Raw genomic sequence first — 72089 nt, forward strand, 5'->3', positions numbered from 1 at the left:
AGGTCGGGTGATTGTGGAGGCCAGGTCATCTGATGCAGCACTTCATCACTCTCCTTCTTGGTAAAATAGCCCTTACACATCCTGGAGGTGTGTTGGGTCATGGTCCCGTTGAAAAACAAATGATATTCCCACTAAGCCCAAACCAGATGGGATAGTGTATCCCTGCAGATTGCTGTGGTAGCCATGCTGGTTAAGTGTGCCTTGAATTCGAAATAAATCACAGACACCAGCAAAGCACCCCCACACCTCCTCCTCCATGCTTCACGGTGGGAACGACAGATGCAGAGATCATCCGTTCACCTACTCTGCATCTCACAAAGACACGGAGGTTGGAACCCAAAATCTCAAATTTGGACAGATTTCCACCGGTCTGATGTCCATTGCTTGTGTTTCTTGTCTCAAGCAAGTCTCTTCTTCTTATTGATGTCCTTTAGTAGTGGTTTCTTTGCAGAAATTTGACCATGAAGGCCTGACTCACACAGTCTCCTCTGAACAGTTGATGTTGAGATGTGTCTGTTACTTGAATTCTGTGAAGCATTTATTTGGGCTGGAATTTCTGAGGCTGGTAACTCTAATGAACTTATCCTCTGCAGCAGGGTTAACTCTGGATCTTTCAATCCTGTGGTGGTCCTCAAGAGAGCCATTTTCATCATAGCACTTGATGGTTTTTGCACTGCACTTGAAGAAACATTCACATTTCTTGAAATGTTCCGTATCGACTGACCTTCATGTCTTAAAGTAATGATGGATTGTCGTTTCTCTTTAATTGTTTGACCTTTTCTTGCCATAATATGGACTTGGTATTTTACTAAATAGGGCTATCTTCTGAATACCACCCCTACCTTAATTGAAATGCGTTCCAGGTAACTACCTCATGAAGCTGTTTGAGAGAATGTCAAGAGTCAAGAGTGTGAAAAGCAGTCATCAAGGCAAAGGGTGTCTATTTGAAGAATCTCAAATATAAAATATATTTTGAATGGTTTAACACTTTTTTGGTTACTACATGATTCCATATGTGTTATTTAATAGTTTTGATGTCTTCACTATTATTCTACAATGTCGAAAACAGTAAAAATGAAGGGAAACCCTTGAATTTGTAGGTGTTCTAAAACTTTTGAACGGTAGTGTATACTGGCAGATTTTGTGTGGTTCCGAATGGGGGTTACACTAACCCTGCTTTGCCTAAACTTAACCCTTAAGCTAACCTTAAACCCAAACCTAACCCCTAACTTTAGCCCTAAAGTTAACCCCTTTTCGCTACACCCATCTCCCTAAGCCTAACATTAACCCCTAGCCATAGCCCTACACTTAACTAATTTAATTCCCTATGCCTAATCCTATCCTTTGGATCTGTCTGGTCTAATGTACACTTCCTTAACTATATCTGTTTTTTGTTGTGTATTTTACGTTCACGTCACATGGTTAGGAAGTCTCCTGTCCCTAGATGCAGTCACTTACAAGACCTCCTCAATCAATCAAAGACCTTGTATGGACATTAGGTCCCATCATACACAATCATTTGCATAGGTGTAATGACCTGCTGCACCTGTTTGTGACGCACAGGTGTACGAGCTGGGCCCAATAGACCTGGCTCGAGTTCAGGACACACCCAATGGTAAATGTTTTGAATAGGGAAAAAACTAAGATGAGCATTCTCATTGGATAAGGTTAGGAAGTACCTCCTCCATTCCATATGTTTTGCCAGTATTATGTTGCACCTGTTGTGTTTGACCCAGCATTCAGACTTTCCAGGAGAGGAGAGAAGAGCTCCATCATTCAAGGTTTGAAATGGTTATTTTTCCTCTTCAAATCTGAGTTGCTGAAGAAGAAGGATTCAGTTCACTTCTGAGGTTTTCCACTTTGTTTCCAGTACATGTTCTGCAATTCTGAGATATTTCATAGCAGAGAAAATGTCTGCATGGTATAATTTATGCATGTTTGATATGAATATCTTACAGGAATTTTAGTTTCAATGTTTATTGATGAAAGGGCTATTTAAATGTCAATGTATATTGTATGATCTGGTGTTGACAGGTAATACATCTCTCTCTCTCTCTCTCTCTCTCTCTCTCTCTCTCTCTCTCTCTCTCTCTCTCTCTCTCTCTCTCTCTCTCTCTCTCTCTCTCTCTCTCTCTCTCTCTGTTTCTCTCTGTTTCTCTCTGTCTCTTCCTCCCTGTCTCTTTCTCTCAGCTTACATCACACATCCGAACTGCACCAAGTGAAGAGATGAATACTTCAACTTCAGCTTCAAACTCTTCCCTGCCTGGGTATCCAGTTGCTGCCTACTTGTCTGAAGACCAATCATTCAGCATTGCTTGCTATGCATTCAACTTTATCCTGGGTTTCCCCACCAATATCTATGTCCTGTGGCTGATACTGACCGGATCGGGAGGGACGATGGCTTCAGAGTTCTTCGCTCTCAACCTGACCGTGTCAGAGATCCTCTTCTGCCTGTTTTCTATCTTCTATTTCATCTGGCTAAAGCACCCCACAATCGTTGTCTTGTATATCATGTTATTTTCTTACGGTTTTCTACTGACAGGCCGTCCCATGTTCCAGTGCTGTATCTGTGTAGAGCGCTACCTGGCGGTGGTCCACCCTGTGGTCTACCTGAAGTACAAACCGCTGAGATACAGGGTGGGGTGTTGTGGTGTTGCCTGGCTGATGGTGTTTGGGTCCTGTCTGTTTGTTATATTTGGGAGTGAAACATCTTTTTTATTTCCTGTTTACTGGGGTGAGTTTTTGATGTTGTTTTTGTTGATGCTATTTTGCTGCCTCTCAGTTCTCAGGGATCTGAAACGTCCCGGGCCGGGGGAAGGGGAGAGGGAGGGGAAAAATAACATGAAGATGAAGGCATTCAGGATCATTTTGATGATCATGTTGTCTATGATGGTTAATTATCTTCCTTATGAGGTAACTCTACCTTTAAAAGGTTATTTGACTGTTGGAGAGTTTTTGTTTGCCTTGAGCATTTGTTTGATTATCAATGTGATTACTGGTTTGGTGCAACCCCTCCTCTACCTCCACAGGGCTGGGAAACTTCCCTGTATCAGAGCTCTCTAAGAGATAATACAGGCTAGATAATAGGCTTTATGTAGTCCAGAAGGTCTACCACCTGATTCTAGGGGTGAATTGTTTAGTTGATGTTTATATACTGTAGATGTGCATAATGTAATTATTGTTTATTGATTTGTTCATGCAGGGCTCACCTGCGAAATAGACCTTGGTCTCAGCATGACTCCCTGCTTATAAAAATTAATTACAATATGTATGTAGCTGACAGAATATGTTTTGATTAGATATTAGTTATAATTGGTTATGATGTGTGTTTAAAAATATATATTTTTCAATCCCTTCCCACTAAAAATAAATGTGTTTATTTTATTTCTAGAGCTAGATCTATACAGTACTTTCAAATCTGTATTTAATAGTGAAATGGGGCAATAATACCCACATTGTACAAGGTTTTTTAAAGTGTGTATATTGCATCTTTACTTTATTTATTTTTTTTTGGTGGGGGGAACTTGTGCTGAACTACACATGTATCCTTCTGTTACTTGTTTTAAAGAAAACATCCAGACCTCATTACTACACTACTATAACATATGAGGAGGCTACAGCTAACAAAGAGTGACTAAATGTCAGAAGACACTGTCATTCTCCTCTGCATACAAATGTTAGCCTTGTATACAACATGGTAAATTACTGGCTATGAGGAGCATGCTTCTTCTATCGGCAGTGCAGTCAACCTCATCCTCAGTCTCCCCACCAATGTCTACGTCCTGTGCAGTGGCGGCTCCTGAAAAAATTCTCAGGGGGGGCAATTTTTCTGATGATTTAGGTGACCTACACACATTAAAAAAAAGATATGTCCAGCAACAACATGAAGACAGGGGCAGCATATAAGTCAATACCAGAAGCATTTATTGACTGATCTCAAAAGTGTTGGCTTACCAGGGTTGGTGGAGCCCTCAGTTTCATCTTTGCCTCGCAAAGCTAACTCAAACACTCCGCAAAACTTCACACACTGGATTAGCCGGCTGAGGATGTGGCGGTTCTTGCTAATGTCGTAGTAAATATATTTGTTATAGTGAATATGGAATATGATATGTTGAGTAAAATGTTGTGCTAAGATCTATTTAGGTCAGGAGCTGGTTATAAGTTCTGTTCCTATCCAATAACAATGGACAAAAGGGTCCTATCTTGTCAGCCTTGTCAGTTTCAGTTCTCCAGTAAACTTGTGATTATCAACACTAACCTCATCGTTGTGGCGGCGGACAGCTAGCCTGTATCCCTCATCCAGTTGAGTGGGAATGTTCACTCTCCCCAAAGCAGACAATCTCAAACAGCTATCCATGTGGGTCTTTGACAGCTCATGTTTCTTAATCTTTCCTGAAAGATGGTGCATGTCCGTTACACACCAGTCGCTGTCCAAGCGGTGCTGTCTGCCGTGCCGCCTTCAGGGTGAAAGAGTAAGCAGGGGGGTAGCAGAAGACTGCATTAGCTACATCGCAGCCTGCTAGCCAGGTTTTTCGTTCGTACCAATTTTTGGAAAATCCTCGGGTGTAGGACTTCCCCCCTTTAGTAGAAACCTGTTGAATTATTACATTTGGTCTGGGAGGTCCTAATTGTTTCGTTGCCAATTTATCTTGATTTGTTCGCCGACAAAAAGTAACTTATTTCAAAGAGACAATTGAGTTGCACTGAACGCTATAGCCATCTTGATAGTAGTACGTGAATTGATTGATGAGGCTACCCGCTCTTTTCTTAGTTACGTTCATGGTTACGTTACGTATGACGAAAGCGCGTAAGTGCAAGCCCTCAGAAACCCATAGAGATTGTATTGAAAGCTCTGATATTTGAAAAAAATAGATTTTACATGGGAGTCTATGACAGACTTCTGGGCGATTTTCAACCTGACTGAAATCGCCCCAAAAAGGGGGGCATTTGAAGCACGACTTTAGCCTGATTGGACATTTAGTGGCACTGTGGCAGATCAGACGTCTAGATTACAACACTGATAACTACTGTTGCCGTGATATAATTGATTAGAAAAAAATCCCTTCCTTTTCCCGTTTGGCAGTGCGTCGCCCATATCGCCCTATTGAACACACCGCCCCTGGTCCTGTGGCTGATAGTGACCTTAGCAAGAGAAACGATGGCCTCAGAGTTCTTCTCTCTCAACCTGGCCATATTTGAGATCCTCTCCTGCCTGTGTTCTGTCTTCTTCTTTGTCTACATACACCTCCCTATTCCCTCTCTCCTAGCTCCAGAAACATTTTGTGGTGGTTTTCTCATCTTTGGTCGAACCCTGTTCCAGTGCTGTATATGTTTTGAACGCTACCTGGCGGTGGTCCACCCTGTGGTTTTCCTGAAGCACAAACACCTCAGATACAAGGTGGCATGTTCTGGGCTAGTCTGGTTGGTTGTGATCGGGTTCTGTCTTATTTGTATGCTGGCAAATAGCCAAAATGTTGTATGTTATGCGTTTTTGGGTGAAATTCTGGTCTTATTATTTAATTCTGCTGCCTCTGTATCCAGGGCTCTGAAACGTCCCGGGCTGGGGGAAGGGAGAGGGAGAGGGAGAGGGAGAGGGAGAGGGAGAGGGAGAGGGAGAGGGAGAGGGGGAGAGAGGGAGAGGGAGATGGGGAAGGAGAGGGAGAGGGAGAGGGAGAGGAAGAGGGAGTGGGAGTGGCAGAGGGAGAGGGAGAGGGAGAGGGAGAGGGAGAGGGAGAGGGAGAGGGAGAGGGAGAGGGAGAGGGAGAAGACAAATAACATCAAGATACTGGTAATATTCCCAAATTCCCAGGTTTTCCAGAAATCCCGGTCAAAGACTCCTGGAATGAGGAGCAGGAAATCCAGAATTTTATACTCCTGGGTTTGATTCATTCCCTTATCTGGGAAGATTACCTATCAATCTTCTTGCTACACATTTCACTTTTGTGTCTGTATTTAGTAGTGAGATCGAACGATAAGACTTACTTCATCTGACAGTACACATGTAAATCGCTTTAGATAAAAGCGTCAGATTAATGGCATATTTATACATGGTAAAAAACTAAGTGTATTTCATGTTTGCTAATTTTTATTTATTTAAAACAAATCTTTCATATTTAATAAATAAACTATTTACAGAACTACTCATGTAGCTGTCTTTATATTTTTGTAGAACAGAGAAAATCAGCCAATGATACAGTCAGAAAACGTAAACAAAATGTGCATACACATTTGGGTCTCTTAGATGGATTTGGGTCCAGTCAGAGTAAGCAGGCTATTTGCATGCAGTAGCGGTGCGTGGATAAAATCACTGGGGAAGCCAAGACAGAAAAAAAAGCCATTTTACAACCTATGTGTTGTGATAATTGCTTTGTTTGCTCTATAACCTGTTAGTTCATATGCCTTGCGACCCTGATATATAGGCCTAAAGGCCGAGACAATAAGAAGACACAGTGGCAGAATAAATTCAACGACACCTTTGTTTCATCACAAAACCAGAGAGCAACATCTGTCCGGTGAAGTCCACAAAGCATATTGCATGTAACAAACAGTTACATGACCTAGAGCCTGGTCAAGCAAGTTAATGTTTCCGACATTTTCGGACTACTAAACAACTATTGATTAAGAACCACGGAGAGTTACCGCAAGTCGCAAAGAAAACATGAGCTGCATCCACTATTCCAGCACCATTTCAACTACAACATCAACAAATAATCTATGCTTAGTCTAAAACAGTGACAACTTAACAATTCTAAAAACAATTTAGTCCAATCAACGTGAACTAAATATGATGTGGGTGTCCATGGTTTTGACTTGTGTTTGTGATCGTGCAAGACAACGATGAGACAGCCTATAGGGAGGAGGTCAGAGACCTGGCCGTGTGGTGCCAGGACAACAACCTCTCCCTCAACGTGACCAAGACAAAGGAGATGATTGATGACTACAGGAAAAAAAAGAGGACTGAGCACGCCCCCATTCTCATCGACGGGGCTGTAGTGGAACAGGTTGAGAGCTTCAAGTTCCTTGGTGTCCACATCACCAACGAACTATCATGGTCCAAACACACCAAGACAGTCGTGAAGAGGGCAGGACAAAGCCTATTCCCCCTCAGGAGACTGAAAAGATTTGGCATGGGTCCTCAGATCCTCAAAAAATTATACAGCTGCACCATCGAGAGCATCCTGACTGGTTGCATCACCGCCTGGTATGGCAACTGCTTGGCCTCCGACCGCAAGGCACTACAGAGGGTAGTGCGTACGGCCCAGTACATCACTGGGGCCAAGCTTCCTGCCATCCAGGACATCTATACCAGGCGGTGTCAGAGGAATGCCCTCAACATTTTCAAAGACTCCAGCCACCCTAGTCATAGACTGTTCTCTCTGCTACCGCACGGCAAGCGGTACCGGAGTGCCAAGTCTAGGTCCAAAAGACGTCTCAACAGCTTTTACCCCCAAGCCATAAGACTCCTGAACAGCTAATCATGGCTACCCGGACTATTTGCACTGCCCCCCCACCCCATCCTTTTTACGCTGATGCTACTCTGTTAATTATTTATGCATAGTCACTTTAACTCTACCCACATGTACATATTACCTCAACTACCTCAACTAGCCGGTGCCCCCGCACATTGACTCTGCATTGGTACCCCCCTGTATATATAGCCTCCCTACTGTCACTTTATTTTACTTCTGCTCTTTTTTCTCTCAACACTTTTTTTGTTGTTGTTTTTTTTTTACTTTTTTGTAAAAAATAAATGCACTGTTGGTTAAGGGCTGTAAGTAAGCATTTCACTGTAATGTCTGCACCTGTTGTATTCAGCGCATGTGACCAATAAAATTTGATTTGATTTGATTTGATTTGAAGTAGAGAAACATGTTGACTCACCCTACTTGTAGAGAAACTGCCATCCTTCTCACTTTCATGTTGACGAAACGGTCTATGACTCCGTCTTACAGTGCACTTTTAGTTTTTGTTGTCATAGGCTACCTGGCTAAAATGTTTGCTCAGAAGCCTAACTTGGAGGACAACAACACAACACAACGCAACAATTCAAGTTGTTTCTGTCATTTGACATTTTGCTCGAGATGTGATGTGATTGGTTTGAAGCCAAATCCAAACTGGCTTCCCTTGACACTTGTTTTGGTGCGCCAGGACCATTCACAGTTCAGCTCACTTAATTTAACTCAATGCTGATTGGCTATTATTTAATCATTTGTTTTTTTCAAGGGAGGCCAACTGCTCGCTGGCTTCCCTTACATTCAATGCTACGGGATGCAACAATGTCATATTCTTTTGACCAGACAGCATCAAATAGGCTGAGATGGTCTACACATACAGAGACAGAGGAGCGCTGTTTCGCTCTCTCAGATGCTTTAGCCAGTGTGATACATTCAGCCTCTAGCGAAATGAAGGAAAATAATGAAATACAGAAGAGAACAAAATATAAATATTTTTATTTTTATTTTTTTTATTCGTCATTCTTTTGGGGAAGCCAGACTTCACTTGGCATCCATGAATACATACCAATGTTTGAATGTCAGGTCGAAGGCAATCCGATACAGCACACAGGTGTTCAGGCAGGGGGGCAGACCGTCCTCTTTTTTTATGTTATTGTATTTTTTAAATATTTATTTTATATATTTTTTTTTGGGGGGGTAGTAGATTTAATATTGCAGATATATTGTAACTTCCATCAATGTAATTGTCTGCATCACTTCCAATCCCTCATATGTTGTTTTTTCCTCGCAAATATATATACAGTTGAAGTCGGATGTTTACATACACCTCAGCCAAATACATTTAAACTCAGTTTTTCACAATTCCTTACATTTAATCCTAGTAAAAATTCCCTGTTTTATGTCAGTTAGGATCAACCACTTTATTTTAAGAATGTGAAATGTCAGAATAATTTTAGAGAGAATGATTTATTTCAGCTTTTATGTCTTTCATCACATTCCCAGTGGGTCAAAAGTTTACATACACTATTTGGTAACATTGCCTTCAAATTGTTTAACTTGGGTCAAACATTTTGGGTAGCCTTCCACAAGCTTCCCACAATAAGTTGTGTGAATTTTGGCCCATTCCTCCTGACAGAGCTGGTGTAACTGAGTCATGTTTGTTGGCCTCCTTGCTCGCAAATGCCTTTTCAGTTCTGTCCACAAATGTTCTATAGGATTGACGTCAGGGCTTTGTGATGGCCACTCCAATACCTTGACTTTGTTGTCCTTAAGCAATTTTGCCACAACTTTGGAAGTATGCTTGGGGTCATAGTCCATTTGGAAGACCCATTTGCGACCAAGCTTTAACTTCCTGACTGATGTTTTGAGATGTTGCTTCAATATATCCACATAATTTTCCTTCCTCATGATGCCATCTATTTTGTGAAGTGTACCAGTCCCTCCTGCATCAAAGCACCCCCACAACATGATGCTGCCACCCCATGCTTCATGGTTGGGATGGTGTTCTTCGGCTTGCAAGCTTTCCCCTTTTTCCTCCAAACATAACGATGGTCATTATGGCCAAACAGTTCTATTTTTGTTTCATCAGACCAGAGGACATTTCTCCAAAAAGTATGGTCTTTGTCCCCATGTGCTGTTGCAAACCGTAGTCTGACTTTTTTATGGCAGTTTTGGAGCAGTGGCTTCTTCCTTGCTGAGCGGCCTTTCAGGTTATGTCTATATAGGACTCGTTTTTCTGTGGATGCAGATACTTTTGTACCCGTTTCCTCCAGCATCTCCACAGTATGCTTTACATTAGTTATCCTGTTGTTCTTTTTTGTTGCTAGTTGTTATTAGTCCCATCCTTCAGCTCCATTCAATATCTCCCATCTTAACACCATCCATATTGGATTTCTATTTGCCATATATTTTTAAACTGCACTGTGATGTTTCACAAAAGTTCTGAACCGTTCTATTCTCATTGTTTCTACAGATTGTAAATTGACAATATATTTTTTTGCTAAACACATTATTATATTATTGATTGATTGACTGTGACTTTTCAGATCACCCAGTAGTGCTATCTGCAGGGTTAGCTCCAGGTAAATATTTCAATCCTTCAGCCATTCCTGGACCTGTGACCAAAAACAAGCTAAAAATGAACAGTACCAAAACAAATGATTTAATGATTCTGTCCTGTTGTCGGTACTCTATTCTGCATTCCAAATGGCACCCTTAATCCTTATACACTGAGTATAGAAAACATTAAGAACACCTTCATAATATTGCTTTTGCCATCTGAACAGTTTCAAATTTTCTGGGAATTGACTCTACAAGGTGTCAAAAGCGTTCCACAAAAATGCCGGGCCATGTAGACTCCAAAATTTCCCACAGTTGTGTCAAGTTGGCTTGATATCATTTGGGTGGTGGGCCGTTCTTGATACACACGTGAAACTGTTGAGTGTCAAAAGCCAGGTAGCATTGCAGTTCTTGACACAAACTGAGGCGCCTTACTACCATACCCCGTTCAAAGGCACTTCAATATTTTGCCTTGCCCATTCACCCTCTGAAAGGCACACATACATCATTTGTGTCTCAATTGTCTCAAGGATAAAAAATATTTCTTTAACCTGTCTCCTCCCCTTCATCATTGAAGAGGATTTAACAAGTGACATCAATAAGGGATCATAGCTTTCACCTGGATTCACCTGGTCAGTCAATGTCATGGAAAGAGCAGGTGTTCATAATGTTTTGTGAACTCAGTGTATACGTCTCTGGAGTAAAGAAGTGCACTATGTAGGGAATAGGGCAGAGGGTTCACCATCTGGCGGTTTTATTTGGCCCCCCAAGTTTTCAGAATATAAAGTATATATACAGTATATATACAGTATATTATTGGGATTAAAACACAACCTTATTGAACTATCCTTGACTAGCTTTTCAGAATTCACAGATAAATTGGTCCACATGAAAAAATAAGGGCATAGAAACCATAAATTACTTGATAAAAGGAAACTTCCAGGTAATGGCCTACCCTGTCTCTCTTCTCCTCTTCAGCCGTCCCGTTGCAGTGCAGCATCAGCGTGTAGTGCTACCTGCCAAGACTGAACTTAGAAAAGAACTCCTTCAAGACTGTTGGAAAAGCATTCCAGGTGAAGCTGGGTGAGAGAATGCCAAGAGTGTGCAAAGCTGTCATCGAGGCAAAGGGTGGCTATTTGAAGAATCTCAAATATAAAATATATTTAGATTTGTTTAATATTTTCTTGTTTACTACATGATTCCATATTTGTTATTTCACAGTTTTGATGTCTTCACTATTATTCTACAATGTAGAAAATAGTACAAATATAGAAAAACCATGGAATGAGTAGGTGTGTCCAAACTTATGACTGGTACTGTATAAACCCTTTAGATACAGCATGGGGGTGGTGGTGGCGTGGTCAGCTGCAGCCTGTGGGGGGTCACGCTGAGGTTCACGGCTGTTCCCGGCTGTTTGCCTCTATGCACCTCAGTTCCCCATCCACTGCTTCCTCACCTACATCCTGCTCTTCCTACTGGTCGATCTATTCTGCAGCCTCTCCATCCTCCATGTCCTGAAGTGCACCCCACCAGGGCAGAGAGAGATGGAGAGAAGAGGAGGAGGGGAGAGGGAGGAAGAAAGGATGAACACCAAGAAGAAGAGAGCATTCACGATCGTCTCGGTCATCCTGGCGGTGATGTTGATTAACAACCGTCCGACAGCGGCCATTTACCTGCTGTAAGACTCCATCAGAGCTGAAGTGTTCTACCTGCTCGATGCCTTCAACGTGTTACGTGGGCTGGTGCAGCCCCTCTGCTAACTCCACAGGAGTGGGAAACTGCCCTGCTGCCTCAGGGACCAGTGAGGGAGAGGTGGCACAACCATATAAATTGAATTGGGTACACACAAGATGGCTGCCGGTCCACCCATCTCACAGTATTGACTTGAATTGCAATGTCCGTTCTAGCAATTCTATTTCTTTGGGACACCACTTTGTATATATTAATGTATATTTAAATGGATCGTGTGAAATTCTGGCACATAAGTCATTTTTCGACTTTCCCAGAGTCAGATGAACTCATGGATACGATTTTTATGTCTCTGCATCCAGTATGAAGGAAGTCAGAGGTAGTTTCGTGAGCCAATGCTAACTAGCGTTAGCGCAATGACTGGATTTCTAACGGAACGGCTAACTCTCGAAACTACCTGTAATTTCCTTCATATCGGACGCTGAGACATAAAAAACAGACATGAAAATGGTATTCATGAGTTCATATGACTATGGGTTTAAATAAAGGGCTTAAATTACAGAATCTTGCACTGTCCCATTAAGCACCCAAGATCCATAACAACAGGATTTGTACCCTTGTGTACTGTACATATCTTAACAGTATGTGGAATGAAGAGATAACTAAACTACAGGTAGTGAATATATACGACTGGCAGATTTGTATGATTTTGAATGGTGGTTACACTAATCCTGCTTTGCCTAACCTTAACCCTTAAGCTAACCTTAAACTCAAACCTAATCATAACCTTAGCCCTAAAGTTAACCCCTTATGCTACACCCATCCCCCTGAGCCAAACCTTAACCCCTAACTTTAGCCCTAAATGTAACTAATTTCGATCCCTATGCCTAATCCTAACCTTTGGATCTGTGTGGCTGTGTGGTACTTCATGAACTGTATATGTTTTTTTATGTATTTTTACAGCCAAATCACATGGATAGGAAGTCTCCTGTACCTAGATGCAGTCACTTACAAAACCTCAATCAATCATTGACTGTGTATGAACATTAGGTCCCGTCAAACACAATCATTTGCATAGGTGTAATGACCTGCTGCACCTGTTTGCGACGCATGTGTACGAGCTGGGCCCAATAGACCCGGCTTCAGAACTCACCAAATGGTAAATGTTTTGAATAGGGAAAAAACTAAGATGAGCATTCTCATTGGATAAGGTTAGGAAGTACCTCCTCCATTCCATATGTTTTGCCAGTATTATGTTGCACCTGTTGTATATGACCCAGCATTCAGTTCTTGTAACAGACACAGACTTTCCAGGAGAGAGAAGAGCTCCATCAGTCAAGGTTTGAAATTGTTATTTTTCCCCTTCATAATCTTTGTTGCTGAATAATTATTCAGTTAACTTCCGCAGTTTTCCCCTGTTCTGTAATTCTGAATTATTTCATAGCAGAAAAAAATGTCTGCATGGTATAATTTATGCATGCTTGATATGAATATCTTAGAGGAATTTTATTTTAAATGTTTATTGATGAAACACTTTAAAAGGCTATTTAAAGTAAATATATATTGTATGATCTGGTGTTGACAGTTAATGCATCTCTCTCTCTCTCTTTCTCTCCCTCCCTCTCCTCTCTTGAATATTTCAACTTCAGTTGCAAACTCTTCCCTGCCTGGATATCCATTTGCTGCCTACTTGTCCCAAGACCAATCATTCAGCATTGCTTGCTATGCAATCAACTTTATCCTGGGTCTCCCCACCAATATCTACGTCCTGTGGCTGATTCTGATCGGAGTGGGACGGACGATGACTTCAGAGTTCTTCGCTCTCAACCTGGCCGTGTCTGAGATCCTCTTCTGCCTGTTTTCTATCTTCTTTTTTATCTGGCTTCACCACCTCACAATCGTTGTCTTGTACATCATGGTATTTTCTTACGGTTTTCTAATGACAGGCCGTCCTCTGTTTCAAAGCTGTATCTGTGTAGAGCTCTACCTGGCGGTGGTCCACCCTGTGGTCTACCTGAAATACAAACCCCTGAGATACAGGGTGGGGTGTTGTGGTGTTGTCTGGCTGATGGTGCTTGGGTCCTGTCTGTTCTTTATGCTGGTGAATGAAAGATCTGTTGTATTTTAAGTTTACTGGGGTGAGTTTCTGATGTTGTTTTTGTTGAAGCTATTCTGCTGCCTCTCAGTTCTCAGGGATCTGAAACATCCCGGGCCGGGGGAAGGGGAGAGGGAGGGGACAAATAACATGAAGATGAAGGCATTCAGGATCATTTTGATTATCATGGTGGCTATGGTGGTGAATTATCTTCCGTATGAGGTAACTCTACCTTTAAAAGTTAACTTAACTGATGGAGAGTTTTTGTTAGCCTTAAACATTTGTTTGACCATCAATGTGATTACTGGTTTGGTGCAACCCCTCCTCTACCTCCACAGGGCTGGGAAACTTCCCTGTATCAGAGCTCTCTAAGAGATAATACAGGTTAGATAATAGGCTTTATGTAGTCCAGTAGGTCTACCACCTGATTCTAGGGGTGAATTGTTTAGTTGATGTTTATATACTGAAGACATGCATAATGTAATTGTTGTTTATTGATGTGTTCATGCAGGGATCATCTGCAAAAGAGACCGTGGTCTCAGCATGACTAACTGCTTAAATAAAGGTTAAATAAACTAGTTACAACATACACTAACGGTCAAAAGTTTTAGAACACCTACATTATGCAAGGGAGGCAGGTAGCTTAGTGGGTAAGAGCGTTGTGCCAGTAACCGAAAGGTCGCTGGTTCTAATCCCCGAGCCGACTAGGTGAAAAATCTGTCGATGTGCCCTTGAGCAAGGCACTTAACCCTAATTGCTCCTGTAAGTCGCTCTGGATAAGAGCGTCTGCTAAATGACAAAAAATGTCATTCAAGGTTTTATTTTTATTTTTACTATTTTCTTAATTGTAGACAATTGTAAATGTATTAAGAATTCAAGGCCCACTTAACCAGCATTGCTACCACAGCAATCTGCAGCCATACGCCATCCCATCTGATTTGGGCTTGGAGGGACTATCATTTGTTTTCAACAGGACAATGACCCAACACACCTCCAGGCTGTGTAAGGGCTATTTTACCAAGACGGAGAGTGATGGAGTGCTGCATCAAATGACCTGACCTTCAATTATAAAATAAATTGTGATTTTTTTAACACTTTTTGGGTTGCTACATGATTCCATTTGTGTTATTTCATAGTTTTGATGTCTTCACTATTATTCTATAATGTAGAAACTAGTAAAAATTAAAAATAAACCTTGATTGAGTAGGTGTTCTAAAACTTTTGACCGATAGTATATATGTACAGTGGGGGAAAAAAGTATTTAGTCAGCCACCAATTGTGCAAGTTCTCCCACTTAAAAAGATGAGAGAGGCCTGTAATTTTCATCATAGGTACACGTCAACTATGACAGACAAATTGAGAAAAAGGAATCCAGAAAATCACATTGTAGGATTTTATATGAATTTATTTGCAAATTATGGTGGAAAATAAGTATTTGGTCACCTACAAACAAGCAAGATTTCTGGCTCTCACAGACCTGTAACTTCTTCTTTAAGAGGCTCCTCTGTCCTCCACTCGTTACCTGTATTAATGGCACCTGTTTGAACTTGTTATCGGTATAAAAGACACCTGTCCACAACCTCAAACAGTCACACTCCAAACTCCACTATGGCCAAGACCAAAGAGCTGTCAAAGGACACCAGAAACAAAATTGTAGACCTGCACCAGGCTGGGAAGACTGAATCTGCAATAGGTAAGCAGCTTGGTTTGAAGAAATCAACTGTGGGAGCAATTATTAGGAAATGGAAGACATACAAGACCACTGATAATCTCCCTCGATCTGGGGCTCCACGCAAGATCTCACCCCGTGGGGTCAAAAAGATCACAAGAACGGTGAGAAAAAATCCCAGAACCACACGGGGGACCTAGTGAATGACCTGCAGAGAGCTGGGACCAAAGTAACAAAGCCTACCATCAGTAACACACTACGCCGCCAGGGACTCAAATCCTGCAGTGCCAGACGTGTCCCCCTGTTTAAGCCAGTACATGTCCAGGCCCGTCTGATGTTTGCTAGAGTGCATTTGGATAATCCAGAAGAGGATTGGGAGAATGTCATATGGTCAGATGAAACCAAAATATAACTTTTTGGTAAAAACTCAACTCGTCGTGTTTGGAGGACAAAGAATGCTGAGTTGCATCCAAAGAACACCATACCTACTGTGAAGCATGGGGGTGGAAACATCATGCTTTGGGGCTGTTTTTCTGCAAAGGGACCAGGACGACTGATCCGTGTAAAGGAAAGAATGAATGGGGCCATATATCGTGAGATTTTGAGTGAAAACCTCCTTCCATCAGCAAGGGCATTGAAGATGAAACGTGGCTGGGTCTTTCAGGATGACAATGATCCCAAACACACCGCCCGGGTAATCGAAGGAGTGGCTTCGTAAGAAGCATTTCAAGGTCCTGGAGTGGCCTAGCCAGTCTCCAGATCTCAACCCCATAGAAAATCTTTGGAGGGAGTTGAAAGTCCGTGTTGCCCAGCGACAGCCCCAAAACATCACTGCTCTAGAGGAGATCTGCATGGAGGAATGGGCCAAAATACCAGCAACAGTGTGTGAAAACCTTGTGAAGACTTACAGAAAACGTTTGACCTGTGTCATTGCCAACAAAGGGTATATAACAAAGTATTGAGAAACTTTTGTTATTGACCAAATACTTTTTTTCCACCATAATTTGCAAATAAATTCATAAAAAATCCTACAATATGATTTTCTGGGTTTTGTTTTCTCATTTTGTCTGTCAAAGTTGACGTGTACCTATGATGAAAATTACAGGCCTCTCTCATCTTTTTAAGTGGGAGTACTTGCACAATTGTTGGCTGACTAAATACTTTTTTCCCCCACTGTAGCTGACAGACTATGGTTTGATTAGATACTAGTTATATCTTGGTTAAATGTATCTTGAAATCCCTTCCCACTGAAGTGGAAGAATACCTTTTTAATTGTCTTTCTAGAACTAGAACTATAGATTACTTTCATATCTGTATTTAATAGTTAAATGGGCGATAATACCCACATTGTACAAGTTTTTTTAAAGTGTGTATACTACATGTTTACTATTTGTTTTTCTTCTTTGGATAATAAATGAATACATCTGCTGAACTACACATGTATCCTTCTGTTATTTGTTGTAAAGCAGAGAAAACATCCAGACCTCATTACTACACAACTATAACATGTGAGAAGGCTACAGCTAACAAAGAGTGACTAAATGTCAGAAGACACTGTCATTAACCTCCGCATACAAATGTTAGTCTCTTTACAAGGTTTTTTCTACCAGTTAGCCTTGTATACAACTTTGTAAATTACTTATATTTATTCTAGCATATCATAGAAAAAAATATATATTTGGCTAGCATGTAGCATTTCCCAACTCTGCGTTTTACATGTAGGCCTTTAGTACCAAAATCCTCAAATATCACATTGGTAGTTGTTGTTCCTGTCACACTAATGCTAAATGTGCATGTCATGTGGTCCTTTGGTGCGCCTTAGGTATCCCTAATATATCTTCTTATACCTTATTTTCCTTTGTTATCATTTAAATCATGGCCACAGCTCTAATGCAATTGCCAGTCCGCTATTAAATGTATGTAACTGTCCTTTCTGATTAGGCTATAGTTAATAAAACAAACACTTGCTGTAGTTTACAAGCATACATTCAATTCATATCCATATTCAAGTCAATATTCCAAATTCATTCCTCAAAAATCACATTGGTAGTTGTTGATCCTGTCACACTAATGCTAAATGTGCATGTCATGTGGTCCTTTGGTGCGCCAGGACCGTTCACAGTTGAGCTCACTTAGTTTAATTGATTGGCTATTATTTAATAATTAGATTTTATCAAGGGATGCCAAATGCTCGCTGGCTTCCCTTGCATTCAAAGCTACGGGCTGCAACAATGTCATATTCTTTTGACCAGACAGAATCAAATATGCCGAGATGGTCTACACATACAGAGACAGAGGAGCGCTGTTTCGCTCTCTCGGATGCTTTCGCCGGTGTGATACATTCAGCCTTTGGCGAATTGAAGGAAAATTATGAAACACAGAAGAGAACAAAAGATAAATGTTTTTTAATGTTTTTATTGGTCAGTCTTTTGGGGAAGCCTGGCTTCACTTGGAATCCATGAATACATACCAATGTTTGAATGTCAGGTTGAAGGCAATCTGATACAGCACACAGGTGTGCAGGCAAGGGGGCTGACCGTCCTCTTTTTTTACTTTATTTTATTTTTTATATATATATATATTTGGAGTGGGGGAGTAGATGAGCTTTAATATTGCAGATAGATTATAACTTCCATCAATGTAATTGTCTACATCACTTCCAATCCCCCATATGTTTGTTTTTCTCACAAATATACAGTGAGGGAAAAAAGTATTTGATCCCCTGCTGATTTTGTACGTTTGCCCACTGACAAAGAAATGATCAGTCTATAATTGTAATGGTAGGTTGATTTGAACAGTGAGAGACAGAATAACAAAACAAAAATCCAGAAAAACGCATGTCAAAAATGTTATAAATTGATTTGCATTTTCATGAGGGAAATAAGTATTTGACCCCCTCTCAATCAGAAAGATTTCTGGCTCCCAGGTGTCTTTTATACAGGTAACGAGCTGAGATTAGGAGCACACTCTTAAAGGGAGTGCTCCTAATCTCAGTTTGTTACCTGTATAAAAGACACCTGTCCACAGAAGCAATCAATCAGATTTCAAACTCTCTACCATGGCCAAGACCAAAGAGCTCTCCAAGGATGTCAGAGACAAGATTGTAGACCTACACAAGGCTGGAATGGGCTACAAGACCATCGGCAAGCAGTTTGGTGAGAAGGTGACAACAGTTGTTGCGATTGTTCGCAAATGGAAGAAACACAAAAGCACTGTCAATCTCTCTCGGCCTGGGGCTCCATGCAAGATCTCACCTCGTGGAGTTGCAATGATCATGAGAACGGTGAGGAACCCAGAACTACACAGGAGGATCTTGTCAATGATCTCAAGCAGCTGGGAGCATAGTCACCAAGAAAACAATTGGTAACACACTATGCCATGAAGGACTGAAATCCTACAGCACCCAAAAGGTCCCCCTGCTCAAGAAAGAACAAATACAGGGCCGTCTGAAGTTTGCCAATGAACATCTGAATAATTCAGAGGATAACTGGGTGAAAGTGTTGTGGTCAGATGAGATCAAAATCGATCTCTTTGACTTCAACTCAACTCGCCGTGTTTGGAGGAGGAGGAATGCTGCCTATGACCCCAAGAACACCATCCCCACCGTCAAACATGGAGGTGGAAACATTATGCTTTGGGGGTGTTTTTCTGCTAAGGGGACAGGACAACTTCACCGCATCAAAGGGACGATGGACGGGGCCAAGTACCGTCAAATCTTGGGTGAGAACCTCCTTCCCTCAGCCAGGGCATTGAAAATGGGTGGTGGATGGGTATTCCAGCATGACAATGAACCAAAACACACGGCCAAGGCAACAAAGGAGTGTCTCAAGAAGAAGCACATTAAAGGTCCTGGAGTGGCCTAGCCAGTCTACAGACCATAATCCCATAGAAAATCTGTGGAGGGAGCTGAAGGTTCGAGTTGCCAAAAGCCTCGAAACCTTAATGACTTGGACAAGATCTGCAAAGAGGAGTGGAACAAAATCCCTCCTGAGATGTGTACAAACCTGGTGGCCAACTACAGGAAACGTCTGACCTCTGTGATTGCCAACAAGGGTTTTGCCACCAAGTCATGTTTTGCAGAGGGGTCAAATACTTATTTCCCTCATGAAAATGCAAATCAATTTATAACATTTCTGACATGCGTTTTTCTGGATTTTATTGTTGTTATTCTCACCGTTCAAATAAAACTACCATTAAAATTATAGACTGATCATGTCTTTGTCAGTGGGCAAACTTACAAAATAAGCAGGGGATCAAATACTTTTTATCCCTCACTATATGCACTTAGCTCCTCCCCTAATGTCAGCCAAGGTTCAACCTGTTCATCTATCGGGATTATAAGAAAATACAACCTTTTGTCCAATTCTTTCCTACTATCCCAGCCCAATCTACAGTGGGGAAAAAAAGTATTTAGTCAGCCACCAATTGTACAAGTTCTCCCACTTAAAAAGATGAGAGAGGCCTGTAATTTTCATCATAGGTACACGTCAACTATGACAGACAAAGTGAGGAAAAAAAATCCAGAAAATCACATTGTAGGATTTTTAATGAATTTATTTGCAAATTATGGTGGAAAAAAAGTATTTGGTCACCTACAAACAAGCAAGATTTCTGGCTCTCACAGACCTGTAACTTCTTCTTTAAGAGGCTCCTCTGTCCTCCACTCGTTACCTGTATTAATGGCACCTGTTTGAACTTGTTATCAGTATAAAAGACACCTGTCCACAACCTCAAACAGTCATACTCCAAACTCCACTATGGCCAAGACCAAAGAGCTGTCAAAGGACACCAGAAACAAAATTGTAGACCTGCACCAGGCTGGGAAGACTGAATCTGCAATAGGTAAGCAGCTTGGTTAGAAGAAATCAACTGTGGGAGCAATTATTAGGAAATGGAAGACATACAAGACCACTGATAATCTCCCTCGATCTGGAGCTCCACGCAAGATCTCACCCGTGGGGTTTTTAATGATCACAAGAACGGTGAGCAAAAATCCCAGAACCACACGGCGGGACCTAGTGAATGACCTGCAGAGAGCTGGGACCAAAGTAACAACAAGGGTTTTGCCTACCATCAGTAACACACTACGCCGCCAGGGAATCAAATCCTGCAGTGCCAGACGTGTCCCTCTGCTTAAGCCAGTACATGTCCAGGCCCGTCTGAAGTTTGCTAGAGTGCATTTGGATGATCCATAAGAGGATTGGGAGAATGTCATATGGTCAGATGAAACCAAAATATAACTTTTTGGTAAAAACTCAACTCGTCGTGTTTGGAGGACAAAGAATGCTGAGTTGCATCCAAAGAACACCATACCTACTGTGAAGCATGGGGGTTGAAACATCATGCTTTTGTAACGATCCCTGCAGTCTGAGTTGGTTTTCTGTCTGGGTATTAGTTTTTCTGCTCGGGATCTCCAGTTTCCCGAGGGTTCTGGAACGCTCCCTGCCTGGTTGCCGGGCAACGTTGCTAGGCGGGAGCTCTCTTGATTTCCGCACCTGCATCCCATCAGCAATCTGCACACCTGGTCCTGATCATCACCCTTCTTAGGCTCTGTCCTAACATCCATTCCCTGCCGGATCGTTAGCCATGAACAGTATGTTTGTCCGTGTATCAGCCTTGGAACTTCTAGCGTTAGTTTTGTTGTTTTGCACCTTTTTGACTTGCTGTATACTTACCTCCGTTTTGTTCTATCTGCAGTCACTCACCCGGAACCTTCACCCAACCTCTGCCTGATGGTCGGCGGCTGCCGAGCCATTACTGGACCTACCACTGCACCCTCAACAACCCATCCACGCCACCCGCTCTGTTCCCTGGATTATTCAGCCTCACTCGTGGATCTACTAAATAAACACTCACCTTTGTTTCAATTTACCTTGTCCTGGTCTGCTTCTGGGTTCTGGCTTAGTAAACCGTGACAGAACGATCCGGCCAGTAATGAACCCAGCGGACCTGGACTCTGTTCGCCATGCCATTACCCATCAGGAGAAGATGTTGGGCCATCATAGCACGGAGCTACAGGAGATCGCGTTGGCAGTTCGGAACCTTTCTACCGGTCTGACGGAGGTCCAGAACCAGCGCAAGTTTCCGGTGGAGGATCCACTACCGGTTTCACCCATCTCGCCTGCCGCTTCTGGAGCTGTGTCCTTCCGTGAGCCCAAGGTTCCGACGCCGGATAAATATGAGGGGGAGCTGGGAAGATGCCGTTCTTTCCTTATGCAGTGTGGGTTAGTGTTCGATCTACAGCCCTACTCTTATGCCACAGACAAGGCTAGGATAGCCTTTGTGATTGAGTTGCTGCGTGGTCGAGCGCTGGAGTGGGCTTCAGCCGTTTGGGAACGACAAGACCCTGCATGGCTTCATACCAGGGGTTCACGGCCGAGATGAGGAAGCTCTTCGACCATTCCGTCCGAGGGAGGGACGCAGCTAGGCGCCTGTTTTCGCTTCACCAAGGAACTCGCAGCGCGTCCGACTTCGTGATCGAGTTCAAGACGTTGGCTGTGGAGAGTGGGTGGAATGAGGAGTCTCTGCAAGCGGCCTTTTACCAGGGTCTGTCGGAGCAGCTCAAGGATGAGTTGATCTCCTATCCGGAGCCTAGTGACCTGGACAGCTTGGTAGCCTTGTCTATTCGGGTGGATAATCGAGTCCGAGAGCGAAGGAGGGAGAAGCAATGGGTTCCGTCCAATCGATCAGCTTCTCAGGTTCCAGTCGGGTCGGGGATTGGACCAGAATACGCCGATCATCGTCCACCACACAGGATTAGTGGAGAGGTCCTGTCTCCCGATTCTGAACCAATGCAAGTAGGGCGGCACGGGTTAACCAAGGAGGAACGCCAACTCAGACGTAGGACTAACTGTTGCCTCTACTGTGGTGGTTCGGGACATTACCTCGCCACCTGTTCCCGGCGGTCGTCAAACTGCGCGGCTCGCTAAAGTTGGGAGGACTTTTAGCGAGCCAGTTTCGACCTCTCAATACCTCTGTCAGACCCCGTTTCCCGGCTACCCTTATGAACAGGAATCAGAGCTTAGCGATTAACGCTTTTATCGATTCAGGTGCTGATGGAAGCTTTCTTGATGCCGAGTTGGTGGAACAGCTGGGTCTTTCCAAGGAGCAATTGCCGGAAGCCATTGAAGCGACCACTCTGAACGGCAGTAGTCTGGCACGTATCACGATGAGGACTGAACCGGTTAAGATGCTGTTGTCGGGGAATCATTCGGAGATGATTTCATTCTTCATTCTGCCGTCTTCCCATGTTCCTCTGGTCCTTGGATACCCCTGGCTAAAGGGAACACAATCCCACGTTCGATTGGGTGACGGGCAAGGTAACGAGTTGGAGCCTTGATTGTCATGCTAACTGTCTCAAGACTGCCTGTCCCCATTCGGTTCCCAGTCAGGTGATTGAGGCTAAACCCCCAGATTTGTCCCTGGTTCCCGAGACATATCACGATTTGGGGGAAGTGTTCAGTAAGCAGAAGGCTCTGTCACTCCCTCCCCACCGACCATATGATTGTGCCATCAACCTGTTCCCTGGAGCTGTCTACCCCAAGGGAAGGTTATACAGTATCTCCCGACCTGAACGTGAGGCTTTGGAGACCTACATCAAGGAGTCCCTAGCTGCTGGTCTCGTTCGTCCCTCGTCATCACCCCCTGGGGGCAGGATTCTTCTTTGTGGGTAAGAAGGATGGCTCTCTTCGACCGTGTATTGATTATCGGGGGTTGAATGACATCACGGTCAAGAACAAGTATCCCCTGCCCTTGATGAGTTCTGCCTTCGACTCTTACAGGGTGCTACGGTGTTCACCAAGCTAGACCTACGCAATGCGTATCACATGGTCCGGATCAGAGAGGGGGACGAGTGGTTGACGGGTTTCAATACACCGATGGGTCACTTCGAGTATCAGGTGATGCCGTTTGGACTGACCAATGCTCCAGCGGTATTCCAGAGTATGGTGAACGACGTCCTGAGAGATATGATCGGTCTCTTTGTGTTTGTTTACCTGGATGACATTCTGATCTTCTCGAAGGAACCTTCCGACCACGTCCAGCATGTCCGGCAGGTTCTGCAGCGATTGTTGGAGAATCGCCTGTTCGTGAAGGCCGAGAAGTGCGAGTTTCACGCCCACACGACATCCTTTCTCGGGTACATCATCTCCAGGGGAGAGATTAGGATGGACCAGGAGAAGGTTAGAGCGGTTCTGGAATGGGCCCAGCCCGGTACGAGATTGCAGCTCCAGAGATTTTTGGGGTTTGCGAATTTCTACCGCAGATTCATCCGGGATTACAGCCGTGTGGCCGCTCCGTTAACTGCCTTGACTTCCAGTATCAGGATCTTCAAGTGGAATCCGGAGGCGGATCGAGCGTTTCTGGATTTGAAGAGGCGATTCACCAACGCACCGATTCTCTCTCAACCGGACACGGCCCGTCAGTTCGTCGTTGAAGTGGACGCGTCTGATGTGGGAGTTGGCGCCATCCTGTCGCAGCGATGCTCCATGGACAGTAAACTCCATCCCTGCGCCTACTACTCGTCGCCTTTCGCCTGCGGAGAGGAATTACGATGTGGGTAACCGGGAGCTTCTCGCGGTGAAACTTGCCTTGGAGGAGTGGCGCCACTGGTTGGAGGGGGCGGAGCAACCGTTTATTGTCTGGACTGACCACAAGAATCTTGCTTACGTGCAATCGGCTAGACGTCTCAACTCCCGTCCAGGCCAGGTGGGCGTTGTTTTTCGGACGATTCAATTTTTTCCCTGACGTTCCGACCTGGATCTAAGAACGGCAAGGCGGACGCCTTGTCCCGGATGTTCTCCAAGACGGAGGAGAGTGGGTCCAAGACCGAGACAATTCTCCCCCGGAACTGCGTCGTGGGAGCTGTTAGGTGGAAGATTGAGGAGGAGGTGATGGCGGCCCCTTCGGACGCAGCCCGGTCCCCGTAACGGTCCACCCGGTCGGTTGTTTGTGCCTGAGTCGGTTCGTCCTGCTGTCCTCAAATGGTCCCACGCCAGCAAGATGGCTTGTCACCCTGGCGTGGCTCGGACGATGGTGTTTCTTCGCAGACGTTTTTGGTGGCCTGCCATGGCCGAGGATACTCGGGGTTATGTTGCTGCCTGTCCAGTGTGTGCGCAGAATAAGAGTACCAATCGGCCCAGCTCTGGACTACTTCACCCCCTTCCTATTCCCCCGCGACCATGGTCGCATCTGGCCCTGGACTTTGTCACTGGGTTGCCCGCTTCTGAGGGAAACACGGTCGTTCTGACTATCGTGGACAGATTCAGCAAGTTCGCCCACTTTGTGCCTATTGCCAAGCTTCCCTCTGCCTCGGAGACGTCCGAGATCCTGGTTAGGGAGGTTTTCAGGGTCCACGGTTTGCCCAGTGATATCGTTTCCGACCGTGGCCCTCAGTTTACCTCTGCTGTCTGGAAGTCCTTCTGTTTGGCCATTGGAGCTACAGTCAGCCTCACATCTGGTTTTCACCCCCAATCTAATGGTCAGGCGGAGAGAGCCAACCAGAAGATGGAATCCACGCTACGCTGCCTTGTCTCCTCCAACCCCACCTCCTGGGTCTCTCAGTTGCCTTGGGTTGAGTATGCCCACAATACTCTCCCTACATCTGCCACTGGGATGTCTCCCTTCCAGTGCCTGTATGGCTACCAACCTCCCTTGTTCCCTTCTCAGGAGAAGGAGCTCTCAGTGCCCTCTGTTCAGGCCCATATTCGTCGTTGCCACCGGACCTGGCATCGGGCCAGAAAGGCACTCCTTAGAGTTTCGGACCGGTATCAGCTCCAGGCGAATCGTCGCCGGATCCCCGCTCCCACCTATACCATCGGAGATAGGGTCTGGTTGGCCACACGGGATCTTCCTTTACGGACTGAGTCTAGGAAGTTGTTACCGAAGTTCATTGGTCCGTTTGTGGTGGAGAAGGTGATCAATCCGGTGGCAGTTCGACTCAAACTACCGAGGACGCTCAGAGTCCATCCCACCTTTCATGTCTCCTGCCTCAAGCCTGTTCTCCTCAGTCCTCTGTTGCCTCCTCCGCCTCCTCCTCCTCCTCCTCGGATGATCGGAGGTGGTCCTGCCTACACGGTGCGACGCATCATGGATTCCAGACGGCGGGGCCGGGGTTTCCAGTATCTCGTGGACTGGGAGGGGTATGGTCCTGAAGAGAGGAGTTGGATTCCGCGGCGACAGATCCTAGATGCTGACCTCATTCGTGACTTCTACCGCCTCCATCCTGGCGCTCCGGGAGTCCGCCCGGTGGCGTTTGGTCGGAGGGGGTACTGTAACGATCCCTGCAGTCTGAGTTGGTTTTCTGTCTGGGTATTAGTTTTTCTGCTCGGGATCTCCAGTTTCCCGAGGGTTCTGGAACGCTCCCTGCCTGGTTGCCGGGCAACGTTGCTAGGCGGGAGCTCTCTTGATTTCCGCACCTGCATCCCATCAGCAATCTGCACACCTGGTCCTGATCATCACCCTTCTTAGGCTCTGTCCTAACATCCATTCCCTGCCGGATCGTTAGCCATGAACAGTATGTTTGTCCGTGTATCAGCCTTGGAACTTCTAGCGTTAGTTTTGTTGTTTTGCACCTTTTTGACTTGCTGTATACTTACCTCCGTTTTGTTCTATCTGCAGTCACTCACCCGGAACCTTCACCCAACCTCTGCCTGATGGTCGGCGGCTGCCGAGCCATTACTGGACCTACCACTGCACCCTCAACAACCCATCCACGCCACCCGCTCTGTTCCCTGGATTATTCAGCCTCACTCGTGGATCTACTAAATAAACACTCACCTTTGTTTCAATTTACCTTGTCCTGGTCTGCTTCTGGGTTCTGGCTTAGTAAACCGTGACAGCTTTGGGGCTGTTTTTCTGCAAAGGGACCAGGACGACTGATCCGTGTAAAGGAAAGAATGAATGGGGCCATGTATCGTGAGATTTTGAGTGAAAACCTCCTTCCATCAGCAAGGGCATTGAAGATGAAAAGTGGCTGGGTCTTTCAGCATGACAATGATCCCAAACACACCATCCGGGCAACGAAGGAGTGGCTTCGTAAGAAGCATTTCAAGGTCCTGGAGTGGCCTAGCCAGTCTCCAGATCTCAACCCCATAGAAAATCTTTGGAGGGAGTTGAAAGTCCGTGTTGCCCAGCGACAGCCCCAAAACATCACCGTTCTAGAGGAGATCTGCATGGAGGAATGGGCCAAAATACCAGCAACAGTGTGTGAAAACATTGTGAAGACTTACAGAAAACGTTTGACCTGTGTAATTGCCAACAAAGTGTATATAACAAAGTATTGAGAAACTTTTGTAGGTGACCAAATACAAATTTTCCACCATAATTTGCAAATAAATTCATTAAAAATCCTACAATGTGATTTTCTGGAGAAAAAAATTCTCAATATGTCTGTCATAGTTGACGTGTACCTATGATGAAAATTACAGGCCTCTCTCATCTTTTTAAGTGGGAGAACTTGCACAATTGGTGGCTGACTAAATACTTTTTTTCCCCCCACTGTATATATGGCCACCCTTCTCTTGTTTCTGCTAAATTTGCTATTTCTGTTAGCGATCTCAGCTAAAAGTTTTTATATTCCTCAGTTTATGGTATATTTCTCCCTAATATATCTTCATACTCTGCCTCTTTCCCAAAATGTGTTTTAATCCCTTGTGCTCCTCCTTTTAATATTATTTTAATATCTTTGTCCCCGTGCTTCACTTCCCATTAAGATAACACTCTCGCTCCCCAGTGCTTTGGTATTATATTCATATTTTTCTTTGTTCCCTTATCTTATCTCAAACCTATAAAATACCCCCCTCACTCTCCTGTCCTTAGGTATTTTCCCGGTAGTCTATTCAGTTTTAGGTCACTAAACCACCCCCTATTGTCCTCCAATAATATTAGCATTACTATTTTCTCAAATATTCCTACGTTTCCATTTTAGTACTCTTCTTTAGGTATCCCTAATATATCTTCCTATACCTTATTTTCCTTTGTTATCATTTAAATCATGGCCACAGCTCTAATGCAATTGCCAGTCCGCTATTAAATGTATGTAACTGTCCTTTCTGATTAGGCTATAGTTAATAAAACATACACTTGCTGTAGTTTACAAGCATACATTCAATTCATATCCATATTCAAGTCAATATTCCAAATTACAACCCTATTCACAGTAGTTTAAACTATCAAATCATTAGGCAACGCAAAGAAATTACTATCTCGAAATCGTCCCACTGTTCCTGTTGAATAAGTGAGTCTTTCAATTTGAAAGAAGCAAGCTGCTAAATCTTCCAGTCTTATATCACAAAATCCAACACTGATTGTTCTATCAATCGAAGCAACCCATAACCATAGTCGAACTACAATCAGAAAACCTAGATTTTAGTCAGTAATGCAGAACCTGAGCTTTATTGACATTACAAGTAAATCCTCCTTCATTCCAATTATAATGATCTGTAGTCTTAACATCTGGCAAATAACACAATTATCAGAAAATAGCTTTACAGGACAAAGATCTCACAAGCTCGAAGGGAATGAATTAGCAGTCAACGAGTAAAATCTTAATTCACTGATTTGGAAACAGATCTAACGCGTTTAATCGAATGGATTATGTTTTTTTCCCCTACAATATACTAAAATTCCTTTACTATATCACCTCAGCTCTGAAGTGATAGATATAAATAAGATTACGCATTATAATAACTATCAAATTGTCTATGTACTGTCTCCCACCCCTCACGTACGTCTACGTTTCGATTGCGCAAGTCAGCACCTATACATTATTCCACTCTTATTTTATCTAATCTCTAGTAATCAATTACACACACATAAAATTCATCATATTTTAATATATTCATATCAACCAAACCATTTGTATTTCTAATGATTATTTATTGGCACAAATCAGTTTATCATAATCTAGTCCCAGTGGAACAACAACTTTAACTACCTAGACCCGGCCCCTCAGTCATAAAATCCTCCCAGAATCTTATAGACTGGTCACTTTTCACTGAACTAACATCTCACAATATTCTATGACAGGCAGTGTTCTACAAACCCCAAGATATCATTATATCAAAAAGCTCATTATCCAAACTTATATAAAATTATGATACACACCTCTATATCTTGTCATTCAAACTTCAGAGTACGACTCATTTTCCACCTTTATACCACTCTCATTCCAAATTCATAAATGTCGTTCTTCAAACATGCTTAATCGCTATTTGCATAACCTACAGGAATATTTTATTTTATATGTGTTCCAAATTTGGAATGTTAACCCTATCCCAGTTATTATTTTACTGTGGTAAATTTTACCATAATCCTACATCATCTCAACATTTTCCAAATATAATGTCCGAAACAGACCCTAAAAGATTGGCCGAAATACAATGTGTAGACGTCATACGTGTCACGGTTTCGGCCGAGACTGCTCCTCCTCCTGGTTCGGGCAGGCTTCGGCGGTCGTCATCCCCGGAGTACTAGCTGCCACCGATCTATGTTTCATGTTCGATTGGTTTTGTCTGGATGTTGTACACCTGTGTCTTGTTAGTCCTCGTTAGTGTCCTATTTAGTTCTCGTTGTGTGTGATTGTACTACTTTTTCGTGTTTGGAGCCTACCTTTTTCCCTCCAGTGTTTTAGAGGGTTGTTTGCACATGCTTGTGCGTATTTCGTTTTGTCGCCTGTGTGCGTCGTTCATTTTGCCTTCGGGCTTATTGTGCTTCGGTTGGATATCTATATATTGCACTAAAGCCTTTGGACTGAGCCTCTGTGTCCTGCGCATGATTCCTACACCACACCCACCTTCAGCACGCCTTGACAGAATCACACACCATTTATAATGGAATCAGCAGGATCGGCAGTGACGCCTGTGTCGCTCGAGGAGCATCTCCGTGGGCAAGAGGACCAGATCCGACAACTGGAGACCGCTCTACAGGAGGTAATCAACATCATGCACCGATGGGAGGCCAGCAGTGTACCCACACCTCCACCTACCCTGTCAATCCCATCGGTCGGTCCACCAGTCCCAGGTTCGGAACCCAGGGGGATTCGGCTCTCGGTCCCGAGGGCGTATGACGGAACAGCTGCCGGGTTTCAGGGGTTCCTCCTGCAGGTAGAGCTCTACCTGGCCTCTGTACACCCGGTGCCCTCGGGATACGAGAGCGTTTCCGCCCTCATCTCCTGTCTCACGGGCAAGGCGTTGGAGTGGGCTAACGCCGAGTGAAGGAAGATGGACGCCAACACCATTACCTACGCCGAGTTCTCCCGCCGCTTCAAGGCCGTGTTCGACCATCCACCTGAGGGCAAAGCGGCGGGGGAGCGTCTAGTCCATTTTAGACAGGGGAGGAGGAGCGCTCAGGTGTTCGCTCTAGAGTACCGGACTCTAGCGGCGGATGCAGGGTGGAATGAACGGGCTCTCATCGACCATTTTCGATGTAGCCTAAGAGAGGACGTTCAACGTGAGTTGGCCTGCAGGGATACCCATCTTACCTTCGACCAGTTGGTCGATATGTCCATCCGTCTGGACACCCTGCTGGCCACACGTGGACGCCCCGAGGGGGAGTCCGTCCATTCCGCCCTCCGGCACCTCCGAGCCGAGCCCTATGGAGCTCGGGGGTGCCGGCGCTAGAGAACGGAGTAGGAAGAACCCGAGGGGGCCTGTCTCCTGCACCAAGTGCGGTCGTGGAGGGCACACCACGGCCAGGTGCTGGGGAGGGTTCTCCGGGAGTAACGACAACAGGCCACGCACTGGGGGGGCCTCCCAGGTGAGTAGACGTCCCACTTACCCAGAGCTTTCTGTTGCACACTTTTGTATACCTGTTTGCTTTCCACAGGTTGCACCTCATTCCCAGCATAAGGCGCTAGTAGATTCAGGCGCAGCTGGGAATTTTGTTGATCTTAAGTTTTGTTTTGAGTTAGGGATCCCTCTTCTACCTGTTTACAAACCTTTTCCCGTTCATGCCTTAGACAGCCGCCCGTTGGGGTCGGGGTTGATCAGGGAGGTCACAGCGCCACTTCGGATGTGTGCGCAGGGGGGTCATGAGGAGACTATACAGTTGTATCTGATCGACTCTCCTGCGTACCCAGTGGTGCTGGGGATTCCCTGGTTAAGCACCCATAACCCTGCTATTTCGTGGCAACAGAGGGCTCTCGATGGGTGGTCTGCTCAGTGCGAGGGGCGATGTCTGAGTGTTTCCGTGGGGGCGACTTCGGTGGAAAGTCCAAACCAAGTGCCCGCACTGCACATTCCGCCTGAATATGGGGATTAAGCACTCGTGTTTAGTAAAACTAGGGCGACGCAGTTGCCTCCTCATATACAGGGGGATTGTGCGATTGATCTCCAGGCAGGAGCAGCGCTCCCACGGAGCCATGTGTATCCTTTGTCTCAAGAGGAGAGGAAAGCTATGGAGACTTATATAGCTGAATCTTTGAGACAGGGCTACATTCGGCCCTCCACTTCTCCTGCCTCCTCGAGCTTCTTTTTTGTGAAAAAAAGAGATGGAGGGTTGCGCCCGTGCATTGATTACCGTGGTCTCAATCAGATTACTGTGAAATACAGTTATCCACTCCCTCTGATTGCAACCATGACGGAGTCATTGCATGGAGCGCGGTTTTTCACAAAACTGGATATTAGGAGCGCGTATAACTTGGTGCGCATTAGGGAGGGTGACGAATGGAAGACAGCGTTTAGTACCACGTCAGGTCATTTCGAATATCTCGTCATGCCATATGGGTTGATGAATGCTCCATCAGTCTTCCAATCCTTCGTAGATAACATTTTCCGGGATATGCAGGGACAAGGGGTGGTCGTGTACATTGATGACATTCTGGTGTACTCGTCTACCCGAGCCGAGCATATAACCCTGGTGCGTTGTGTATTGAGGAGGCTGTTGGAGCACGATCTATATGTCAAGGCAGAGAAATGTCTGTTTTTCCAGGAGTCGGTCTCCTTTTTGGTTTATCGGTTATCCGCGTCAGGGGTGAGAATGGAGGTGGATCGTGTGTCCGCTGTGCGTAATTGGCAAACCCCAACTACTGTAAAAGAGGTGCAGCAGTTTTTGGGCTTTGCGAATTACTACCGGAGGTTTATCCGGGGTTTTGGACAGGTGGCAGCTCCCATCACGTCCCTTCTGAAGGGGGGTCCGGTTTGCCTGCAGTGGTCAGCCGATGCGGACAGGGCCTTTAGGAGACTGAAGGACCTGTTTACGTCGGCTCCGGTGCTAGCGCATCCGGATCCCGCATTACCCTTTCAGGTCGAGGTAGACGCGTCTGAGGCTGGTATAGTGGCCGTTCTCTCTCAACGGTCCGGCACGCCACCTAAACTTCGCCCCTGTGCCTTTTACTCTAAGAAGCTCAGCCCGGCGGAGCGTAACTATGATGTTGGGGACAGGGAGCTGTTAGCTGTAGTTCAAGCCCTTAAGGTGTGGAGGCATTGGCTTGAGGGGGCTCAACACCCTTTCCTCATTTTGACTGACCATCGGGAACCTGGAGTACATCCGGGCAGCGAGGAGACTGAACCCTCGCCAGGCTCGATGGAGTATGTTTCTCACCAGGTTCGTATTTAAAATCACGTACATCCCTGGGTCCCAGAATGGTAAGGCAGATGCGCTGTCCCGGCGGTATGACACGGAGGAGAGGTCCGTTGAGCCCACTCCCATACTACCGGAGTCTTGCCTTGTGGCACCGGTGGTGTGGGAGGTCGATGCCGAAATCGAGCGAAGCGTGCGTGCACCGACCCCAGCCCTCCACAGTGTCCTGAGGGTCGGAAGTACGTTCCGCGCGAGATTCGGGATCGACTCATTTACTGTGCTCACACATCACCCTCCTCTGGACATCCGGGTATCGGCCGGACGGTGCATTGCCTCAGCACTAAATACTGGTGGCCCACTTTGGCTAGGGATGTGAGGGTTTATGTCTCCTCCTGCTCGGTGTGTGCCCAGTGTAAGGCGCCCCGACATCTGCCCAGGGGTAAGTTACAACCCCTGCCCGTACCACAACGACCATGGTCCCACCTCTCGGTGGATTTTGTGACAGACCTTCCCCTCTCTCAGAGGAATACCACCATCCTGGTCGTTGTGGACCGGTTCTCTAAGGCCTGTCGTCTTCTCCCTATGGCGGGTCTTCCTACTGCCCTACAGACCGCTGAGGCCCTATTTACCCATGTCTTCCGGCATTACGGGGTACCCGAGGATATAGTGTCTGATCGAGGTCCCCAGTTTACCTCTCGTGTCTGGAGAGCGTTCATGGAGCGTTTGGGGGTCTCGGTTAGCCTTACCTCAGGGTACCACCCGGAGAGTAACGGGCAGGTAGAACGTGTCAACAAGGATGTGGGTAGGTTTCTGAGGTCGTATTGCCAGGACCGGCCGGAGGAGTGGGCACGGTACATTCCCTGGGCCGAGATGGCCCAGAACTCTCTCCGCCACTCCTCTACTAACCTAACCCCCTTCCAATGTGTGTTAGGTTACCAGCCGGTTCTGGCACCTTGGCAGCAGAGCCAGATCGAGGCCCATGCGGTGGATGATTGGATGAGGCGCTCGGAAGAGACGTGGAACGCTGCCCACGTCCACCTGCAGTGGGCCGTCCTTCATCACAAGGCGAGCGCCGATCTCCACCGCAGTAAGGGGCCGGTGTCGCACCCGGAGATCGAGTCTGGCTCTCTACCAGGAACCTACCCCTCCGCCTGCCCTGCCGGAAGCTGGGTCGGCGGTTTGTGGGGCCCTTTAAAGTCCTGAGAAGATTGAACGAGGTGTGTTATAGATTACATCTACCTGTTGAGTATAAGAATATTAACCCCTCGTTCCATGTGTCTCTTCTCAGGCCGGTGGTAGCTGGTCCACTCCAGGACAATGAGATAGGGGAGACTCCTCTGCCCCCACTGGACATCGAGGGGGCTCCGGCGTACACCGTTCGGTCCATCTTGGACTCTAGACGCAGGATGGGGGGTCTCCAGTATCTCGTGGAGTGGGAGGGGTACGGCCCGGAGGAGCGGTGCTGGGTGCCGCGGAGGGACATCCTAGACCCATCTCTCCTGTCGGAGTTCCACCGGGACCATCCCGCGCGCCCTGCTCCGCGTCCTCCTGGTCGTCCCCCGAGGCCGGGTCGGCGCACGGCTGGAGCCGCGCGTCAAGGGGGGGTACTGTCACGGTTTCGGCCGAGACTGCTCCTCCTCCTGGTTCGGGCAGGCTTCGGCGGTCGTCGTCCCCGGAGTACTAGCTGCCACCGATCTATGTTTCATGTTCGATTGGTTTGGTCTGGATGTTGTACACCTGTGTCTTGTTAGTCCTCGTTAGTGTCCTATTTAGTTCTCGTTGTGTGTGCTTGTCGTTGTGTGTGATTGTACTACTGTTTCGTGTTTGGAGCCTACATTTTTCCCTCCAGTGTTTTAGAGGGTTGTTTGCACATGCTTGTGCGTATTTCGTTTTGTCGCCTGTGTGCGTCGTTCATTTTGCCTTCGGGCTTATTGTGCTTCGGTTGGATATCTATATATTGCACTAAAGCCTTTGATCAAGCTGACCAAATTAGCAACCTGAATGAGACAGATGAAACATACAACTTAATCACAATTGAATGACTCACAGCCGTTCAAGCAAACCATTCACCCACACGAGATGAGCCAACCTACTCTATTTAACTCTTTCTCTATATTTTGAAGCCCTAGTGGCTATTTCACAACTGTTCACCTACTCTAGATGACAGGCGCTACTTCCAATTTATGGTGTCACCTACTCAGGATGACCTACTTCTTTTTACTAACTTCCCTATGTATCGCATCCCCTGGGCTGTATCCGCAGGATTTTTTATTTTGTTTTTGCCCACCTACTTTGGACGAGCAAAACTACTTTTTAACTAACTTATTGTCTACTAGCCTGCATCTCTGCTAGCCTGCTCGTCTACTAGCCTGTGTCTCTGCTAGCCTGCTCGTCTACTAGTGTCGTAGAAATATTTGACTAAAAAATGGTCAACTCAAAAATATCTCTCAAGAGACTGGAGCTTGTGAATCCAGAAATTAGACTTTATTATTGCGTAACAAAGCCGAGCCACTCCATGGAACGGCTGTCTCTCTTTGGATTAGAGATCTCTTAGGTTGGTTATGTAGGCTTCTTCTAACCAATCAATTTCTATTGTGGGCCTCTGTAGCTCAGCTGGTAGAGCATGGCGCTTGTAATGCCAGGGTAGTGGGTTCGATCCCCGGGACCACCCATACACAAAAAAAATGTATGCACGCATGACTGTAAGTTGCTTTGGATAAAAGCGTCTGCTAAGTGGCACATTACTACATATAATAATACGATTAAATTATATCTTAACATTAAAAACCAAACTCTATCAAAATTCCAGTCATTCCAATAAATGTTATACCCTTTGATCTTCAAGAACAAGACTTGGAAATATGGAAGTATAGATTAGCCAAATTGTTTTATCTGAGCATAACCCCAAAACGAAGGACTTATTAGCCCTCCTCTGTTGTTTGTGATTTTGTTGTCATGGAGGACTGATTGGGTTTGAGCAAGTCTCCATTAGGCCTATGGATATATTTTGTTGATCAGCATGAATTAGATTGAGCAATAAAAGCCCACTTTTATTCCATAGTGTCACGTTCGTTCAAGGACGGGTCAGACCAAGGCGCAGTGTGAAATGCATACATGTTTATTTCACAGATAAACACACAACAAAACAACAAACAAAACAAAATGTGAAGTCCTAAGGCTGAACACTAAACAAGCCTCCACACGGAACAAGATCCCACAGCTAACGAGTGTCAATAGGCTGCCTAAGTATGATCCCCAATCAGAGACAACGAGCGACACCTGTCTCTGATTGGGAATCACACCCGGCCAAACATAGATATACAACACCTAGACTGAAACATAGAAATACTAACATAGAATCTACACACCCTGACTCAACATATAAGAGTCCCCTGAGGGACTCTTATGAGAGAGAACAGCGCCGGAGAAGATGGCTGCCGTTTTACAGCCCTCAAACCAATTGTACTATTATGTGTGTTTTTCCGCGTTATTTGTAATTTAATTTGTACATAATGTTTCTGCCATCGTCTCTTATAACCAAAAAGAGCTTCTGGATATCAGGACAGCGATTACTCACCTCGTATTGGACGAAGATTTTTTCTTCAACGAGGCGGCCGCGAAGGATATCCAACAGACACCCGACAAGGCCCAAATCCCCGTCATTCGCATGAGGAAGAGACGGAGATATCGTGGACGTAGGTCGGAGTGCCTTGTAAGGATCCGATGGCGAGCGAGTAAACTGCCGCTCCCATCAATCCTATTAGCCAATCTTAAATCATTGGAGAACAAATTGGATGACCTAAGATTACGGTTATCCTACCAATGGTACATTAAAAACTGTAATATCTTATGTTTCACCGAGTCGTGGCTGAACGACGACATGGATAACATACAGCTAGCAGGCTATACGCTACATCGGCAGGATAGAACGGCTGACTCCGGTGAGACAAGGGGTGGCGGTCTGTGTATATTTGTAAACAACAGCTGGTGCACAACATTAAATTCTAAGGAAGTCTCTAGGTTTTGCTCGCCTGAGTTAGAGTATCTTATGATAAGCTGTAGACCACACTATTTACCAAGAGAGTTTTCATCTATATTTTTCATAGCTGTCTATTTACCACCACAAACCAATGCTGGCATTAAGATTGCACTGAATGAGCTGTATAAGGCCATAAATCAACAGGAAAACGCTCATCCAGATGCAGCGCTCCTAGTGGCCGGGGACTTTAATGCAGGGAAACTTAAATCCGTTCTAACTAATTTCTACCAGCATGTTAAATGTGCAACCAGAGGAAAAAAAAACTCTAGACCACCTTTACTCCACACACAGAGACACATAAAAAGCTCTCCCTCGCCCTCCATTTGGCAAATCTGACCATAACTCTATCCTCCTGATTCCTGCTTATAAGCAAAAACTAAAGCAGGAAGCACCAGTGACTCGGTTAATAAAAAAGTTGTCAGATGATACAGATGCTAAGCTACAGGACTGTTTTGCTAGCACAGACTGGAACATGTTCCGGGATTCTTCAGATAGCATTGAGGAGTACACCACATCAGTCACTGGCTTCATCAATAAGTGCATCGATGATGTCGTTCCCACAGTGACCGTACGTACATACCCCAACCAGAAGCCATGGATTACAGGAAACATCCGCACTGAGCTAAAGGGTAGAGTTGCAGTTTCAAGGAGCGGGACTCTACCCTGGACGCTTAAAATAAATCCCGCTATGCCCTCTGACAAACCATCAAACAGGCAAAGAGTCAATACAGGACTAAGATTGAATCGTACTACACTGGCTCTGACGCTCGTTGGATGTGGCAGGGCTTGAAAACTATTACAGACTACAAAGGGAAGCACACCCGCCAGCTGCCCAGTGACACAAGACTTCCAGACGAGCTAAACCACTTCTATGCTCGCTTAGAGGCAAGCAACACTGAAGCATGCATGAGAGCACCAGCTGTTCCGGATGACAATGTGATCACGCTCTCCGTAGCCGATGTGAGTAAGACTTTTAAGCAGGTCAACATTCACAAGGCCGCAGGGCCAGACGGATTACCAGGACGTGTTCTCCGAGCATGTGCTGACCAACTGGCAAGTGTCTTCACTGACATTTTCAACATGTCCCTGACTGAGTCTGTAATACCAACATGTTTCAAGCAGACCACCATAGTCCCCGTGCCCAAGGACTCTAAGATAACCTGCCTAAATGACTACCGACCCGTAGCACTGATGTCTGTAGCCATGAAGTGCTTTGAAAGGCTGGTCATGGCTCACATCAACAGCATTATCCCAGAAACCCTCGACCCACTCCAAATTGCATACCGCCCAAACAGATCCACAGATGATGCAATCTCTATTGCACTCCACACTGCCCTTACCCACCTGGACAAGAGGAACACCTACGTGAGAATGCTATTCATTGACTACAGCTCAGCATTCAACACCTTAGTGCCCTCAAAGCTCATCACTAAGCTAAGGATCCTGGGACTAAACACCTCCCTCTGCAACTGGATCCTGGACATCCTGAAGGGCCGACCCAAAGTGGTAATGGTAGGTAACAACACATCTGCCACACTGATCCTCAACATGGGGGCCCCTCAGGGGTGCGTGCTCAGTCCCCTCCTGTGCTCCCTGTTCACCCATGACTGCATGGCCAGGCACGACTACAACACCATCATTAAGTTTGCCGACGACACAACAGTGGTAGGCCTGATCATCGACAACGACGAGACAGCCTATAGGGAGGAGGTCAGAGACCTGGCCGTGTGGTGCCAGGACAACAACCTCTCCCTCAAAGTGACCAAGACAAAGGAGATGATTGTGGACTACTGGAAAAAAAAAAGAGGACTGAGCACGCTCCCATTCTCATCAACGGGGCTGTAGTGGAACAGGTTGAGAGCTTCAAGTTCCTTGGTGTCCACATCACCAACGAACTATCATGGTCCAAACACACCAAGACAGTCGTGAAGAGGCCTATTCCCCCTCAGGAGACTGAAAAGATTTGGCATGTGTCCTCAGATCCTCAAAAAATTATACAGCTGCACTATCGAGAGCATCCTGACTGGTTGCATCACCGCCTGGTATGGCAACTTCTTTGCCTCCGACCGCAAGGCACTACAGAGGGTAGTGCGTACGGCCCATTACATCACTGGGGCCAAGCTTCCTGCCATCCAGGACCTCTATACCAGGCGGTGTCAGAGGAAGGCCCTCAAAATTGTCAAAGACTCCAGCCACCCTAGTCATAGACTGTTCTCTCTGCTACCGCACGGCAAGCGGTACCGGAGTGCCAAGTCAGCTAATCATGGCTACCCGGACTATTTGCACTGCCCCCCCACCCATTCCTTTTACGCTGCTGCTACTCTGTTAATTATTTATGCATAGTCACTTTAACTCTGCCCACATCTACATATTACTTCAACTACCTCAACTAGCCGGTGCCCCCGCACATTGACTCTGCACCGGTACCCCCCTGTATATATAGCCTCCCTACTGTTATTTTATTTTACTTCTGCTCTTTTTTTCTCAACACTTTTTATGTTGTTGTTTTATTTAAATGTTTTTGTTAAAAATAAATGCACTGTTGGTTAAGGGCTGTAAGTAAGCATTTCTCTGTAATGTCTGCAGCTGTTGTAATCGGCGCATGTGGCCAATCAAATTTGATTTGATTTGATTTGAGTCAGGGCGTGACACATAGGCTGGGATCCGCACTTTACAGCTGTTGCAAGAGCGCATTTTTCACTGGCTGTCCACTGGTTTCTAAAACAATGATTGATAGGCAGCTTAAACTTATTGAATTCAACCATTATTGGGTTCAAATACACATTTCGATTTGTGAACAGCCATCCACAACAACCACAGTCCATAAGACGTAAATAGCTAAATGAGAGAGCAACAGTGTGATTCACATCAATGCGCTATGTAGCTATCAATAATAAGTGATATCCGTATCGGCGTAGACTACACCACTGCTGTCATCCTTACCTCAAAGCGTTTACTCAAGTTGAATAATCTTTGGATGCCGACAGCAGTCGCACTATTGGAACACATAGCTTGGACTCTAGCCTACAAAAGCCTATGCCTGGTCTTTTCCCGCGATCCATCAGACACATTTGGTGTGTCATCATAGTGGTCTCTGATTTATGGTCAGACTCGCTAACGTTGAAAAATTTAAACTTGCGCCTTTTTTCAATGATGATTTGAATGTCATTGAGAAAATAGAGAAGTGTCAAAGATTTTTTAGCAAACATCCTTTCTGAAATTAAAAGTAATTCTCAAAGTAATCATCTAGTTTTTCAAAAGTATAAGTAATCTGATTACAATATTTTTTCTGGTAATGTAACAGATTACATTTACAGTTTGTTTGAAATCCCTTACATGTAATCCCTTACTCCCGAACCCTGTTGCTAGTTTAGGAATGGTCCAATTTTAGCTAGCTAGCTAACCAACGGAGGACATCAACACAACGCAACAATTCAGGTTCTTTCTGTCATTTGACATTTTGCTCGAGATGTGATGTGAATGGTTTGAAGCCAAATCCAAACTGGCTTCCATTGACCATTTTTTTTTGGTGCGCCAGGACCATTCATATTTGAGCTCACTTAGTTTAGGTCAACGCTGATTGGCTGTTATTTAATCGTTTGTTTTATTCAAGGGAGGCCAAACGCTCATTGGCTTCCCTTGCTTTCAATGCTACGGGCTGCAACAAAGTCAAATTATTTATGACCAGACAGCATCAGATAGGCCGAGATGGTCTACACATACAGAGACAGAGGAGTGCTGTTTCGCTCGCTCTGATGTTTTCGCCGGTGTGATACATTCAGCCTCTTGCAAATTGAAGGAACATGATAAAACACAGAAGAGAACAAAATATAAATGATATTATGTTTTTTTATGGGGTGCATCCCAAATGGCACCCTATATCCTAATACACTGAGTTTACAAAACATTAAGAACATCTTCCTAATATTGCTTTTGCCATCATAACAGCTTCAATTTGTCAGGGAATGGAATCTACAAGGTGTCAAAAGCATTCCACAGGGATGCTAGCCCATGTTGACTCCAAACCTTCCCACAGTTGTGTCAAGTTGCCTGGATGTCATTTGGGTGGTGGACCATTCTTGATACAAACGTGAAGCTGTTGAGTGTGAAAAGCCTGGCAGCATTGCAGTTCTTGACACAAACTGCTTACTACCATACCCCGTTCAAAGGCACTTAAATATTTTGCCTTGCCCATTCATCCTCTGAATGGCACACATACACCATTTGTATCTCAATTGTCTCAAGGCTTAAACATATTTATTTAATCTCTCTCCTCCCCTTATCTACAGCACACTGATTGAAGTGGATTTAACATGTCACATCAATAAGGGATCATAACTTTCAACTGGATTCACCTGGTCAGTCAATGTCATGGAAAGAGCAGGCGTTCAAAATGTTTATTGAACTCAGTGTATACGTCTCTGGAGTAAAGAAGTGCACTATGTAGGGAATAGGGCAGAGGGTTCACCAACTGGCGGCTGCCGGCAAAATATGGGCCGCGGGTGGTTTTAATTGGCCTCCCTAGTTTTCAGAAAAAAACGTACTCATTCAAGGTTTTTTTTTTTTTTTTTCATTGTAGAATAATAGTGAAGACATCAAAACTATGAAATAACACATATGGAATCATGTAATAACCAAAAAAGTGTTAAACAAATAAAAACATATTTTATAATTGAGATTCTTCAAAGTAGCCACCCTTTGCCTTGATGACAGCTTTGCACACGCTTGGCATTCTATCAACCAGCTGCACCTGGCATGCTTTTCCAACAGTCTTGAAGGAGTTCCCACATATGCTGAGAAATTTTGGCTGCTTTTCCTTCACTCTGTGGTCCCAGTCATGTCAAACCATCTCAATTTTTTTGAGGTCGGGTGATTGTGGAGGCCAGGACATCTGATGCAGCACTTCATCACTCTCCTTCTTGGTCAAATAGCCATTATTCAACCTGGAGGTGAGTTGGGTCATGGTCCCGTTGAAAAATAAATGATAGTCCCACTAAGCCCAAACCAGATGGGATAGTGTATCCCTGCAGATTGCTGTGGAAGCCATGATGGTTAAGTGTGCCTTGAATTCTAAATAAATCACAGACAGTGTCACCAGCAAAGCACCCCCACACCTCCTCCTCCATGCTTCACGGTGGGAACGACAGATGCGGAGATCATCCGTTCACCTACTCTGCGTCTCACAAAGACACGGAGGTTGGAACCCAAAATCTCAAATTTGGACAGATTTCCACAGGTCTGATGTCAATTGCTCGTGTTTCTTGGCTCAAGAAAGTCTCTTCTTCTTATTGGTGTCCTTTAGTAGTGGTTTCTTTGCAGCAATTTGACCATGAAGTCCTGACTCACACAGTCTCTTCTGAACAGTTGATGTTGAGATGTGTCTATTACTTGAACTCTTAGAAGCATTTGTTAGGGCTGCAACTTCTGAGGCTGGTAACTCTAATGAACTTATCCTCTGCAGCAGAGTTAACTCTGGGTCTTTCATTCCCGTGGCGGTCCTCATGAGAGCCGTTTTCATTATAGCACTTGAAAGTTTTTGCGACTGCACTTGAAGAAAGTTTCAAAGTTCCTGAAATGTTCCGTATAGACTGACCTTCATGTCTTAAAGTAATGATGGACTTTCTCTTTGCTTGTTTGATCTTTTCTTGCCATAATAATAATAATAATAATAAGCCATTTAGCAGACGCTTTTATCCAAAGCAACTTAATATGGACTTGGTCTTTTACCAAATAGGGCTATCATCTGAATACCACCCCTACCTTGTCACAACACAACTGATTGGCTCAAACGCATTAAGAAGGAAATAAATTCCACAAAATAACTTTTTAGAAGGCACACCTGTGACTACCTCATGAAGCTGGTTGAGAGAATGTCAAGAGTGTGAAAAGCTGTCAAAGGTAAAGGATGTCTATTTGAAATATATTTTGATTGGTTTAACACTTTTTTGGTTACTACATGATTCCACATGTGTTATTTCATAGTTTTGATGTCTTCACTATGTCACGCGACGTGTATGCGGTTAGCGAAGTCAAAAGCAGGACACAGAGCGGCTGGCAACGTACTTTACTGAACACAGTAAAATCAACGTACAAAAACAACAAACCTCCAAACAGGGAGGAGAACACAAAGACACGTACATACAAGCAACTGCCGGAATGACAACAAACAATAACACCCAAAAGAACCAATGAGAGACAGGGGTTAATATAGGGAATACAATCCAACATAATGGGAAACAGATGTAAACAATAAAGACCAAACAAGACAAACACCGAAACATCGATCGGCAGCAGCTAGTACTCCGGGGACGACGAACGCCGAAGCCTGCCCGAGCAAGGAGGAGGAGCAGCATCGGCTGAATCCGTGACACACTATTATTCTACAATGTAGAAAACAGTAAAAATGAAGGGAAACCCTTGAATTTGTAGGTGATCTAAAACTTTTGACCAGAGGTAAATACTGGCAGTTTTTGTGTGGTTCCGAATGGGGGTTAGACTAACCCTGCTTTGCCTAACCTTAACCCTTAAGCTAACCTTAAACCCAAACCTAACCCCTAACTTTAGCCCTAAAGTTAACCCCTTTTCACTACACCCATCTCCCTAAGCCTAACATTAACCCCTAACCTTAGCCCTACACTTAACTAATGTAATTCCCTATGCCTTTGCATCTGCCTGGTCTAATGTACACTTCCTTAACTATATCTGTTTTTTGTTGTGTTTTTTACGGTCACGTCACATAGCTAGGAAGTCTCCTGTCCCTAGATGCGGTCACTTACAAGACCTCCTCAATCATTCATAGACTGTGTATGGCCATTAGGTTCTGTCAAACACAATCATTTGCATTGGTGTAATGACCTGCTGCACCTGTTTGTGACGCACAGGTGTACGAGCTGGGCCCAATAGACTTGGCTTGAGTTTAGGACACACCCAATGGAAAATGTTTTGAATGAGATTAAAAAACAAAGGTGAGCTTTCTCATTGGATAAGGTTAGGAAGCACCTCCTCCATTTCCATCGGTTTTGCCCCTGTTATGTTGTGTCTGTTGTGTTTGACCCAGCATTGAGTTCTTGATAGACACAGACTTTCCAGAGAGAGAAGAGCTCCATCAGTCAAGGTTTGAAATTGTAAATATTTCTCTTAAAAATCTGAATTGTTGCTGAAGAAGAAGTATTCATGTCACTTCTGAGGTTTTCCACTTTGTTTCCAGTACATGTTCTGGAATTCTGAGATATTTCATAGCAGAGAAAATGTCTGCATGGTATAATTTATGCATGTTTGATATGAATATCTTACAGGAATTTTATTTTTTAATGTTTATTGATGAAACCCTTTAAAGGGCTATTTAAATGTCAATGTATATTGTATGATCTGGTGTTGACAGGTAATACATCTCTCTCTCTCTCTCTCTCTCTCTCTCTCTCTCTCTCTCTCTCTCTCTCTCTCTCTCTCTCTCTCTCTCTCTCTCTCTCTCTCTCTCTCTCTCTCTCTCTCTCTCTCTCTCGCTCTCTCTCAGCATCCATCACACATCAGAACTGCACCAAGTGAAGCGATGAATACTTCGACTTCAGCTGCAAACTCTTCCCTGCCTGGGTATCCATTTACTGCCTACTTGTCCGAAGACCAATCATTCAGCATTGCTTGCTATGCATTCAACTTTATCCTGGGTCTTCCCACCAATATCTACGTCCTGTGGCTGATACTGACCGGAGCGGGAGGGACGATGGCTTCAGAGTTCTTCTCTCTCAACCTGGCCGTGTCTGAGATCCTCTTCTGCCTGTTTTCGATCTTCTTTTTTATCTGGCTAAAGCACCCCACAATCGTTGTCTCGTATATCATGTTCTTTTCTTACGGTTTTCTACTGACAGGCCGTCCCATGTTCCAGTGCTGTATCTGTGTGGAACGCTACCTGGCAGTGGTCCACCCTGTGGTCTACATGAAGTTCAAACCCCTGAGATACAGGGTGGGGTGTTGTGGTGTTGTCTGGCTGATGGTTCTTGGGTCCTGTCTGTTTGTTATGTTTGGGATTGAAACATATTTTTTATATCCTGTTTACTGGGGTGAGTATCTGATGTTGTTTTTGTTGAAGCTATTCTGCTGCCTCTCAGTTCTCAGGGATCTGAAACGTCCCAGGCCGGGGGAAGGGGAGAAGGAGGGGACAAATAACATGAAGATGAAGGCCTTCAGGATCATTTTGATTATCATGTTGTCTATGATGGTTAATTATCTTCCATATGAGGTAGCTCTACCTTTAAAAGGTTATTTGACTGATGGAGAGTTTTCATTAGCCTTAAACATTTGTTTGACCATCAATGTGATTACTGGTTTGGTGCAGCCCCTCCTCTACCTCCACAGGGCTGGGAAACTTCCCTGTATCAGAGCTCTCTAAGAGATAATACAGGCTAGATAATAGGCTTTATGTAGTCCAGAAGGTCTACCACCTGATTCTAGGGGTGAATTGTTTAGTTGATGTTTATATACTGTAGATGTGCATAATGTAATTATTGTTTATTGATTTGTTCATGCAGGGCTCACCTGCGAAATAGACCTTGGTCTCAGCACCATGGTCTCTGCTTATAAAAATTAATTACAATATGTATGTAGATATTAGTTATAATTGATTTTGATGTGTGTTTAAAAATATGTATTTTTCAATCCCTTCCCACTAAAAATAAATGTGTTTATTTTATTTCTAGAGCTAGATCTATACAGTACTTTCAAATCTGTATTTAATAGTGAAATGGGGCAATAATACCCACATTGTACAAGGTTTTTTAAAGTGTGTATATTGCATCTTTACTTTATTTTATTTTTTTGGGGGGGGGACTTGTGCTGAACTACACATGTATCCTTCTGTTACTTGTTTTAAAGAAAGCATCCAGACCTCATTACTACACTACTATAACATGTGAGGAGGCTACAGCTAACAAAGAGTGACTAAATGTCAGAAGACACTGTCATTAACCTCTGCATACAACTGTTAGCCTTGTATACAACATGGTAAATTACTGGCTATGAGGAGCATGCTTCTTCTATCGGCAGTGCAGTCAACCTCATCCTCAGTCTCCCCACCAATGTCTACGTCCTGTGGCTGATAGTGACCTTAGCAAGAGAAACGATGGCCTCAGAGTTCTTCTCTCTCAACCTGGCCATATTTGAGATCCTCTCCTGCCTGTGTTCTGTCTTCTCATTTGTCTACATACACCTACCTATTCCCTCTCTCCTAGCTCCAGAAACATTCTGTGGTGGTTTTCTCATCTTTGGTCGAACCCTGTTCCAGTGCTGTATATGTTTTGAACGCTACCTGGCGGTGGTCCACCCTGTGGTTTTCCTGAAGCACAAACACCTCAGATACAAGGTGGCATGTTCTGGGCTAGTCTGGTTGGTTGTGATCGGGTTCTGTCTTATTTGTATGCTGGCAAATAGCCAAAATGTTGTATGTTATGCGTTTTTGGGTGAAATTCTGGTCTTATTATTTAATTCTGCTGCCTCTGTATTCAGGGCTCTGAAACGTCCCGGGCTGGGGGAAGGGGAGAGGGAGAGGGAGAGGGAAAGGGAGAGGGAGAGGGAGAGGGCAAATAACATCAAGTTTCTGGTAATTTTCCCAAATTCCCAGGTTTTCCAGAAATCCCGGTCAAAGACTCCTGGAATGAGGAGCAGGAAATCCAGAATTTATACTCCTGGGTTTGATTCATTCCCTTATCTGGGAACATTACCTATCAATCTTCTTGCTACACATTTCACTTTTGTGTCTGTATTTAGTAGTGAGATCGAACAATAAGACTTACTTCATCTGACAGTACACATGTAAATCGATTTAGATAAAAGCGTCAGATTAAAGGCATATTTATACATGGTAAAAAACTAAGTGTATTTCATGTTTACTATTTTTTTAAATTTAAAACAAATCTTTCATATTTCATAAATAAACTATTTACAGATCTATTCATGTAGCTGTTTGTTTCTTTTTGTAGAGCAGAGAAAATAAGCCAATCATACAGTCAGAAAATGTCAAAAAACGATTAGTGCCCTTTGCATACACATGGGTTTGGGTCCAGTGAGAGTAAGCCGGCTATTTGCATGTCAGGAAGGCAGGAAGGGGGGGCAGACCCTCCTCTGGTCGGTACTCTAGTCTGCGTACCAAATGGTGTACTACATCCTGTATAGGCCTCTGGTCGGTACTCTAGTCTGCGTACCAAATGGTGTACTACATCCTGTATAGGGCTCTGGTCAAAAGAAATGCAGTATGTAGGGTACCAACCTTTTCTGAGGAAAGATCACTTTTGCAGTCAAAAAGCAAGCCGAGATCTACCCCTCAGATGACCTAAAAAAAATGGAGCGTTAACCTAATAAAAACAGTTCTGTAGGAATTACGTTTGTGCAGCAGGCAGGTCTAATACATTATCACAGCATATTGGCTATATTGCTGGCCTGCCAATATTGTTCTTCTCAGACCATCAATCAATCAATCAATCAATCAATCAATCAAATGTATTTATAAAGCCCTTTTTACATCAGCAGATGTCACAAAGTGCTATACAGAAACACAGCCTAAAACCCCAAACAGCAAGCATTGCAGATGTAATTTAGAAGCATGGTGGCTAGGGAAAACTCCCTAGAAAGGCAGGAGCCTAGGAAGAAACACAGAGAGGAACCAGGCTCTGAGGAGTGGCCAGTCCTCTTCTGGCTGTGCCAGGTTGAGCTTATAAGAGTACATGGCCATTAAGGCCAGATTGTTCTTCAAGATGTTCAAACGTTCATAGATGACCAGCAGGGTTGTAGAGGGTGAAATAGGTCAGTACCTCAGGAGTAAATGTCAGTTGGCTTTCCATAGCAGAGCATTCAGAGGTCAAGACAGCAGGTGCGGTAGAGAGGGAGAGAGAGTCGAAAACAGTGGGTCCGGGACAAGGTAGAATGTCCAGTGAACAGGTCAGGGTTCCATAGCTGCAGGCAGAAACAGTTGAAACTGGAGCAGCAGCACAACCAGGTGTACTGGGAACAGCCAGGAGTCATCAGGCCAGGTAGTCCTGAGGCATGGTCCTAGGGCTCAGGTCCTCCGGGAGGGGAGGGAGATAGGGAGAGAGGGAGAGAGGGAGAATTAGAGGGAGCATACTTAAATTCACACAGGACACCAGATAAGACAGCATAATTGCACCAGATATAACAGACTGACCCTAGCCCCCCGGCACATAGACTATTGCAGCATAGATCCCCATTACAGTGGGGAAAAAAAGTATTTAGTCAGCCACCAATTGTGCAAGTTCTCCCACTTAAAAAGATGAGAGAGGCCTGTAATTTTCATCATAGGTACACGTCAACTATGACAGACAAATTGAGAAAAGAAATTCCAGAAAATGACATTGTAGGATTTTTAATGAATTTATTAGCAAATTATGGTGGAAAAAAAGTATTTGGTCACCTACAAACAAGCAAGATTTCTGGCTCTCACAGACCTGTAACTTCTTCTTTAAGAGGCTCCTCTGTCCTCCACTCGTTACCGGTATTAATGGCACCTGTTTGAACTTGTTATCAGTATAAAAGACACCTGTCCACAACCTCAAACAGTCACACTCCAAACTCCACTATGGCCAAGACCAAAGAGCTTTCAAAGGACACCAGAAACAAAATTGTAGACCTGCACCAGGCTGGGAAGACTGAATCTGCAATAGGTAAGCAGCTTGGTTTGAAGAAATCAACTGTGGGAGCAATTATTAGGAAATGGAAGACATACAAGACCACTGATAATCTCCCTCGATCTGGGGCTCCATGCAAGATCTCACCCGTGGGGTCAAAATGATCACAAGAACGGTGAGCAAAAATCCCAGAACCACATGGGGGGACCTAGTGAATGACCTGCAGAGAGCTGGGACCAAAGTAACAAAGCCTACCATCAGTAACAATCTACGCCGCCAGGGACTCAAATCCTGCAGTGCCATACGTGTCCCCCTGCTTAAGCCAGTACATGTCCAGGCCCGTCTGAAGTTTGCTAGAGTGCATTTGGATGATCCAGAAGAGGATTGGGAGAATGTCATATGGTCAGATGAAACCAAAATATAACTTTTTGGTAAAAACTCAACTCGTCGTTTTTGGAGGACAAAGAATGCTGAGTTGCATCCAAAGAACACCATACCTACTGTGAAGCATGGGGGTGGAAACATCATGCTTTGGGGCTGTTTTTCTGCAAAGGGACCAGGACGACTGATCCGTGTAAAGGAAAGAATGAATGGGGCCATGTATCGTGAGATTTTGAGTGAAAACCTCCTTCCATCAGCAAGGGCATTGAAGATAAAACGTGGCTGGGTCTTTCAGCATGACAATGATCCCAAACACACCGCCCGGGCAACGAAGGAGTGGCTTCGTAAGAAGCATTTCAAGGTCCTGGAGTGGCCTAGCCAGTCTCCAGATCTCAACCCCATAGAAAATCTTTGGAGGGAGTTCAAAGTCCGTGTTGCCCAGCAACAGCCCCAAAACATCACTGCTCTAGAGGAGATCTGCATGGAGGATTGGGCCAAAATACCAGCAACAGTGTGTGAAAACCTTGTGAAGACTTACAGAAAATGTTTGACGTGTGTCATTGCCAACAAAGGGTATATAACTAAGTCCTCTCTTGTCTTTTTAAGTGGGAGAACTTGCACAATTGGTGGCTGACTAAATACTTTTTCCCCCCACTCTATCTGTTGCCAAGGCAGCAGCTACTCTTCCTGTGGTTTATTATGGATCCCCATTATCTGTTGCCAAGGCAGAAGCTACTCTTCCTGGGGTCCAGCAAAATTAAGGCAGTTATACATTACAATACATTCATAATAGATTTCACAACATATTAAGTGTGTGCCCTCAGGCTTCTACTCTACTACCACATATCTATAACACAAAATCCATGTGTACATGTGTGTATAGTGCATATGTTATTGTGTGTTTGTATGCATGTGTCTATGTTTGTGTTGCTTCACAGTCCCCGCTTTTCCATAAGGTGTATTTTTATCTGTTCTTTTAATCTAATTTTACTGCTGGCATGAGTTACTTGATGTGGAATAGAGTTCCATGTAATCATGGCTCTATGTAGTACTGTACACATCCCATAGTCTGTTCTGGACTTGGGGACTGTGAAGAGACCTCTGGTGGCATGTCTGGTGGGGTATGCATGGGTGTCCGAGCTGTGTGGCAGTAGTTCAAACAGACAGCTCGGTGAATTCAACATGTCAATACCTCTCACAAATACGACTTTGAGCCAGGAGAGATTGACATTAATTTTATTAATGTTAGCGCGCTGTGTAAATCATGCTGCCCTGTTCTGAGCAAATTGTCCAGGTGGGACAAAACTAGGGCCTGTAGGATCTGCCTTGTTGATAGTGTTGTTCAGAATGCAGAGCAGCGCTTTATTATAGACAGACCTAGCTACTGTTGTAATAATATGTTTTGACCATGACAGTTTACAATCCAGCGTTACTCCAAAGCAGTTTAGTCTCCTCAACTTGCTCAATTTCCACATTATTCAATACAAGATTTAGTTGAGGTTTAGGGTTTAGTGAATGATTTGTTCCTAATACAATGCTTTTAGTTTGTGAAATATTTAGGACTAACTTATTCCTTGACACCCATTCTGAAACTAACTGCAGCTCTTTGTTAAGTGTTGCTATCATTTCAGTCGCTGTGGTAGCTGACGTGTGTAGTGTTGAGTCACCCATATACATAGACACAATGGCTTTACTCAAAGCCAGTGGCATGTCATTAGTAAAGATTGAAAAAAGTAAGGGGCCTAGACAGCTGCTTTGGGGAATTCCTGATTCTACCTGGATTTTGTTGGAGAGGCTTCCATTAAAGCTCACCCTCTGTGTTCTGTTAGACAGGTAACTCTTTATCCACAACATAGTAGGGGGTGTTTTTCCAGCAACAGACCATGATAGATAATGTCAAAAGCCACACTGAAGTCTAACAAAACAGCCCCCACAGTCTTTTTATCATCAATTTCTCTCAGCCAATCATCAGTCATTTGTGTAAGTGCTGTGCTTGTTGAATGTTCTCCCCCTATAAGCATACTGAAAGTCTGTTGTCAATTTGTTTACTGTAAAATAGCATTGTATCTGGTCAAACACAATTCTTCCAAAAGTTTACTAAGGGTTGGTAACAGGCTAATTGGTTGGCAATTTGAGCCAGTTAAGGGGGCTTTACTATTCTTAGGTAGGGGAATAGCTTTTGCTTCCCTCCAGGCCTGAGGGCACAAACTTTCTAGAAGGATTAAATTGAAGATATCGCAAATGGGAGTGGCAATATAGTTTGCTATTATCCTCAGTAATTTTCCATCCAAGTTGTCAGACCCCTGTGGATTGTCATTGTTGATAGACAACAATACATTTTTTCACCTCTTCACACTTAACGGAACTCAAAATTACAATGGTTGTCTTTCATAATTTGGTCAGATATACTTGGATGTGTAGTGTCAGCGTTAGTTGCTGGCATGTTATGCCTCAGTTTTTTTATCTTGCCAATGAAAAAGTCATTAAAGTAGTTTGCAATATCAGTGGGTTTTGTGATGAATGAGCCATCTGATTCAATGAATGATGGAGCGGAGATTGCCTTTTTGCCAAAAATTTCATTAAAGGTGCTCCAAAGCTCTTTACTATCATTCTTTATGTAATTTATCTTTGTTTTGTAGTGTAGGGAATAGGGTGCCATTTTGGACCTACTTGATGTAAATCATCAGTGTGATGTAACACACATGTTTGGCAGCAGGGACGGGTCTTTTCAGGGCCAGTGCCTGTGACAACCATACAACACCCCAGGGGAGAGGGACACTGCATCCTCTGTAGCTCAATTGGTAGAGCATGGCGCTTGTAATGCCAGGGAGGTGGGTTCGATCCCCAGGACCACCCATACGTAAAAATGTATGAGCACATGACTGTAAGTCGCTTTGGATAAAAGCGTCTGCTAAATGGCATATTATTATCATATTAAAATACAGGTTAGCCAAATGTTTGTTTAAAAAAAAAAAGTAGTAGTTTATGACCAAATATATATATATATTTTTTATCTGAATATTGACAACTTATGCAAATATATGGACACTACACAGGACTGTAAGACATTTCCTTTCTTAATTTAGCTTCATTATGTTTTTTGCATGCTTCATTGGGGTTTTAGCACGGCTGCAGACCTAGTTGACGGTACTCAGTGTTTTTATTTATTTTTCAACCAGGGTAAAAAAAAAACTGTCTTTACCAGAGTAAACCTAAGATCATATTGCAATGGTTACAGAATGATTCTATGTGCATAAATAAGATGAGTAAAAACAATCATAGCGAGATAAATACTTTGAATGATCCTGTTGCTATATATTGTATGATCTGGTGTTGACATTTCATTTACTCTCTCTCTCTCTCTCTCTCTCTCTCTCTCTGACTCTTTCTCTGACTCTTTCTCTCTGTCTCCCTCCCCCCCCCATATCTATGTCTCCCTCTCTTTACCTGGCTCTTTCCCTTACAGATCTCAAGAACTTTCACACATTACAGCTACATGCATCATTGAGAAGCTGCAATATTTAAAAGCTCCAATAAGTTGATAGTGGTCATCCAATGTGATGCCATAGCAACAGTATTACACCCCTAGCCTACCTGAGAACTGGTATTAATTTTCCCAGACGGGTCGGATTTTCCCGACAGAATTTGGGTGACATGTTTTCCGTCAGTGAGGAGCACTTGGCCAATGGCTAGCGAAAATAGCTAGCTTACAGACATGGCAGACGTGATGGGCAAACAATCTGACCCAGCAGCAACTACTCCTCCATCTAAGCCAAAGAAACAGAGACATTTAGAGAGCAGACAGGCGAAAAAAGGAAAACGATATAGACAAGAGGAGAGTAATCCTCGGATTTGCAATCACAAAGTGGAGAGTTCTAAGATATTTGAAGTGATTCAAAACCGACACAGAATATGCATTTTTCTCTGAAAAGGTAAGACATAGCTAGCTAGCTAATATATCTTCCTAGGTATAAAGTGAAATGTTGCTATTTAGTTGTTAATATGTATGACAGTAATATTTTTGAGTACTTGTTTTGATTGTTTTCAAGCCACGCATCCAATAGTTTGTATTAGCTAGCTAGCTAACATTAGCTAGACATTTGTTAGCAGACTGCCACATTGGTTTGTTTCATTTGAATATAAAATGTTGCTTCACTAGTTAGACGTAACTAGGTACCTCTGGTCTGAAAACCACGCTGATCTTGGCTAGCTAGCTAGCTACTTCAGTTCACACAAGAGTACTGGCACGGAATAGCCACAAAGCCAAGTTCAGATACATAAAATGAGACACGACGCAACGGTTTGTTTGATCTGAACAGTATAGTTTTAGAAAGACTGATGTCGTTGGCTGGAGTATTCAATATTCAACATGTAAACTTTAGCCAAAGTCTTGCGATGAGACGGTTCCATTTAGCCATTCAAAGAACAGTGCACTAACATCTGTGTTCAGCTAAGCAGCTAGCTAGCCAAGCAGAGAGCAAGCTAGCTATTTTGCTGTACATACAGTACATTCGGAAAGTATTCAGACCCCTTGACTTTTTCCACATTTTGTTAAGTTACAGCCTTATTCTAAAATGGCTTAAATAAATACAAATCTCAGCAGTCTACACACAATACCCCATGATGACAAAGCAAAAACAGGTTTTTAGAAAAATCTTTGCACATTTATTAAAAATAACAGAAATAAATAAAGTATTCAGACCATTTGCTATGAGACTAAAAATTGAGCTCAGGTGACTCCTGTTTCTATTGATCATCCTTGAGATGTTTCTACAACTTGATTGGAGTCCACCTGTGGTAAATTCAATTGATTGGACATGATTTGGAAAGGCACACACCTGTCTATGTAAGGTCCCACAGTTAACAGTGCATATCATAGCAAAAACCAAGCCTTGAGGTCGAAGGAATTGTTCATAGAGCTCCGAGACAGGATTGTGTCGAGGCACAGATCTGGGGAAGGGTACCAACATTTCTGCAGCATTGAAGGTCCCCAAGAATACAGTGGCCTCCATCATTCTTAAATGGAAGAATTTTGTTACCACTAAGATTCTTCCTAGAACTGGCCGCCCGGCTAAACTGAGAAATCGGGGAGAAGGGCCTTGGTCAGGGAGGTGACCAAGAACCCAATGGTCACTCTGACAGAGCTCCAGAGTTCCTCTGTGGAGATGGGAGTACGTACCAGAAGGACAACCATCTGCAGCACTCCACCAATCAGGCCTTTATGGTAGAGTGGCCTGATGTAAGCCACTCCTCAGTAAAAGGCACATGACAGCCCACTTGGAGTTTTCCAAAAGGCACCTAAAGACTCTCAGACCATGAGTAACACAATTCTCTGATCTGATGAAACCAAAATTATAGTCTTTGGCCTGAATGCCAAGCGTCACATCTGGAGGAAACCTGGCACCATCCCTACGGTGAAGCATGGTGGTGGCAGCATCATGCTGTGGGGGTGTTTGTCAGCGGCAGGGACTGGGAGACTTGTCAGGATTGAGGCAAAGATTAACAGAGCAAAGTACATTGAGATCCTTGATGAAAACCTGCTCCAGAGCGCTCAGGACCTCAACCTGGGGCGAAGGTTCACCTTCCAACAGGACAACGACCATAAGCACACAGCCTAGGCAACGCAGGAGTGGCTTCGAGACAAGTCTCTGAATGTCCTTGGGTGGCCCAGCCAGAGCTCGGACTTGAACCCAATCGAACACCTCTGGAGAGACCTGAAAATCGGGGGGCAATTCAAATAGTCTGGTTAGCCATGATTAGCTGTTCAGGAGTCTTATGGCTTGGGGATAGAAGCTGTTAAGAAGCCTTTTGGACCTAGACTTGACACTCCAGTACCGCTTGCCATGTGGTAGCAGAGAGAACAGTCTATGACTAGGGTGGCTGGAGTCTTTGATAATTTTGAGGGCCTTCCTCCGACACCACCTGGTATAGAGGTCCTGGATGGCAGGAAGCTTGGCCCCAGTGATGTAGTAGGCCGTACGCATTACCCTCTTTAGTGCCTTGCGGTCGGAGGCCGAGCAGTTGCCGAGCAGTTGCCATACCAGGTGGTGATGCAACCAGTCAGAATGCTCTTGATGGTGTAGATGTAGAACTTTTTTACGATCTGAGGACCCATGCCAAAGATTTTCAGTCTCCTGAGGGGGAATAGACTTTGTCGTGCCCTCTTCACGACTGTCTTGGTGTGTTTGGACCATGATAGTTTGTTGGTGATGTGGACACCAAGGAACTTGAAGCTCTCAACCTGTTCCACTACAGCTAGGTCGATGAGAATGGGGGCGTGCTCAGTCCTCTTTTTTTTCCTGTAGTCCACAATTATCTCCTTTGTCTTGATCACGTTGAGGGAGAGGTTGTTATCCTGGCAACACATGGCCAGGTCTCTGACCTCATCCCTATAGGCTGTTTCATCGTTGTCGGTGAACAGGCCTACCACTGTTCTGTCGTGGGAAAACGTAATGATGGTGTTGGAGTCGTGCCTGGCAATGCAGTCATGGGTGAACAGGGAGTACAGGAGGGGACTGAGCACGCACCCCTGAGGGGCCCCCGTGTTGAGGATCAGCGTGGTGAATTGTGTTGTTGCCTACCCTTACCACCTGGGGGCGGCCCATTCAGGAAGTCCAGTTGCAGAGGGAGGTGTTTAGTCCCATGATCCTTAGCTTAGTGATGAGCTTTAAGGGCACTATGGTGTTGAACACTGAGCTGTAGTCAATCAATAGCATTCTCACGTAGGTGTTCCTCTTGTCCAGGTGGAAAAGGGCAGTGTGGAGTTCAATAGAGATTGCATCATCTGTGGATTTGTTGGGGCGGAATGCAAATTGGAGTGGGTCTAGGGTTTCTGGGATAATGGTGTTGATGTGAGCCATGACCAGCCTTTGAAAGCACTTCATGGCTACAGACGTGAGTGCTACGGGTCAGTAGTAATTTAGGCAGGTTATGTTAGTGTTCTAGGGCACAGGGACTATGGTGGTCTGCTTGAAACATGTTGGTATTACAGACTCAGTCAGAGACATGTTGAAAATGTCAGTGAAGACACTTGCCAGTTGGTCAATGCATGCTTGGAGTACACGTCCTGGTAATCCGTCTGGCCCTGCGGCCTTGTGAATGTTGACCTGCTTAAAAGTCTTACTCACATCACCGAGCGTGATAACATACTCATCCAGAACAGCTGATGCTCTCATTCATGCTTCAGTGTTGCTTGCCTCGAAGCGAGCATGGAAGTGATTGCGCTCGTCTGGTAGGCTTGTGTCACTGGGCAGCTTGCGGCTGTGCTTCCCTTTATAGTCTGTAATAGTTTTCAAACCCTGCCTCATCCGATGAGCGTCAGAGCCGGTGCAGTACCATTCAATCTTAGTCCTGGATTGACTCTTTGCCTGTTTGATGGTTTGTCAGAGGGCATAGCAGGATTTCTTATAAGCGTCCAGGTTAGAGTCCCGCTCCTTGAAAGCGGCAGCTCTACCCTTTAGCTCAGTGCGGATGTTTCCTGTAATCCATGGCTTCTGGTTGGGGTATGTACGTACGGTCACTGTGGGAACGACATCATCGATGCACTTATTGATGAAGCCAGTGACTGATGTGGTGTACTCCTCAATGCTATCTGAAGAATTCCGGAAAATGTTCCAGTCTGTGCTAGCAAAACAGTCCTGTAGCTTAGCATCTGTGTCATCTGATCACTTTTTTATTAACCGAGTCACTGGTGCTTCCTGCTTTAGTTTTTGCTTATAAGCAGGAATCAGGAGGATAGAGTCATGGTCAGATTTGCCAAATGGAGGGCGAGGGAGAGCTTTGTATGCGTCGCTGTGTGTGGAGTAAAGGTGGTCTAGAGTTTTTTTTTCCTCTGGTTGTACATTTAACATGCTGGTAGAAATGAGGTAGAACGGATTTAAGTTTCCCTGCATTGAAGTCCCCGGCCACTAGGAGCGCTGCCTCTGAATGAGAGTTTTCCTGTTTACTTATGGCCTTATACAGCTCATTGAGTGCAATCTTAGTGCCAGCATCGGTTTGTGGTGGTAAATAGAAAGCTACGAAAAATATAGATGAAAACTCTCTCTGTAAATAATGTGGTCTACAGCTTTTCATCAGGTGTTTATTATGCCTTCGCAGAAGGCAGGAATCATGGTCACAGGCAGGCAATTGTCATACACAGGTAGGCAAATAGGCAGGTGAAACAAAACTAGAATTGAAGGCTAAAACTGGTTCTCACAAACGAGCTAGGAAAAGGGTTAGTAGAGTCAAAACAAACAATACCTCACAAGGCAAAAACCGAAAGAACTGAACCAACTAAGGAGCTGATGAGACCAGGTGAGAAACTAACAGATGTGAAATCAATGAACAAAAATGAAAGAGAGGGCTACGATCAAGAACATAAAGAAACAGGGCTATGTTCAAGATCTCAAGGTAAACTAAGAAAATAAATACAGAACCCCCAACCCCCCCCCGGCAGGCTGGTCGACACGGTCGTGGACTGACCCAACGTTCTGCGTCGAGGCTGATGTCCAGTGGGTCTGTTCGGGGGTTGACCCTGAGGTCGGGGAGCGGGACAATCCGGACAGTTATGGTGGAATGCCTGAATCATCTCTGGGTCGAGGATGTCCTGGTCGGGGACCCAGGACCGGTCTTCAGGCCCATAACCTTCCCAGCCCACTAGATAGTGGATGCAACCTCTCAGGCGTTTGGAATCAAGGATGGCCTGAATGGCGTTGGCAGGTCGTCCTCCGACGTCCAACGGTGGGGGCGCACTGCGGGTTGAGACTGGAGGATGAAGAGGACTGTAGGTGACCGGTTTTAACAGAGACACATGGAAGGACGAGGAGATTTTATACTGACGGGGTAACTGGAGGCGGTACCTGACAGGGTTGATGCGATGGGTTATCTTGAAGGGACCAATGAAGCGAGGACAGAACTTTTTGCAGGGGAGGCAGAGCCGGATGTCTCTGGTAGAGAGCCACACACGCTGTCTGGGGTGAAAGAGAGGCGTAGGTCGGCGGCGTCTGTCGGCAAAGCGTTGCTGGGTATTAGAGGCTTCCTGCAGATGCCGATGAGCGGTCTCCCATACCCGCTCACTATGCCGAAACCAGTCGTCGACAGCTGGGACAGTACCAGGCTCCGCCTCCCAGGGAAACATGGGGGGGTTGGTAACCAAGGACACACAAACGGAGTAAGGCGGAGGAATGAATGCATGAGTGAGTTCTGAGCATATTCGGCCCAGGCCATATACTGAGGCAGAACATTGTTGGTCTGGGGATGGTACCCGGGGGAGAGGCTGAGGGCGACCCCCAGTCGGTCACAGAAGGCTCGCCACACCCGGGAGACAAACTGGGGCCAGCGGTCAGAGATGATGTCCTCCAGAATCCCATACAGACGGAACACCTGTTGGAACATAAATGAGGAAGAGGAACCAGACAACATATTTTTGAAAAATTGTCTACAATGACAAGGATGGTGGTATTACCAGATGATTAAGGAAGGTCTGTGATGAAGTCAACAGCTATGTGGGACCAGGGTCTGTGAGGGATTGGCAAAGGTTGAAGCTTACCAGAAGGGAGATGATGGTTTGGGCGCAGAATGGACAGGAGAGTACGTAATCCCTGAAGTCGGATGCCAGTGAGGACCACCAGAATTTACGGGTTAGACATTCAGTGGTTCGTGTAATGCCCGGATGTCCTGACCCCAAGGACGTGTGACACCATTGCATCAGTTGGGGTCTAACAGCTGCTGGTACGTAACTCTTCCTAGCTGGTGTCTCAGGAGGAGCCGGGTCTGAGATTAGGGCTTCTTGTATGGCAGAGTGAACCTCCCACAGAACCGGTCCCATAATGCAAGAGGAAGGAAGAATGGGTGTAGGGTCTGAGTTACTGTTCAGAAGGTCAAACTGGCGGGAGAGAGCATCAGCTTTTACGTTTTTCTTTCCAGGGATGTAAGTAACATGAAAATGGAAGCGTGTGAAGAAGAGAGCCCAGCGGGCTTGTCTGGAGTTTAACCTCTTGGCCCCTCTGATATATTCCAGATTACGATGATCTGTTAGGACGAGAAAGGGATGTTGTGCGCCCTCAAACCAGTGGTGCCACTCCTCGAGGGCCAGCTTGATGGCGAGGAGTTCTCAGTTCCCTACATCGTAATTCCTCTCAGCGGGGCATAACTTCCTGGAGAAGAAGGCACAAGGATGTGATTTTGGAGGTGTTCCCACCTGCTGAGAGGGTATGGCTCCTACTCCTACTTCGGAGGCATCCACCTCCAGGTTGAAAGGAAGGGTTGGATCAGGTTGGCGCATGCGGTATCAGTCCATTGAAGAGAGTCCGGGTCTTTTGGCTGGTAAGGGCAGTGAGGGGAGCGGCAGTAGAACTGAAGTTCAGAATGAACCGGCAATAGAAGTTGGAGAACCCAATGAAACGTTGGAGTTCCTAACCGGTGGTGGGTTTGGGCCAGTTACTGATGGTGGTGACTTTGTTCTCATCCATGCTGACCGCTCCAGGTGTCAGTATGAAACTGAGGATGTATACTGAGGTTACATGGAAGGTGCTCTTTTCAGTCTTCACATAAAGGTTATGGTCAAGGAGCCATTGAAGAACCCTTTGTACATGTTGTATGTGTTCTTTCAGGGAGTGGGAGTAAATCAGGATGTCATCAATGTATACAATGAGAAAGTGGTTGATCATATCCTGGAAAACCTTGTTCTTAAAGAATTGGAAGATGGCAGGGGCGTTAGTAAGGCCGTAGGGCATGACCAGGCGTTCGTAGTGCCCTCGTGCGGTGATAAAGGCCGTCTTCCATTCGTCGCGTTCACGTATACGGACAAGGTTATAAGCACTCCGCAGGTCAAGTTTTGTGTACAGTGAGGGAAAAAAGTATTTGATCCCCTGCTGATTTTGTACGTTTGCCCACTGACAAAGACATGATCAGTCTATAATTTAAATGGTAAGTTTATTTGAACAGTGAGAGTCAGAATAACAACAAAAAAAACATGTTTGACGGTGGGGATGGTGTTCTTGGGGTCATAGGCAGCATTCCTCCTCCTCCAAACACGGCGAGTTGAGTTGATGCCAAAGAGCTCCATTTTGGTCTCATCTGACCACAACACTTTCACCCAGTTCTCCTCTGAATCATTCAGATGTTCATTGGCAAACTTCAGAAGACCCTGTACAGTGAGGGAAAAAAGTATTTGATCCCCTGCTGATTTTGTACGTTTGCCCACTGACGAAGAAATGATCAGTCTATAATTTTAATAGTAGGTTTATTTGAACAGTGAGAGACATAATAACAACAAAAAAATCCAGAGAACTGCATGTCAAAAATTTTATGAATTGATTTGCATTTTAATGAGGGAAATAAGTATTTGACCCCTCAGCAAAACATGACTTAGTACTTGGTGGCAAAACCCTTTTTGGCAATCAAAGAGGTCAGACGTTTCTTGTAGTTGGCCACCAGGTTTGCATTCATCTCAGGAGGGATTTTGTCCCACTCCTCTTTGCAGATCTTCTCCAAGTCATTAAGGTTTCGAGGCTGACGTTTGGCAACTCGAACCTTCAGCTCCCTCCACAGATGTTCTATGGGATTAAGGTCTGGAGACTGGCTAGGCCACTCCAGGACATTAATGTGCTTCTTCTTGAGCCACTCCTTTGTTGCCTTGGCCGTGTGTTTTGGGTCATTGTCATGCTGGAATACCCATCCACGACCCATTTTCAATGCCCTGGCTGAGGGAAGGAGGTTCTCATCCAAGATTTGACGGTACATGGCCCCGTCCATCGTCCCTTTGATGTGGTGAAGTTGTCTTGTCCCCTTAGCAGAAAAACACCCCCAAAGCATAATGTTTCCACCTCCATGTTTGACGGTGGGGATGGTGTTCTTGGGGTCATAGGCAGCATTCCTCCTCCTCCAAACACAGCGAGTTGAGTTGATGCCAAAGAGCTCCATTTTGGTCTCATCTGACCACATCACTTTCACCCAGTTCTCCTCTGAATCATTCAGATGTTCATTGGCAAACTTCAGACGGGCACGTATATATGCTTTCTTGAGCAGGGGGGCCTTGCGGGCGCTGCAGGATTTCAGTGATTGCTTCTGTGGACAGGTGTCTTTTATACAGGTAACAAACTGAGATTAGGAGCACTCCCTTTAAGAGTGTGCTCCTAATCTCAGCTCGTTACCTGTATAAAAGACACCTGGGAGCCAGAAATCTTTCTGATTGAGAGGGGGTCAAATACTAATTTCCCTCATTAAAATGCAAATCAATTTATAACATTTTTTACATGCGTTTTTCTGGATTTTTTTGTTGTTATTCTGTCTCTCACTGTTCAAATGAACCTACCATTAAAATTATAGACTGATCATTTCTTTGTCAGTGGGAAAACATACAAAATCAGCAGGGGATCAAATACTTTTTTCCCTCACTGTATATGTGCTTTCTTGAGCAGGGGGAACTTGCGGGCGCTGCAGGATTTCAGTCCTTCACGGCGTAGTGTGTTACCAATTGTTTTCTTGGTGGCTATGGTCCCAGCTGCCTTGAGATCATTGACAAGATCCTCCCGTGTAGTTCTGGGCTGATTCCTCACCGTTCTCATGATCATTGCAACTCCACGGGGTGAGATCTTGCATGGAGCCCCAAGCCAAGGGAGATTGACAGTTATTTTGTGTTTCTTCCATTTGCGAATAATCGCACCAACTGTTGTCACCTTCTCACCAAGCTGCTTGGCGATGGTCTTGTAGCCCATTCCAGCCTCGTGTAGGTCTACAATCTTGTCCCTGACATCCTTGGAGAGCTCTTTGGTCTTGGCCATGGTGGAGAGTTTGGAATCTGATTGATTAATTGCTTCTGTGGACAGGTGTCTTTTATACAGGTAACAAACTGAGATTAGGAGCACTCCCTTTAAGAGTGTGCTCCTAATCTCAGCTCGTTACCTGTATAAAAGACACCTGGGAGCCAGAAATCTTTCTGATTGAGAGGGGGTCAAATACTTCTTTCCCTCATTAAAATGCTAATCAATTTATAACATTTTTGACATGCGTTTGTCTGGATTTTTTGTTGTTGTTATTCTGTCTCTCACTGTTCAAATTAACCTACCATTAAAATTATAGACTGATCATTTCTTTGTGAGTGGGCAGACGTAAAAATCAGCAGGGGATCAAATACTTTTTTCCCTCACTGTAGATGTTGGTGTGGCCCACTTGTTCAAGGGTCGCTGGGAACAGAGGAAGAGAGAAACGGTTCTTGACCGTAACGTCATTCAGGGAACGAAGACCACTGTGCTTTTTTCCAATGAAGAAGAAGCTGGACGCAGCCGGGGAAGAAGAAGGACGAATGAAACCGTTTGAGTGCTTCATCAATGTAGTTCTCCATTGCCTCATTTACTGGGATAGATAGGGGGTAAACACGGCCCTTCGGTGGGGACACTCCAGGGACTAAGCCAATAGCACAGTCCCCTGGGCGATGTGGTGGCAGAGTGGAGGCCTTGATTTTGCTGAAGACATTGCTGTACTGGGCGTATTCAGATGGTATGATGGGTGGCACTGTAGAGGCAGAGTCCTCAATGGTGGTGGCTCTGCAGGGTAGGCTGAGACAACTGGTGATGCAGGTAGAAGACCAGGACAGTAGTTCACCTTGTCGCCACGAGATGGCAGGGTCGTGACAACAAAGCCAGGGGTGTCCGAGGATGAGTGGCTGTTTGGGGGATGAGAGTTCCATGAGCTGAATGGTTTCGGTGTGGAAGACTCCAATCTGGAGGGTAATGCTCTGTGTCAGGTGCATAATGAAGCTCGTGCCCAATGGCTGCCCGTCCAGGGTGTTAATCCTTAAGGGAGGGGTGACAGGTGTTAGATCAATGTCAAGCTCTTGTACTAGCTGGTGATCGATAAAACTACCTGCTGCTCCCGAATCTATCAAGCCCTCTACGTTCGTCATCACCCCCTTCACTGTTATCAATACTGGGATGGAGAATTGCTTCTGGGAGATATTTAGAAATACGGACCTGCCTACCTGCATGGCGGCGGAGGGACCCTTCTCATCTCTCCGTGGGGGGTGAACAGGGCAATGGCTGAGTAGATGATCTTTCCCTCCACAGTATAGGCAGAGCCCTTCTTGCATCCGCCTTTGACGTTCGATACACGGGAGAGGAGCATGGCCCAACTGCATGGGCTCTGGAAGACTCGGACGGGATGACGGAATCATGGAAAGAGAAGGTTTCGGGTTCATGGGTGCAGAGTTCTTCGGCGGTTGGCGATGAGGTGGTCGATGGAGATGGACATACGAATGTATTGATTTATATCCTGAAGGTCACCTCTACAGGCCAGCTCCGCCTGAAGTTCCCTGTTGAGCCCTCTTCGGTAGATGGTACGTAAAGCAGCCTCACTCCATCCACTCCTGGCAGCCTGTAATTTTTATAAAAAAATAATTTATTTAACTTGAATTTTAATATTCCGTCATAAAGATCACATGTTCAAGTTTTTTCCAATCTTCAGATGTTACATTTAAGAAAAATGACTATAAAAGTTTACAATTAAAGTAACAGGGTTGACCATTTAATCTTAAATCTGTCACGATTCAGACAGACGACCAGAGGACCACAATTGCGTCACACCAGAAAGTTTATTAAACTTAAGGGAAAAGGGAAGTAGGGAGTGAATGAAGGCTCCAGGGGTAACAGGGATCTGTGCCCCCCCCAGTGGCAGCGATGCGTCCTATGAAGCCGGTGGTGGGTGGTCCAGAAGTCCTGGGGGGGGGGAGACACAGACACAACAGGGCGGAATGAAACCAGGCAGCAGTACAGTTCAAGGGAAATCCAAAATACGTAGTAGCAAGGCAGAAGGCTGGTCAGAGTTACCGGGATTGAAGAGTAGTCAGGAGTCGTAATGGCAGAAGCAGGTCTGGATCTCCTGAGGCAGAAGAGTATCCAAAAAACAGGCAGGTCCGGGGTCACAAAACCAGGGTGAGCCAGAAGCGCGAGCAAACAGGTTCCGGGTGTGAGCTTTGCAGACGATCTGACACCGGAGAGCTGAAAGACAGGGCCTTAAATACTGGGAGAGGTTAGTGGGTAATGCAGCGCAGCTGGCAGAGTAATTAGAGCCGAGCAGAGCAGGGACAGGTGGAGCTAGTTAGGCTGAGTAGAGAGAGGGAGGTGAGCAGAGTGGAAGATAGTGGAAAGAAATTAAGGTGGTAACCCGGTGGAGTGAGAGGGCTCATGACAGAACCCCCCCAAGGGACGGCCCCAGAAGTCCCAAGAGCAACACCACGCCGGGCGGGAGGAGGGGAGCCGGAGGAGGGCTAGAACTCCTCCGAACGGTCCGAGTGAACGTCCTCATCCTCGGAGGAAGCCGGAGGGCCGTGGTCGGGAGATGGGACAGGTCCCGAGACAGGATCAGGCACAGGACAGGAAGCCGAGCGGGCCGGACGGTTAGGGACCCCTCTGGGGCGGCCCCTACGGATTGCAGGTTGATCCGGATGCCGTTGGTGGAAAGCGGTGATGAGAGTCCTATCCACAATCCGACTAGCTGGCACCCAGGTCCTTTCCTCAGGTCCATAGCCCTCCCAGTCAATGAGGTACTGGAGACCCCTACCCCTCCGTCTGGACCGAAGCAGGCGGCGGACGGTGTAAACCAGACCACCATCGACGAGCCGTGGAGGAGGAGGACCAGGCGCAGCAGGGACCAGCGGACTCTCATGGATGGGCTTAATCTTAGACACATGGAAAGTGGGGTGCACCCTCAGGGAATTAGGCAGTTGGAGCCGGACAGCAGTTGGGCTAATCACTCTTATGATAGGGAATGGGCCAATGAACCGAGGTGCCAGCTTCTGCGACTCCACCCTGAGTGGCAGGTTCTTCGATGACAACCACACCCTTTGACCAACATGGTAGGTGGGAGCAGGAATTCTCCGACGGTTGGCCCCGGTAGTGTAGCTGGCAACGGACCTGAGGAGTGTGGCTCGGGCTTGTGACCAGGTGCGGCGACATCGACGGGCAAAAGCAAGTGCAGATGGGCAAGTAACCTCCTCCTCCTGGCTGGCAAATAGAGGAGGCTGGTATCCATAAACACATTGGAAAGGGGACATACCGATGGCAGAGCAGGTCAGAGAATTGTGTGCGTACTCCACCCATGTCAATTGCTGCGACCAGGAGTGGGGGTTGCGTGAAGTCATGCATCGCAGTGCCTTCTCGAGCTCCTGATTAGCCCGCTCTGACTGCCCATTGGATTGGGGATGGAATCCGGAAGTCAGACTGACTGTGGCTCCCAGCAGGTGACAGAACTCCTTCCAAAAAGCGGAGGAGAATTGTGGACCACGGTCAGAAACAACATCCCTTGGCAGTCCGTGGATCCGGAAGACGTGTTCCAGGACCACCTGGGCGGTCTCCTTGGCGGTTGGGAGCTTGGGGAGGGGAATGAAGTGTGCCATCTTGCTGAAACGGTCAACGATGGTGAGAATGACGGTCATGCCACTTGAAGGGGGCAGCCCCGTGACAAAGTCAAGGGCGATGTGAGACCAGGGACGTCTGGGCACAGGCAGGGGCTGCAGCAATCCCGGCTGGGGGCTGGCAGGACGACTTGTGTTGGTTGCAGATGGGGCAGGCTTGGACGAATTCCCGTACATCCTTCCTCAGAGAGGGCCACCAGAACCTCTGGGCGAGCAGGTTGTAAGTGCGGGTGGAGCCAGGGTGACAAGCTAGGCGGGAGTCATGTCCCCACTGAATGACCTGGGACCTCAGGTCTTCGGGGACAAAAAGGCGGTCAGCTGGGCAAGTGCTGGGACCTGGCTGGTTACGGAGAGCCTCCAGCACCTGTTCCTCAACAGCCCAGGTCAGAGCTGCAACGATGCAGGGACTTGGCAGAATCGACACAGGGTCCTTGGAGGGGGTGTCATCCTTCTGGAATTGACGGGAGAGGGCGTCTGGCTTGGTGTTGCGTGATCCAGGCCGGTATGACAGAGTGAAATTAAACCTGGTGAAGAACAGGGCCCAGCGGGACTGCCTGGAGTTCAACCGTTTGGCCGTGCGGATGTACTCCAAGTTCTTATGATCGGTCCAAACGAGAAATGGAATGGTGGACCCCTCCAGCCAGTGACGCCACTCCTCCAAGGCAAGCTTCACAGCCAGCAGCTCACGGTTCCCTATATCGTAATTGCACTCAGAGGGGGACAACCGACGTGAGAAAAAGGCACAGGGATGGAGCTTCCTATCCTCCGCAGCCCACTGAGAAATCACAGCACCAACTCCCACATCCGAGGCGTCCACCTCCACAATGAATTGCCGGTCCACATCAGGCATCTGGAGGATGGGAGCGGAGGTGAACCTCACCTTGAGGGTACTGAAGGCTTTGTCGGCTGCTGGGGTCCAGGTGAAGGGGTTGCTTGGTGCTGGTTAGAGCAGTGAGAGGGGCAGCAACGGTACTGTAGTTCCGGATAAACTTCCTATAGAAGTTAGCAAACCCCAGAAACTGTTGCAGCTTCTTTCTGTTCTCCGGAACTGGCCATGAAGTGACTGCTGATACTTTGGCAGGATCCATTTGGATACTTCCTTCTGCCACTATGTACCCCAGGAAGGCCACTGTCTTGACGTGAAACTCACATTTCTCTGCCTTGGCGTAGAGGGAATTCTCCAGAAGACGATGAAGGACTTGCTGGACATGGCGGGTGTGTTCAGACAGGTTTCTGGAGTAAATTAAGATGTCATCCAGGTAAACGAAGACAAACTTGTTTAACATGTCCCGCAGTACATCATTCACTAGAGCCTGGAACACAGCAGGAGCATTGGTGAGGCCAAAAGGCATAACCAGATACTCGTAGTGGCCTGTTGGTGTATTGAATGCGGTTTTCCATTCATCTCCCTCCCGGATCCGCACTAGGTGGTAAGCGTTTCTGAGATCCAACTTGGTAAAAACAGTGGCTCCCTGGAGCAACTCAAAAGCAGAGGTGAGCAGAGGCAGAGGGTAACGGTTCTTCACTGTGATGTCGTTGAGTCCCCTGTAGTCGATGCAGGGGCGAAGAGATCCGTCCTTCTTCCCCACAAAGAAGAAGCCAGCACCAGCAGGAGATGAAGATGAACGGATTAATCCTGCGGACAGAGAGCCATTGATGTAGTCCTCCATGGACTTTCTTTCAGGAGCAGACAACGAATAAAGACGACCCCTTGGAGGAGCTGTTCCAGGGAGGAGGTCGATGGCACAGTCGTACGGTCGGTGAGGGGGCAGAGATGTGGCTCTTGCTTTGTTAAACACCTCTCTGAGACCATGGTAGCATTCTGGGACATTGGAGAGGTCAGGAGCGGAGTTAGTAGGTACTGGCCGAGGGGGGTAGTGCGGCAGCAAGCAGGCAGGTTCGGTGGCAGTCCTCTCCCCACTCCCTGATCACCCCGGTCACCCAGTCGAGCTGAGGGTTGTGCCGGGCGGAGCCATGGGTAACCCAGGATGAGGGGTTGGCCTGGAGAGGGGAGCAGGTGAAACTGGATAGTTTCTTGATGGTTTCCGGACAGACCCATCGAGACCGGGGCCGTGACATGAGTGACCGATCCGAGTAAGTGTCCGTCCAGTGCCCGGGCAGGAATAGGAGGTGTCAAACGGAGGTTCTCCAGTCCCAGTTGGCGTGCCAGCTTGATGTCCATTATGTTGGCTTCGGTGCCAGAATCCACCAGAGCAGCCAGGGTGTGAGTTGAGTCAGAGAGGCGGAGGTGAACTTGCAGCAGGGGTTTGCGGTCGGAGGACTGGATGGTCATTGAACTCAACCGGACTCCCCCTACGCCCGGTGAGCTTCGGCCCTTTAAAGGGCAGGTTACCACACGATGTCCATCACCTCCACAATAGAGGCAGAGGTTTGAGGTGAAGCGGCGCTGGCGCTCTGCAGGAGTGAGGGAGGCTCGCCCAATCTCCATAGGCTCAGACTGATCAAGCTGACCTGGGTGAGTGGCAGTAGATGACAGGAGCCCAGTCGGATCTCTCCGAATGCCGGTAGTAGGTGGACCTTGGCGCCCCCTCTCACGACGACGGGTCTGTATCCTTCTGTCGATCCTGACAGTCAGTGCGATGGCTTCATCAAGAGTGGAAGGCAGTTCATGGGAGACCAACTCGTCCTTGATATAGTCAGCCAAACTATGGAAGAACGCGTCCACCAACGATGGTGTGTTCCAAGAACTTCGTCTAGCCAGGGTTCGGAAGTCGATGGAATGGTCTGCGACTGTACGTCTGCCTTGTCGAATACTGAACAGTTCACGAGACGCCTCTGCGGTGGGTGAATCCAGGTCAAACACCTTCAGCATCTCCTCAGCAAACAGGTCGAAGGTTGCACATGCGGGGGTTTGACGTTCGAACTCTGCTGTTCCCCAGAGTCGAGCTCGGCCCGTCAGGTGAGTGATGGCATACCCAACTTTAGCCCCCTCCGTGGCGAAGGTCCTTGGCTGCAAGGAGAACTGAAGTCGGCAGCTAGTCAGGAATGGCCGGACCTGGGTTGAATCGCCGTTGAACCGCTCGGGGTTTCCAATCTTGGGTTCGGAGCAGCGGCTGCAATGACCGGGGCAGGTAACTCGGGGGCTGGGCTGGTGGGCAGACTGGCTGGGGTAAGGTTGGTGAGGAGTTGAATGATCATGGCGAGTTGTTGTTGCTGCTGCTGGAACTGCTGCTCATGCTCATCGGTTTCCATGTCGGGGAAAGTGTGCGCTGAGTCCATAATGGTCAGATCGTACTGTCACGATTCAGACAGACGACCAGAGGACCACAATTGCGTCACACCAGAAAGTTTATTAAACTTAAGGGAAAAGGGAAGTAGGGAGTGAATGAAGGCTCCAGGGGTAACAGGGATCCCGTCCAATGCGCTGGGTCTGTGCCCCCCAGTGGCAGCGATGCGTCCTATGAAGCCGGTGGTGGGTGGTCCAGAAGTCCTGGGGGGACACAGACACAACAGGGCGGAATGAAACCAGGCAGCAGTACAGTTCAAGGGAAATCCAAAATACGTAGTAGCAAGGCAGAAGGCTGGTCAGAGTTACCGGGATTGAAGAGTAGTCAGGAGTCGTAATGGCAGAAGCAGGTCTGGATCTCCTGAGGCAGAAGAGTATCCAAAAACAGGCAGGTCCGGGGTCACAAAACCAGGGTGAGCCAGAAGCGCGAGCAAACAGGTTCCGGGTGTGAGCTTTGCAGACGATCTGACACCGGAGAGCTGAAAGACAGGGCCTTAAATACTGGGAGAGGTTAGTGGGTAATGCAGCGCAGCTGGCAGAGTAATTAGAGCCGAGCAGAGCAGGGACAGGTGGAGCTAGTTAGGCTGAGTAGAGAGAGGGAGGTGAGCAGAGTGGAAGATAGTGGAAACAAATTAAGGTGGTAACCCGGTGGAGTGAGAGGGCTCATGACAAAATCAGCCATAACTCCCCTTGTGACAGGGGGAAAGAAGCTTGTTGTGAGCAGCAGGGTAGGGCAATTGCATGTAAGTTTAACAAAACATTTGCATTTATTTGCCTACAATCTGACACCGCTCGTCTGTGATCTACTCCATGTCTAAAATGTCACCCTATACCCTATATAGTACAGTGGACTAATTTTGTTCAGGGCCCATAGGCCTCTGGTCAAAGGTAGTGCACTTTATAGGGAATAGGGTGCATTTTTGGATACAGCGTGGTCTACATCACCAGGTTGAGATGACAGGATACTCAGTTGTGGCAAGGCAGGGCAAGGCAATGATTTGGATATTTAGTATCAGGTCCAGCACCTGTGAGAGACACAACACAGCACACTTCAGAGTACAGAGACACTGCATCAATAGGCTACAGGTGAGTTAAATCCTTTATTCATTTGGAATTGAAATCTCAATTGATGTAGCTTTTGAACAAAAACATAAGATGTAGAAAAATAAATTTTTCAATCTGAATATCGGCAATTTTTGAAACTATATGGACATTCTGATATTTCATGTTTACAAAGTGATTGTTCACCGAGGAAAAAAAAAAAAGGCTTTACCGGAGTTATATCTAAGATCCTATTGCCGTGGTTACAGAATGATTATATATGCAAATATAAGATGAGTAAAGACTGCAATTATAGTGAGATAAATACTTTGCAGTGTCCTCTTGCTTGTATAACAATCCCCTCTCTCTCTCTCTCTCTCTCTCTCTCTCTCTCTCTCTCTCTCTCTCTCTCTCTCTCTCTCTCTCTCTCTCTCTCTCTCTCTCTCTCTCTCTCTCTCTCTCTCTCTCTCTCTCTGTCTCTTTTCTTACAGATCTCAAGAACTTTCACACGTTACAGTTACATACATCGTTGACATGAACTTATCTACTGTCAATGATACGTCCACTCTTCCTCCTATATTCCTAATTGATCCGGGTGTACAGGGTGTCTATGCGGCACATTATGTCACCATTCTTACTGCTTCCTATGCAATCAACATCATCCTGAGTCTCCCCACCAATGTCTACATCCTGTGGCTGATACTGACCGGAGCTGGAGGGACGATGGCCTCAGAGTTCTTCTCTCTCAACCTGACCGTGTCTGAGATCCTCTTCTGCCTCTTTAATGCTGTTCGCATAGCTGAACTCCAGTCTGACAGATATGTCCACAAAGCTGCTGCTTTTTCTTTTGGGTTAATTTTCTCTGGTCGTCCCCTGTTCCTGTCCAGTATCTGTGTAGAGCGCTACCTGGCGGTGGTCCACCCTGTGGTCTACCTGAAGTACAAACCCCTGAGATACAGGGTGGGGTGTTGTGGGGTTGTCTGGCTGATGGTTCTTGGGTCCTGCTGTCTATGTTTGTTTGAGAACTTTACACCAGTGTCATTCTACTCTGTCTTTGGCCAGTCACTGATCTATTTTTTGCTGATGTCATTCTGCTGCCTCTCAGTTCTCTGGGCTCTGAAACGTCCAGGGCCGGGGGATGGTGACAGGGAGGGGACAAAAAGCATTAAGATGAAGGCCTTGAAGATAATATTGATTATCCTGGTGTATGCTACTGTGTCTCAACTCCCAGTGGCAGTGATGGCACTGACTCATAAATACATTCCCTACAGGGACTTTTTTACAGGAATGTCCATTTGTTTCTGCATTGTTTTGATCTCTGGGTTGGTGCAGCCCCTCCTTTTCCTCCACAGGGTTGGGAAGTTGCCCTGTATCAGAGGTCTCTAAGACACAACGTCAAGATCTCTTTACTTTAGTGCTTTAAAAATGTACAATGTATCATTATATTTATGTTCTATGTTATTGATTTTGTTTTCCAATTAATGATGTTTGAATGTATTTCCAATGTAATCATTAGAAAATGATGGTTTGATTTCCCCTCCTGTAGATTTTTTTTTGAAAATATTGTGTCTGCAGTTCATGTACCCACATAGAGCGCAAACCAGTCCACAAACCTCTCAAATAGAGGTTATAATATTTAGCAAGAACGTATTGATATATAGGCCGGGATTCAATCCGATCGCGCTTGTAGACAATGCAGCTTTTAAAGAAAAATGGTACCGCGTTTGCGGCGATGGCATTCAAGGTAAACGCTGCATACTCGACTCAATTGGAAATTACCTTTAAACATCAAGCGTGATGTAACACGGTTTTGTTTTGAATCCTTGCCGTAATATACTTGTTTGTAAATAGACCTGGTGTCATTCTGTTTCAACTTTAGTGTGATTTTTATTGACAGAGAGAAAGACAATTCAGCTGGCTAATGCAGAAACAGATTGGCACCAAACATTTGCATGTGTTTTCTCTTGAAATGATGGTCGTTCATTGTCATTGAAAGTTACAATGAAGATATTGTTGGGTTGATGTGATTTAATACACACTTATTAAGGAGGTCCTTGTCTGTCTGTCTTCTTTAGAGAGGAAAAATAAAGTACATGTCTGTATATTTCTTTTTTTATAACAACAATAATTATAATAACAAATAAAACAATAATATTGCTATATATTTATCCTTGAAATCAATGGGCAGTTCCAGCTATAATGGTCTCATAAAATGGAATACTTCTGCACTGACCACCATATTGTGTAACTAGGGCCATGAGTTCTTCCTGTGCATTTGACCTTACAGTGTCTGGAAAAACTCTGATTTTACAGAGCACGGCATATTCTCTTCAACCACAGTAAACATCACTTAGTGTTGTCATAACCAGTGGAAAACATTTGCATGTCAGGTGTGGTCCAGCTAGTGAGGGGATCGGCAACATCAGTTTACAGACGGGAGCAACACAGGTGTCTTGATGGGGGTATCTGAGGGTGTGGTTCCGGGTGAGGTAGGGAGGGAGGGATGGAGGGATGGAGGGAGAGAGCTAGGGATGGAGCGAGGGAGGGAGGGATGGAGGGAGGGAGGGAGGAAGGGAGGGAGGGAGGGATGGAGCTAGGGCGGGAGGGAGGGAGGTAGGGATGGAGCCCTGGTCAAAAGTAATGCACTAAATAGGAAATATGGTGTCATTTGGGATAGAACCACTGACAGACTGATTCATTCCTTTAACTCTTCCCCCCCTTTTTCCCACTTCTTGCTTTTGATTCTCTCTCTATCTCTCTATCTCTCTCTCTCTCTCTCTCAGTGCATGCTTGGAGTTTGAGTGTTTGGTGTGGAGGGCTTGTCCTAACTAATTTCTTGTTTCTTTCCTTATTTTCTATTTTCTATGGTGGAGAGTTAATGCACTGTTTGTTTTAGTGGTACCCACTGTTTTTATTTTCAAAGTTAGAGAGGAAGAGGACAGAGGTTTAGTTTCCTGGGGTTTTGAACGGTGAGGTGTGAGCGAACAGGTAGGAGCTGAATTTATACATTCCGCATCCAGAATGAACAAAGCTGTGGTTGTGTTCATGAAAAGAGCAAATTTGGTTGGTAGGCTCATTTCTAGTGGTATATTTGTAAGGGGTGTGTTGGTGGCAATTTCTCCTCTTTCTACCCCTTCGACCAGGGTGGTAGTTGCAAATTTGCCTCCGTTTATTACGGATGATCAAATCAGGATGGAGTTGAGTCGTTTTGGTAAGTTTGCTAGTGGTTTTCGTGTACTGTCGGCAGGTTTTCAGGCAGATGCCGTCAAGCACATTGTTTCATTCCGTTCATGTTTCTGAACAACATTGAGCAACAGTTAAATGTGCATTTTAAAGTGAGGCATGGGGAGGGGCTTTACGCAGGTTTTGCCAGCACA

Source organism: Coregonus clupeaformis, unplaced genomic scaffold (genome assembly GCF_020615455.1).
Source record: "Coregonus clupeaformis isolate EN_2021a unplaced genomic scaffold, ASM2061545v1 scaf0717, whole genome shotgun sequence".
Taxonomy (NCBI): domain Eukaryota; kingdom Metazoa; phylum Chordata; class Actinopteri; order Salmoniformes; family Salmonidae; genus Coregonus; species Coregonus clupeaformis.